Raw genomic sequence first — 69289 nt, 5'->3', positions numbered from 1 at the left:
GTCATCTCTGCACCCAACGTGGGGCTGGAACTCGTGACCCCGAGATCAGGAGTCGCACGCCAGGCAGGCGCCCTGCGAGTTTGCCTGCGGGGTGAAGACAGTGTTTTGGGAACGAGGGAGAAGGGAGGGTTGCACAACAATGGGAATGTACTGATTGTTCGCTCCAAAGGGCAGATTCTGAGTTAGGTGACTTTCTCCTCAATACATGATTTTCTAAAGTGCATTTCACCACCCATCTCTTCCCAGCCGCGAGCCAGGCTCCCCTAAACACGGGGTACCCCGGACGGGTCTGCACCATGAGCCTGGCTCCTGACCACAATCCTTCTTCATGTGTGCCCCCCGCTTTGTAAACTGTCACAGCGTGACTTCAGGAAGTGGCTGCTCGAGCCCTCCTCGGAGGAGTCAAAGCCAAGGTCTCCTCCCCAGCGGCCGCTGCTGAGCGTACCTGCTGGGGGAGGCGGACATGGTCCACTCCATGGACTCTGGGCCCCGGCCCATTCCTGCTCTCACCACAGCATCGAAGGCGCCCCCTCAACCCCACACACAGGGACTGGCACTCCAGGTGCTCAGAGGGGTTACGACCTGAGCACCACTGACTGGAGGAGGCCATCTGGAGGACGTGACCGCCAGCTGACGGATCAGAGGGACCCCGGCCATGGGAGACTCCTGACTCCCTCCCTATTTGGGAATATGTATCCCATATGCCTCCCCTGCTCTCAGAGGTTGTCCCAAGGACACGGCCCTGGGAGAGGGACAGGGTGTTGAGACCATCCATAGGATACACATGACTGAACCCCATCAAGGCTGCTTTAGAAACTTTAAGGTTTGGGGGTGGGGTGGAGATCTCATCTTGGGGAGCCCAGAACAAGCCTCGAGTGTAAGTTGCCCTGCTCCTTACGATGTGAAGTGCTGGGCTCGGGAGCAAAGGGTCAAGAAAGAATTCTGGAGGCATCTTCAATCCAAGAAAGATGTTTTTATTCAAGCACGGGACAGGACCTGTGGGCAGAAAGAGCTCCCTGGGGAACAGGAGGGGTGACCGATTCTATACTTTCAACTTGGGAGGGGTTTGGAATGAGTGTAAGTCTCTAAGGGATTTGGAAGCAAGATTTCCAGGACCTGGAGGGGCTACCTGTGGCTAGGACAAAGTCATTTACTACAGTCCAGTAAACCCTAAGTCATCAGAACCTTCAGATGTATATCGGGGGCCATATGCTTGGTGGGGGAGGATTGTTAACATGTTTCGTAGAGATAAAGGAAGTTTCCAAAGGGATTTTTACAGGATCTTGGAGATTGGGCTGAGGTCAGGCAAAGGCTGCCTTTTGCCTCTAGCAGAGTATTAACATCGAGGCAGCTGAGCTTCTGGAGGAAGGTCACTCTGCCTGTCCTGAAAATTTGTCAATGGGCTCTAAGTTACAAGGAAGTTTAATTTTTTTTTTCTTTTGCCTTTGTTCTCCGTGTTGTGGACACCCGCGCCCGCCCTTCTGCAGTGCTGCCTGGCGCTGAGCTCCGAGCAGGTGTCAGCTCTCACCCCCGAAGCCTGAGGCTGTGAACTAGCACAGCTCTGCCTGTCACCACCTCTGTCCCCTCCTGACCCCTTCCCCTTCCCTAGGACCCCCAGGAGCCCTTTTGAACAATAAAAGAGGGCTGCTTGGGGGATGAAAGGGAGACAGAGTGGGCTGTAGCGGGGTGAGTGAGACAGTCAGGCTTCTGGGGCCCCGTGAGGCAGGGACAGACAGAGCACCGCTGAGAGGTGGGCACCCCGTGGCACTTCCTCAGTGGGGTGCTAGGCGTTTCTCTGTTCCAGTCCAGGTTCCCCAAAGCAGGTGCAACTCCCCACTCTCCAGCCGGAGCCCTAGGGGACAGTGGGACAAAAAGATGGAAGGAGCCTGGATCCTGGGATCCCCACATGTGATGAAGCCCCCTGAGCAAGGACCATTCCATGGATGCTCCATGATCGGGACCCAAATGTCCCTGAGCCGAGCCATGGAGCTGGGACTTCTGCTAGTTAAGTGGTCGGTGTGCGGCATTCTCTCTGGAAGCATGCTCCCCCTCCTCCCCTTCCTGTCTCCCCGTCCCCTGCTGGGGCCACAGGTCCCTTCGATGATCCCTGTCCGCGGCACTCTAGCAGCCTGGATCATGGTGGCTTCCTGCTGCCGCCAGGCCAGAAAGGAAGGAATGGTGACATCCTTACAGAAAGAGAGAAGGGGGAGAAGCCACGCCTGGTGAGGGAGGAGGTATAAGGATGTCACCTGCTTGACCCCAGGAGCTGGCCTTGACCGCCCACCTCTGTCTTACGTCTCCCCCCAAGCTCTTCTTTCCGGCTTTCCTCCTAACTCGGGCCAAGGAAAACCCAAACCTGATGAGACCCCCTCCCTCACCCCCGCCCTGGACCATCCTGACTCGCACTTGGACCCTGAGTCCCCTCTGGAATGACCTACAGTCACCGTCACCTCATTATATAACACACAAAAACTGCTCCAACAGGAATTAGGAAATGGAAACTTTCCCATGAAACCTACATAATGGGGCGCCCGGGTAGCTCAGTCAGTTAAGTGTCTGATTTCAGCTCAGGTCATGATCCCAGGGTCCTGGGATCGAGCCCCGTATCAGGCTCCCTGCTCAGTGGGGAGTCTGCTTCTCCCTCTCCCTCTGCCCATTCCCCCGCTTGTGCTCTCTCCCTCTCTGCCTCCCTCTCTCAAATAAGAAAGAAAGAAAGAAAGAAAGCCAGCCACATCATAAGGAAAGTGGAGGAAGAAAAGAGGGAGTCTTGGACTGAATCGTGCCCCCCAAATTCCCATGTTGAAGCCCTAACCCCCACCCCCTGCCCTGTGACTGAATTGGTTGAAATACGGTCCTCAGAGGGCCCCTAATCCATAGGACTGATGTCCTCAGGAGAGGCAGGGACACCTAGGAGGGTCTCTTTCCATGTGTGCCCGGAGGAAAGTGAGTGTGGACACAGCGAGAAGGCAGCCATGTACAAGCCGGGAAGAACCTGACCTGCCCACACCTTGATCTTGGACTCCCAGCCTCCCCCACTGTGACACAGAAGGAGTGTGTTGCTAAGCTGTCCGGCCCACAGCAGGAAGCTCCCATGGAGGGTTTACAAAGGCAGGTGCAATTGGGGGCTGAGGGCTGAATTCACCTGTGTACCTGCTGGTGAGGCTGGCCGAGCCCTTCACGGCCCATGCTTGCCCATAACCTGGATTGGGGAGATTCTTTGACTCTGTAGGACACACAGGAAGCCACAGAATTGCCAGAAAGCTCTCAGTGTAACAGCATCCTGACAAGGAAACTGCCTGGTCCCCTCTCAGACGCCCTGTGCAGAATGATGTGCGCAGGACACACGGCCACTGCAGACTCCAACGCAGTAGCTACCGGCCCTTTGTTGTGACGTGTCTCCTACTGGCTTCTGGAAATGATGCTTGGCCTTCTGGGTGTTAGACTTGCCCACTGCCTGCTCTTTGCCACCCTTGTCCTACCTTCACCCCACCCCGTGCTCCTGTGCACTGAGGTTTGCTTTCCTGGAGAGGTGGATTGGGAACGCGGCACACATACAGCAGGGAAGGGGACTGAATCCAAAACAGCAGGGCAAGAAGAACAAGGCACTCCGAGGGCTGAAAACCAGCCCCACCTCTTGCCCAGGCCAGCGCTGCTTGAATGAACCCTTTCCAGCGTGGTTTCCTCTAGTGGGGGCCAGTGGTCCACCCACAAAGAGCCAACCACAGCCTCAAATAAACATGCCTGAACTTGAATGTGGGAGATTATCAGACACACACTCTGCTGGTCCCTTTGAAAGGTTATGGTAATGCAGGTTGAGTTAGAATGTAAATTATTCCGGATATTCAGGCAAAATCGCCTCTTTGTCTCCATTAAAAAGTTTTATTAAAATTACAGACGATTGGAGATTAAAAGTTCCATCGTTTAAAGAACTTCAGTCACCCAATTGTCTCTTTAAAAAAGAAAACAAAACAACTTGCCGGTGATTTACTTTTCTCTGGTCCTAAAATGCTATCTTGCTAATTTCAATTATTTCTCATGAATCTGGAGTAGTTTCTCTTCTTGTTGTGATAGAAAACCATCTTTCCAACTTGTCTCTGAAGGATGCTGGTTCAAAAGAAGTTCATAGGAAAACATGGTTTTCACCTTCTAGTGTAATCTGGTGCCCACTGAGCTAAGAAAATTAACCAGAACTCCGAAATCGAGAAGATATTGAGAAGAAATATCCACAGACCTGCTGCGGACTCTCGGGGCAGTGAGTAGAGCTCTTCTCGGTGTCCTCGGGGGGGGGGGGGGTACCCACCTCCATCAGCCCCTGGCACCTGCCCGTTGCCAGCAGCTGCATTTCTCCGGGTGAAACCAGGAAAGCTAAGTTCCGTTTACACCGAGGCCAGAGAGTCTAACTCTAACTCGGGAGCAAAATCCAAACCCCAGGGTAGCGGAGGACTCAGGATCGCCGTCCTCGAGGTGTCCGGGTGAGGGCGGTAACGGGCTGGCGACGGGTGTCATTTCCCAGTGCGCGCGCTGAGGCTCGGCGCTGGCCCGGGAGGGTGGGGCAGCCAGAGGGCAGCTCGCGCGCAGCTCCCCCTCCCCGCCCCCCGGCTCTGTTCGGACTCCCGGGTGCCCCCCGCGCCTCCCGGTCCCGCCGCCCGCGAAGGGGTCGTACCGGGAGCGCGCACACGCGCGCACTGGCCGAGCGAGCGTAGCTGCCGCCACCACGAAGGCCTCAGCCACGGCGCAGGACTTTGTTTGAGGGGGTTCAGACCCTTGCAAAGGTTTCCCACAGCCTCTCAGCTCCGCCCGCCTCGGTGCCAGACCCCCCGCGGTCGGGCCGGGTCCTCACACTCCAACCACAGTCCCCCGCAAGCCCGCGCTCTTCCGGATCTAAGGCCACACGGAGCCAGGCCCTGCCTAGCGGCCCCGCGCTCCTTCTCCTCTCCTCGCGCCGCCCTAGCCGTCCTCCCCAGCCCGTCCCGCTCGTCTCGCCGGTCCTGGACGTCCGGGTGCCCCGCGCCGGCTCCCTGCGCTCCGCCTGTGCGGGTGCACCTGCTCGCTGCGCTCCGCCTGTGCGGGTGCACCTGCTCTCTGGGCGATCCCGGCCCCGCCTCGAGCCTCGGTACCTCCCGGACCCGGGCTCCGCAGCGCTCTCTTCCCCCACCGCATTCCCGATGAGGACTACCCGCAGGCCTCAGCACCCCTGCGACTCTATCACACTCTGCCATGGTGCATGCATCCCCACGGGACTTCTGGTGCCCACCCCACGACCTCTGTTGCCCCTTGGGGGCTGTGTCCTCACGTTCTGGCCCGGGCCCCTCTGTCCCTCGCTGCCACGCTCCTTTCAAGAGTGCAGGGACCCGCCTCTGCTCTCAGCAGGGTGGGCCCCGCTGGGTTACTCCTTGGGTTCGCTGCCCCAGGGCCCGGCTGTGGTCTCTGCTACCCTCACCGGTTCTCTGGAAGCCTTCAGCCTCCAGGCAGGACTTAGGGTTCTGGCTCTAATTAGGATGGATTAAGCACGTTCATCCTCTCTTCCACTGATTGCAACTAAAATCTTGGGACAGACTAAAAACACCAGCTTTTGGAGAACTCTGAAAAGTATATAAGAACAGATGGATGGGTAGAGACCTCACACGCCAACAACAACGTATGGTGGTGAGTTTCTTTTTTGCTGGGGTTCAGGGTGCTTCCTTCCATGTTGCCTGACTAAGAGTTTAGGGAAGCCCAAATCCTGGAAGTGTGGGCAAACACAGACCGGCAGAACTCCAAAAAGGGGGGCCTCTAGCCAGAGAACATGCAAAGAGATGTTCGGCTCCCTCTCCACACCCCACTTTGGGGTTCCCGAAGGTTAGTGGGGGTGGCAACACCCCCAAGGCTTGGTTGTCTGCTGCAAAAAGTGTGTACTTGCTCGGGACACACCACAGCCCAGCTTCCTTCTTCCTGGTGGGGCCGGGGCGGGGGGGGGGGGGCGGGGAGGGCACACCAAGAACCGGTGAGCTGGGAACTGCTCTGTGGGCAACATCCCAGAGCAGATGGGGCCAGAGAAGATCCTTTGGCTCTGTGTGAGAAATCCGGGGTCCCGCTGGGCTGTGCATGCAGGGAATGAACAGAACCCTCATAGCAGAGACTTTAAGAACTAACCCATGAAGCAGACACTACCCAGTACCCCGATTAGTCCCTGGGGGCACGGATATGAGGCGGACCAGAATAGCCCAGCAAAGGCTCTGGAAGTTGAATTAACATTGGATGCAGAGCTCACAGAAGATGGGTCAGGACCTACAGAGTGAAGCTAGCTAGGCTGGCAGTCTGCTGAAACAAAGCAGGGGCACCTGGGGGACTCAGCCGGTGAAGCGTCTGCTGCAGCTCAGGTTAGGATCTCAAGGTCCTGGGATCAAGCCCGGAATGGGGCTCCCTGCTCAGCGGGGTGTTCTCCTTCTCCCTCTGCCTTTCCCCCCTACTCATGCTCTCTCTGTGTCTCAAATGAATAAATAAAATCCTAAAAATGAGAGAAAGAAAGAAAGAGAAAATGGTAAAAAAAAAAAAAAAAAAAAAAAAAAAAAAAAAAAAAAAGTCATGGAAGCATCTATCTTCTAAATTTCATGGCACTGTATGCCAAACAAAAGACACCAGAACAGCCACCAGCTGGCAGGGCCGTGGTCTGATTGCTTGGGTGGCCCCGATCCTGCCCACTGGGACTGGAAGAGAGGAACCTGTCCTCTGCCTTCAAAAGCAAAGGGCTGTCTGTGCAGCCCAGGGGCTGGGACAGGATTGGGAAGGGGTCTCCTGTGACTCCGGGCTCACAGAGGAGATATTTAGGGAGGGCTGTTCTGTGGCATCTGCAGGGAGAGACAAGGGTCTCTTCCTGAGCAGGGAACCAGCTGGATCTTCCTTGGTTAGGGACGTCAGAGACACGTTGTTCTGACCCTTGAGTGAGTGTCCCAGTGGCCATGGGGCTGTTAGATGTAGACTGTGGGTCTCACACGCAGACTTTTTTAATTCAGGAAGTCCAAGGCCTGAGGATTTGCATTTTTTTAAAGATTTTATTTATTTATTTGACAAACAGAGATCACAATTAGGCAGAGAGAGCCAGGAGGAAGCAGGCTTCCCGCTGAGCAGAGATCTGATGTGGGGATCATGACTGGAGCCTAAGGCAGAGGGTTTAGCCCACTAAACCACCCAGGGGCCCCATTGAGGATTTGCATTTTTAACACATTTTTAAGTGTGGCTACTGTTGGTAGTTGAGGACCTCCCGTGGAGAGCCGCTGTTTACTGTTTCCTAATCTGCTCTGAGCTCACCTGTCAGGCTGCTGGTGCTGCTGGAAGGGAACTTACCCAAGTCCTCAGGGGACTGGACTTCCCCCAGGACAACGCCCTCCCTGGGTGCAGAATAATAAACAGGTCTTAGACAGACGGTGGTCACTGAGCACGCCATCCACGGGGGTGATCTAGGGAGTAGCAGTAACTGAATTCACTTTGCGTCCCCCAGGGATTGCGTGCTGCCACTTGGGAAAGCCCACGAGCTCTGTTGAACACTGATTATGAAGGGGTGTTGGGCCCCTTTGAGGGGGGACCTGAACAATGACAGTGCAATGTGGCCATCCCCGATGGAGGAGCAGGGAGCCAGCTAGTACCCCTCCACGAAAGCCGGGGGAAGCCTCCCCTCCAGCCAGCTCCAGACTGCCCAGGTGCCCCTGTCACTTCAGTGTGTCCCGCCGCTCAGAGAGGGGGGCCATGTGCGGCTCAGTACACGAGAGGTCAGGGGAGCCCCAGCTCTGCGCCTGCTCTCCAGAGAGGGGAAGACAGTAACGTGACCTGGACATTGCCCAGCTCACCCCAGTCACTCCGGGTAAGCCCTTGGAACTCAGGACCCCCACACCCCAGGTCACTCCCATGGCCAAGGATGGAAGCAGACATCAAGGGACAGGCAGGGACTGACTCGTAGTCACGGAGGGTTGGTGGAGTCAACCCCACGAGCTATCCTGGGGGAACAGCAGATTAACCCCCAACCTGAGTTTCCAGGGTGGTTTTCTGATTTTCTTTTAGAGGTTTTATTATTTTTTTTTAAGATTTTTGTTTGACTTTTTAGAGAGAGAGCCGGGAGGGGCAGAGAGAGAGGAGAGAGAGATAATCTTCAAGCAGACGGGGCGCTGAGCGTGAAGCCTGATGCGGGACTCGACCCCAGGACCCTGAGATCGTGACCTGAGCCAAAACCAAGAGTTGGAAGCTCAACTGACTGAGCCCCCCGACCCCACCCCAGGTGCCCTGACTTTCCGATCTTAAAACAAGGAAGGCTGGAGCCCATCTCTGAAGGCACAGATTAGGCTCACTGTCTCTTAAAGCAAGATTTTCCTTGATTTCCTCAGTTGTCAAAGGAGAAACTAGGGGCACTTTCCCACCTTCACACTGGGTCCCTAAAGGTGGCTTAGTCAGGGACAGTTGTCTCCACAGCTCAGCAAGCAGACTGCGAAAATATCCCGTTCCGTGCTCTGGCTGTGCAGTACGTCGTAACCTGTCTGCTCGTTAGATGCAACGTGAATTCTTCCAGCTTTGCTTTCTAGTACACAATGAGAGGAGCCCTTCCGGCTTTGCAAACGTGTGCTAGACTGCGTGCTAAAGGATTTTTAGACACTCTTCAGACAGGCGACTCATTCCAGAGGCATTTTACACGCACAGCTTATTCATTCGTAACTTTTAAATGTACTTCACAGAGGTACGTTATGGTCCAGTAGGAAAATGAAGGGAGGCAGGAAGGGAGGAGGGAGGAAAGGAAGGGGAGGGGTGAAAAGGGGGAGGGAAGGAGGGGGGAGGGGAGGGAGGGGGAGGGGAGGGAGGGGAGGGGGGAGGGAAAGAGCGGGGAGAAGAGGGAGGGAAGGAAAGAAAGAGGGACAACACAGCCATTAGGTAGCAAAGCAGCAGAACAGGGAAGGCAGGTGTCTCCGTGCTCTCAGACGCACCCATGAGCTCTCCCACCTGCACCAGGGGGTCATACCCGGCCCCTGACCTGTGCTAGGATGGTGGACCTGCAGCATGAGACTGGAAGCTACAAGTCTGTGGCGGCACCACACACCTTCCCTGCCATCCCTGGGGCCATGGGAGCCACAGCCATCCACTAAGAACAAGAGAGAGGGCAGCAGGTCTGACGACATCATGTGGGGCCCACGCCCTCAGAGCCCTGATCATCCACCCCCGGGGGCATGTGTCTCTGGGGCTCAGGAAGACGATGACACTTTTGTCACTCAGCTGGAGGGGAAAGCACGCCGCCCAGCAGTCCCGGGGTTACACGGTGGCCGGTCCTTTGGTGTAAAAGCTTCCAGACCCAAACCTGGTGGCGTCGTGAGGAGGCATGACAGCTCCTGGGGACAATCCGGAGACATCCAAGTCAAGAGGGTCTGAGTGGGAAATGGGAAGCTGACCATGTCGTTCTCTCAGGGTGACGAAGGCTGGCAAGCCTCGGTGCCCCGCGCACTGGCCTGTCTGGCCGTCTGCCCACGCCGCCCCATGGAGGTCTTCAGAAGGGAGGGATTCCGTGCCAGTGACATCAACCGGTTATGGGAATCGAATTCCCAATAGATTTCTACCCATGTAGAAGTGTGAGTAGATTTGGAAAGAGTCTTCTTTTTTTCTACAGGAAGTCTATGGTGACTGACAGGCAATAAGGCTGTTTTTTCATTCAAAGTACGTGACACGTGCCTGAAACTGACTGGACTGTGTCTTCAGCTCTGAGGCTTCAAAGCAAAGGTACAATAGGGCCTCCTGGTTGGCTCAGTTGGTTGGGCCTCTGGCTCTTGGCTTCAGCTCAGGTACTGATCTCAGGGTTGTGGGATCGAGCCCTGCGTGAGGCTCCCTGCTCCGTTAGGAGTCTGCTTGAGACTCTCTCTCTGCCCCTCTGGCCCTCCCCCTGCTTGCACACTCACTCTCTCTTTCTCTAAAATAAATAAATAAATCTTTTTTTAAAAACTTAAAAATGAAGCAATGTTACAGTAGGGGCTCCTGGCCAGCTCAGTCGGTGGAGGTTGGAACTCTTGATCTTGGAGTCATGAGTTCGAGCCCCACATTGGGTGTAGAAATTACTTAAAAAAAAAAAAAAAAAGGAATGCTACATCAAAAACTAATGATGTATTGTATGGTGACTAAGATAACACAATAAAATTTTTTTAAACAGAAATATAAAAAATAATAGTAAAAAAAAGAAATTAGGCAAAGGTACCAAAAAAAAAAAAAAAAAAGAATCCCTGAAATTTCATCCTTTGCCTCTGTTAAACTTGTGATAAAAGTTGACATAAGTTTAAAATTTCACCAGGGGCATGCAGATTTTCAAAATTATTCTCAGAAATGCATGCCAAAAATTCACAGGCCGCTGTCTTAAGGAGATTCCCGCCATAGCAACATTATGAACCGATGTGGTACTCTAGCCCTCTTATCTGGTCTGTATCTCAGGCCCGCTCTGCACAGAAGCCCTCAAAAGTGCTGAGCGACAACACGGGTTCCTGCTGTTCACCCCCTTTGGGGACTGAACGTTTGTGTCCCTCCCAAATCTGTACATTGAAACCCACCCACCATGGGATGGTTTAGGAGGTGGGGCCCCTGGAAGGCGATCAGGGGTAGATGAGGTCATGAGGGCGGGGCTCGTGACGGGGTTAGTGCCCTTGTACCATGGGCAGACCAGGGCCCCCACCCCCCCGCCAGGACCCGGGGGAAGGCAGGGGGCTCTAAGCTAGGAAGAGGGTCCTCACCGGCACCAGATCCGCAGGCGTCCTGATCATGAACGTCTGCCCTCCAGAACTTCCAGAAGTAAATTCCTGTTGTTTAGGGGAACCAACCACGTGATTAGAGGTCTGGACACTCAGCTCCCCGATACTGACCTCCGGGAAGGGCCGGGGAGCTGCAGACACTCAATCGTAGGGCCAGTAGTCTATTCCGCCACATCTAGCTGATGAAAACTGGATTAAAAAAACTCGGAACAGCCAGATTCGAGGGAGTATATCATCTGTGCGGTGAACATGCCCGGAGGGAGGCTCACACTGGCCCCATGTACAGAAGTTCCTCCACCTGGGACCGTTCGGCTCAGCCCGTGCACCTGCCTTTCCGGCTGTTCTCTTGTAGCCTTTCTAACAAGATGGTATCCAGAGGTGTAGTCTTTCCCCGAGTTGTGTGAGTCATTCTAACAAATCAGCAAACCTGAAAGGGGTTGTAGGAAGCCCCAGATGTGAAGTGTGGACATCCCAGAATCCCCCCCCCCCCGGCTTGCCGCTGGCATCCTAAATAAGGACCACGTTGTCAAGTCAAGACCTTATGCTTGAACTCGTGGGCTCTGACCTGACTCCAGGTAGTTCATGTTGGATTTGAGGCGAATCGTAGGACACCCTCTGGTCCCCCCCACCCCCCACCCCTGCTGGTGGCAGAGTTACGTGAGAGCAGGGACTGCCTCTGCGCCAGGCACTCTTAGAATCCCAGAATAGGTACGGAAGCGCGGTTTCTATGTAAAATTCGGAAAGTCACATCGAGGAAAAACAAGTTGTTGGTGGTTTTTTAAGGGTTTATTTATTTATTTATGGGAGAGAGAGCTCAAACAGGGGGAGCAGCAGGCTCAGGGAGAAGCAGGCTCCCCGCCGAGCAGAGAGCCCGATGCGGGGCTCGATCCCAGGACCACGAGATCACGACCTGAGCCGGAGACAGACGCTTCAATGACTGAGCCACCCAGGCGCCCTGAAAAACAAGTTTCTAACAAAAAACCTATGACAACCTGCCCGCAGCGCTGACCCGAGTTACACGAGGCTGCGTGGTCTTGATTTATCCCTGTCTCGGGAACATCGTAGGGTTTGCTGCCCCAGTCCTCGCCGTGTCTGCTGTGTACCTACCATGTGATCTTTCCAAAACGCAACCATGGCTCCACTCCAAAGCATGTCGTCCCAGAATACTTTCCCATCAAGAAGGTAACGTCCTGACTCTCCTGCATACGTAGAGTGGACACATGTCAAGGACCTGAATCCAATAATTCAGGAGGAAAGGGCAAAGGGTTGCATTGGTTCCAGAGAGCTTTTAGGAGGTCAGGGTTCCCGGCTAGTGTCCTAGCGGGCCCATGTTCCGTGTCAGCTTTCCCCTGGACAGAAACGCTTTGCAGCTCTACCAGAAACTGTCCCCCGGTGAGCCTGGGGCTTCACCACGTCTGGGACACCTACCTCAGAATAACCCTGTACCCTCAGTGACGTGGACAGGTCACAACACCCACCTTGGGACCTCCTTTCCATGATCCGCATGATGTTTCATAGCGGTACCTAACTTGGGGAGGTTCGATAGAAGACTGGGGCCCGTGCAGTGGCCTCCCAGTCTCCTGGCTATTCTCATGGTGCTTCTGGAGAGCTAGGGGTCCTCCTGACTCCTCACCTGTCTGGTACCCACAGAGGGCTCTGTGTTTGGGCAAGCTCTGCCCCGTCTGGTCCTCACCTGCAAATCTCAACAGATCATACCGGTGAGCCAGGTCTCTGCCCTCCCCTGCTCTCCCACTGCCCCCACCCTGGCCTCGCACCTGCCTGAGCCCTTGCTCCCTCCTCCGGGCCACTCTCCTGCTCCAGCTCCCCGCAGGCCCTCCTGTAAGGATGTGCCGGACAGGCTGTGCCGGGTCTAGGGAGCTGATGGTGACATTGTCGAGAATTTTACCAGCCCGCCGTTCACCATGTTCTGAAAAGCTGAACTAATGCACCAATTACAGAAAAACTTGAGAAAATGCCCCTGGGGTCTTCGAGGACGATCAAGTGTTCAGCAGTGAAACGGCTGGCGCAGGGATGAAGCAGGGGAGCACCAACCACAAGCACTGGAGATGACGGAGGTTTCCGCTTAATCCGTGGAAGTCAGGATTCGAAATCGCTCGCCAGCAGGGTGCCCGTTAGAGTCAACAATAGTAAATGCGTTAAGGAGTTCACAGGTGGGACCCCTCTCTGTCTGTCAAGCCAGGGCCACATCCGAAACCCGCAGCGCGCTGGCTAAGACCACCGGACAGCGCTCTGTGAGAACCAGAAAGTTATAGCAGAGATCGTTGTGCATTTTGTTACTATTTCTAAGTTGTATACGACACGTTCTTGTTGATGTAGGGAAGATGTTAGGGTTTGAAGCCGACGGCTGAGAAAGAATGCTTGTGATGTCTTTGGTGCAGAGAGGTGATTTTATTCAAGCACGGGGACAGGACCCCTGGGCAGAAAATACTTTCAAGGTGGGAGAGGGTTAGAGAGAGCTTGAGTCTCTGAGGAATTTTGGAAGCAAGGTTTCCAGGACCTTGAGGAAGCTAATTATTGCTGGAAAAAGGTCATTACTACCATGTAATAAAACCCAAGCCGTGAGACCCTTCAGATGTATATCAGTGGCAACATGCTTGGGGATGATTCCTAACACGTATTGGGGGCATTTAGAAATAATGGAAGTTTCCAAAGGAATTTTGATACATTAAGTTAGACTTACACGGTCCTGGGAGTCAGGCCAGGATCGGTTTTTACCCTTAGCTTAGTATTAACATCAAGGCAGCTGAGTCCCCAGAGGAATGTCGTATTTCCAGGACTTGTCAGTGGGCTGTAGGTAGTCGGGAAATAAAATAATTTCTCTTCCGCCTTTGTTTCCCACATCAAGTATAATGCATGATAAACACAGACTTTTAAAAAATATTTTATTTATTTGTCAGAGACAGAGACAGAGAGAACAGAAGCAAGGGGAGCAGCCCGCAGAAGGAAAGGGAGCATCAGCTTTCCCGCTGAGCAGGGAGCCCTGCGTGGGAAACCCACACGGCCCCTCCCGTCAAAGCTGGGAGGCTTCGCTGGTCCCTGGCCCCACTGTAGCTGGGGGAGGGTCCAGGGCTACAGACAGAGGGTCCCAGGGCTCCCTAGTTTCTTCCTCCCACATGGAACCTAGGATCTGCCTGATGTGAAACCAGGCTGCCAGGCTAGCCCCTCTCCGTCTCCGAAAATGCTCTCCAGCTCCAGATTCTCTTCCCGGGACCGGGAGGGAGACGCCCACACACACGGGGCTTTCCCTCACAAAAGGACAAGTTCTACTCCGTTCGCAGAGCTTCCCTGTCTCCGTCCTTTCTCCATCCTTAGGCCAAAGCGGCACGTTTTGGGGTGGTTCCCCCCCATGCCACCTTCACAGACAGGCCATCGCCCATTCAGGTCTCTCTGGGAACGAGACAGACGGTGTCTCTCCGGACGTCAACATCAGGTCCAACAGGCACCACGTAGGGACAACCTGGTGGCACTTGCTAAACGCTCCACAGGGGGGCAGCTCAAGACCTCTGAGCAATGCTGTTTCATGGCAGAATGTCCACACCACGGCCCCGTAAACATCACCCCTTCCTTGCTCAAGCCCATAACCTCTGGGCGATGATGAGTACAGTCTGTTTGCGGGGTGAGGGACGTTTACAGACCGCCCTGCAAGCACAGGGAGCCCAGCCTTGGACTGTCACAGGCCAAGGTCAGATCTTTTGAACTCCTTCTCTTAGGGACCATGTTAGGGCTTTTTTTTTTTTTTTTTTTTTTAATTTTATTTATTTGACAGGGAAAGACACATCGAGAGAGGGAGCACAAGCAGGGGAAGGGTCAGAGGGAGAAGCAGACTCCCCGATGAGCAGAGAGCCTGATGCGGGGCTCGATCCCAGAACCCGGGGATCATGACCCGAGCTCAAGGCAGTCACTTAATGACTGAGCCCTCCATGGCCCCCCATGTTAGGGCTTTACTAATTCAGAGGATTACTCATCATTACAGAGTAATGGTGGGCTCATCAGTAGAGGACACGACTCTTAAACTCCAGGTCGTGGGTTCAAGCTCCAACTTGGTACAGAACCTACTTCAAATAAAAATTAAAGAAAATATTTTTTAAAAACTGGGTTTCCAGAAGGGACAAGGTATGAGCAGGTGAGCTGCAAAGGAGGGTCAACCTAATGACAATTGTCCCTCAGCTTCCCGCATGGAGATAAAATTAGGCCCAAATTTTTGTTTGTTTGTTTTGTTTTGTTTAGTTCATTTGAAACAGAGAGAGAGATCACAAGCAGGCAGAGAGGCAGGCAGAGGGAGAGGAGGAAGCAGGCTCCCTGCTGAGCAGAGAGCCCGATGCGGGGCTCGATCCCAGGACCCTGAGATCATGACCTGGGCCGAAGGCAGAGGCTTAACCCACTGAGCCACCCAGGCGCCCCCCCAAATGGTTTTTCAAAGAGGTGGACATAGAAGCTCCATCTGACCCAGCACCTGCACTCCTGACACACACCCAAAAGAATTAAAAGCAGGGACTGGGACAGTGCCACGTTCACAGCAGCTCTATCCACAGTAGACAGAAGGCGGGTATAGCCCACGTGTCCATCAACGGATAAATGGATAAACAGATGCTTAGACACACGATGGAACATGATTTCGTCTAGAGAAGGAATGAGATTTTGATCTATGCTGTTCCATGCATGGACCTTGAAAACAGGGAAATAATCCAAACAAGCAAAAAAAAAAAAAAAAAGTCAAACACTGTATGATTCCACCTTCTTCAAGGACCTAGAACAGGCAAATTCATGCAAACAGAGAGTAGGTTCGCAGGCCCAGGGGCTGGGCGCAGGGGGAAGGAAATCCTGTGTGGGGTTCAGAGCTGTGCCAGGGATGACGGAAGATTTCTGGGCACGGATGATGCTCAGCGTTGCGAAACTAAGGCACTGAAATATGCGTACGGACGACTGCAATGGCAGCTACTACCTGAGGTGTATTTCAGCACAATAAAAAAGAAAGGAAAAGAAAAAAAGCCAGTCCAGAGCCCGGACGTGCACCTGCCCTCTGAACCCCCATGTCCCGCCCCTGACAGGGGTCAGAGGGACCCGACAGCCGAGATCCCATCACAAGGAAGAGGCGAGAAGAGCAAAATCCCGAGCCCTTGTCCCAATCCAGAGCCACCTTCTCTCTCTGCCACGTTTCTTACTTGATGAGCAGTAAACAGATTTCCTTCTTCAGGAAAGAAAATAATAAACTGTGTTTCCGTAGAAAACTGTGCGTTGTCTGCAGACACCCTTCCCGACCATCTGCTCTGCGACCCAGCCCCCAGCCGGGATCCACAGCCTGGCCCCTGGGAGAGATCTGAGTGAATTCTCCCCCTGGGGCTCCTGGAGGACAGCCACTCCCCAGCCTGCAGGGCACCTGTTTCAACACTCCCTGGGCTCTCCTGGTATGGAGAGTGCTTTTCCCATTCTCTGAACCCTCTATTTATTTTTTTTAATTAATTTATTTAAGTGATCTCTACACCCAACGTGGGGCTCGAACTCATGACCCCGAGATCCAGAGTCACGAGCTCCACCAACAGAGCCAGCTGGACGCCCCCATTCTCTGAACCCTTGAGAGTATCTGACCTGTTCCCTCACATGAGTGAAATGCCCTCTGTACCACAGGCTTATTTTTATGCTTGTGGGAGAGTCATGATTTTCTGTTTTTCTGAAAATTCTCTTCGTCACCGCCTGGCGTACAAAGAGGGTGCGGCCCTCTGGGCAGGGTGGGGGAGGGGGCGTGGGCAGGGCTTCCTGGACAAAAGCCTGAGATTTCTGGCTTCACTGACCGAGCCCCCCAGGGCCCCTGGGGTTTGCGACTTCTTGTCTTTGTCACATGTCGAAGGGGTTTTGGCAGGAACCTATGAGAGGGAGTTTTCCTGAGGGGCGGGTGCTGTGTCATCCTGGCACGGAGAGATGCCGGTTCAGGGAGCTGAGTTTGGGAAATGTCTTCCGCGCCTCCAAAGCCTGGGTTTCTGGTTGTTCTCAGTTTACCAATGAAATGTCTGCTACTCCTAGGTGGAGTGCTCCGGGCATCCATGGGCTGGAACGGCAGTAGCTTCCGTGAAGGGTCCCGGCGGATTTGTTGAACCGACGTCCCGTGGCACCTGGACAAGTCCACACCAGCTGTGGACTGCAGGGACCTGTGCTGCCCACGGGAGTTCATGCACTCCAAACCTCGAGTATTTACAACAGAACCGAAAACCAGCAATTCGCAACATTGAGGGGCTCCTGGGTGGCTCAGTGGGTTAAGCCTCTGCCTTCAGTCACATCATGATCTTGGGGTCCTGGGATCGAGTCCCGTGTGGTTTTGGGCTCCCTGCTCAGTAGGGAGCCTGATTTTCCCTCTCCCTCTGCCTCTCAAATAAATAAATCTCTCTTTAAAAAAAAAAGAAAAAAAAGAAAGATTAGCCACATTGATTCAAAAGTGTGGAGAAGTCACCTAGGACAAACAGAAGCCAGGGATGTCCCAAGACCCAAGCATCCCTGGGATACCCCAGAAGTGGGTGCTGCCACTCACCTGGGACAGGAGAGGACACCTGGGGTTCTCCCACCCGGTACCCTCAGCCTTCCAGTCAGGACCACTCTGTGACCGACTCCAGAAGGATGCTAAGGAATGCGGAGGCTGTTGCTGACCTTGCAGGAAAGTCTGAGCCCAACACACCGGCGAGGACATGCAGAGCAAGGGGTCTCAGAGCCAGGACGTGTCCTTCCCATCCGCAGGGACTTGGACCCAGACCCCAGCAGTGTGGAGACAGAGAGGGCACCATCACCGTGTGATGACGCAGGTACAGGATATTCCAGAAAGTCATATGCATAAGGGCATCTGACAACCACGAGGTTTCGAAACTCTGAAAACCTTCTCCAGAACTATTTTAAATATTCAGAGGAACGTCCTTAAACAAAACCCACCCGAAGCTGATGTGGTCAAAAACAGCCCAAGGAAGCTTTTAGAAAAATCTGTGCTGCTAATGCAGGATTCTTTGCCTCTGAAATGCAACCCAGTTCCCACATCCTTGTGTCAAGTATGCACGAAGATATGCAAAAGGAGATTTCCTTTTTTTTTTTTTTTAAGATTTATTTATTTGACAGAGATCACAAGTAGGCAGAGAGGCAGACAGAGAGAGGAAGGGAAGCCGGCTCCCCGCTGAGCAGAGAGCCCGATATGGGGCTCGATCCCAGGATCCTGGGATCATGATCTGAGCCGAAGGCAGAACTTTAACCCACTGAGCCACCCAGGCGCCCCACAAAAGGAGATTTCAATGGTGATTTCTTTTTAAGTTTATTTATTTAAGTAACATCTAGGCCCAGTGCAGGGCTCAAACTCGGGACCCCACAGCTCTCCCATGTCCCCGGCTCTCAGGACTGAGCCAGCCCGGTGCTCGACAGTGACTGTTTGCGGCCACGACGACCTGCACCTTCCGAGCCTCAGGGGCTCTGGGCGGCGGCCAGGCGCTTCTTGATGAAGTGGCTCACCAGGCGCTGTGGTCGCTCCTGGTACTCAACCAGCACCTCGTGGGGGCTGCTGACCTGGTCGCCCTCCAGGCGGTCGAGCAGAGTGACACACACCACGGCCACTGCAGAAGCAAACCCCGCATCATGGCCAAGCTCCGGCTTCCTCACCCCATTCCCTAGGGCAGACGCCGTGTCCGCTCGGCCGTCCCGCACGTCTGCCCTGCTGCCCCCCCCCCCGCGCCCCAATCCCTCCCAGCCGCCACCTCCTAAAGCAGCTCCCGAGCAAGGCCCTCGAAAGCCCAGCGTCCTGGAATTCTGGAAGGCCGCGCTGGATGCTGCAGGGGAGCCTGGGAACGTGGGGGCGGACTAACCCCAAGTCAGAACCTTCAGGCGCTCTGAGAGCAGGTTCACGGCCACGTCCCTGACCGGAGCCCAGGTGGGTCTTTCTTTTGCCTCAAGGAAAGCCGGTGCTGCCGGCGGGCGGGGGGCGGTGGGTGAGAGGGTGGGAGGAGGACTTGGACGGGGGCCTGGGGGCTGCGCCGTGCACGAGGGACCCCGGTGACAGCACGCTGGCCTACCTGGGATGTTACACGCGCCACATATGGCGGCCACGACCGAGGACTCCATCTCGATGTTGCAGACGCCCGCCGCCTGGGCCTCCTTCAAGTACTTCTGCTTGTCCTGCTCCGTGTAGGAGCAGAGAGCGCCGTCCAGACGGCCTTGCCCTGAAGACACGTGGAGATGCGCCAACGCTGACCCGGGTGTGCTCACCACTGGCACATAGTATGCACCTACTGCATGCCAAGATGGTGCTACCCACTTCGGACCCCTCCCGGCCCTGCACACTCCTACACAGCACCCTCTAGGCACCGAGGAAACGCGGAAGAGACGGGAGCCCCGGGCAGGACGGAGACCACCCCCCCTCACCTTCATAGAAATCTGAGGTGCACATGGTATTCCCCAGGACCGTGGGGAACGTGAGCAGTTCTAAAGCGCACTGCATGAGCTCCTGCGCCACCTTCTCGTCCAGACGCGTCCTCTGAACCACGGGCTTCCCCAGCACCATCTGCTCGAACACCGGCTTGAAGGAGGCGTCCACCGCCTGCTGGGTGATGACCACGGAGCCAGGCTTCAGACCTGAAGAGAGAAGCAGTGTCGTGGGCACACAGGGCAGACGGGGAGGGCACGGCAGAGCGCGCAGAAAGGAAAATGACCCGTCTATACCCCACAACGCGGGACACCCAGTCAGGTTGTAAAAGGAAACCGCTCGGGATGCACATTCTATATCAAATTCTTGTTTTCTGATGATGGAAGTCACGCGTGAGGGCCGTGGAGAATACAGAAGAGAAAAGGGCGAGAACGAGACTGCCGGGGCCCCCGTCCCCGTTACATGTTCCGAGTCCTCCAGTCCTTGCGGATTGTAACTGGCACGCCACCACTCAGCTGACCGCCATGCCCTCACCTGGTCCCCGCTTAGTGTTTTTTCATTATTTAAGATTTCAAATAACTACAGAGGTAGAATAGTCCAAGGAAACCCCTGTCCAGGGCACCTGCATGGCTCCGTGGTTAAGTGTCTGCCTTGGGTTCAGGTCCTGATCCCAGGGTCCTGGGATTGAATCCCCTGTCAGGCTCCCTGCTCAGTGGGAAATCTGCTTCTCCCCCTCTCTCTGTCCCTCACCCTCCTGCTCCTGTTCTTTCTCTCTGCCAAGTAAATAAATAAAATACATTTTTTTAAAAAAGGAACCCCTGTGCACCCCAAACCCAGCTCCAGCACCTCCTGACTCCAGCCCATCCTCTCTCTCTCTGATCCCGGCCATGCTAGGGTTCCACTTCCCAAGTTTGCTGGGCAAATGCCCCTCCCGGGGCATTTTCGCGTTTGTAGGGACATCGCTCTACTCCTAGTCTTTGATCCTGTGATACCGTTGTTTGGGATTGACCGTGAGGCTTTCTGGATACTTACCTGAATGGGAAGTTGGGTTTCTTCAACACGGAGGAAGGAGGGAGGAGGAAGCCGGGGGATCATTCTGGAGCCCCCCACCTCGGCTGTTTCCATGAAATGTTACAAAGCATGTTGTGCTCCCTGAGTATTTATCTGGACTTTCTTTCCTGTGCTGTTCTGATCCCTGTTCTGGTCAGTGTTCTGCTCCCACCCTGGGGCTGACCCTGCAAAGCGCTCGGCTGCTGGCCCTCCTTCCCTCATAAGCCCGGGGAGTTCTCGCCCCTTCTGCTGTCTGCATCGCCCTCAAGCTGGGGCGTGCGAGCCCCTCCAAGGGGGAACGGGTGACAGGGAGGCTACTGCAGGCTCCTCTCTCGGGCAGCTCCAACCCCAGGGCGGGAATGTCAAAGTCAGAGAGCCTGCAGCTTACTGAAAGCAAATGTGCCCCACATCCGGTCCTCTGTACCTCTCTCTGTGGCTTTCAGTGACAAACAAAGCATGCTCAGAGATCAGCCTGGGGACCCTTTAGGCAACTGAAGGACACTTAACTTTGTGTTCCATCTCTCTCTGTGATTTTCCTGTTGGTTTTCTCCTACGGTGGTTCGAATCCTTGCAGGAATAGGGAAGCGCAGAGGACAGGAGAAAGGCAGAGAAGCGGTTAGAAGGGAGCGAGGCAGGCAGACAAGGAGGCTCCGAGCACATCACCCCAGGAGGACGAGGCCCTGCAAGGCGGGCCCAGCAACATTCTGTGACCTGTTTCTGGGGGAGGGTTGGGACAAGCGGCTGGGCGAAAATAACAGAACAAGCTTCTTTTCCTGCTTCCTGATCATACGTCGAGTCCCTAAGCCCGCCCTGCATGGGGCCTCCCACAGGAGGGTTTCGGGTCCTCGCGTGCGGGATGCTGGCCCCAGGGGGAGGCCCTCGGCACACTTACCGATGCCGCCGGATGTGCCAATGCGGATGATGGTGACGTTGGAGCAGCGGGCGTGGTACAGCAGCTTGATGAGCTCGTGCAGCATGACGGAGGTGGACGGGATGCCGATACCGTGCTGGAACCGGGGAGAGATGCCATGTTACATCAGGGTAGGGGCGCCTCTTGGCCCGTCCAACTGGCAGTCAGAGAAGACAGACTTCCAAATGTGACTTTGGGACATGCCAAAGCCTGCACACAGGTCACACGGCGGTGACTCAAGCCGCCGCCCCGTAAGGCTCAGTGGGGAAGCAACAGCCTGCTCCCGTCACCTGGAACCGAACACCGTCTCTGCACCCCGGAGTGCTCTGGACGGCTGCTTGCTGTGCCCACTCTGACAGAGGACACAGACGTTGAGGGGACCCGGCCCATGGGTGCAGAGGGCAGGTGGGGGGGCTGGCCAAGCCTGAGGCCCAAGCCCCGCACCAGGTCAGGTACTCACGCTGACAGACAGCACAGGGCCCACTTTGAACATGGCATAGCGGTCCGTCCCCCCGCAGATGTTAGGATACTCTGCACCTGGGTGGTCGAGGCCCAGCTCCTTGGCCATGTATTTGGTGAAGGCCTCCATCCGGGTAGGGCTTCCCCCAATACACACGAACTGCAGCCAGAAAACAGAGCCCCATTAGTCCAGGCACAGTGCACGTCTTCAAAGCAGGGCTCCCTCCAACAAGGGCCCCCGACTAACATCAATGTCACCTAGATGTTGCTGGAAAGGAAGGTCCCTGGCCCAAGGCCAGAGCTACCATGTCTGGGGATCCCCATGGTGGGTGCTTCTGTGAGTGACTCAGACGCTGGTGATTTTGATGTTCACCCAGTCTGAGAGGTACTGACCGGCTCATGGGATCACGGCTCCATGCACAACCCCCTGTGGAATCCGTCCCACACTATCCAGGAAAACCAGACCCATGCGTGCCCAGTCCCTGTCCATCCTGTGTACAGCTCGGTCGGCATCCTGGAGGAAGCCTAGGTCTGGAATAAAATGACGCAGGCTCCTCACTGTGCGATCAGGACCCTACAGCCCCTCTGCAAAATGGGCTTCTAACCAACACCTCCCCAGCCATCCAAGAACCAGACAGCTATGGCATAGAAACAGCCAGGAGCCCGGTGGGGGCTGGGGAATTGGGAGCTCTCACATGGGTGGTCGGCTCTCAGGGACAGAAAACCTTTCTTATGCAAAGCACTACGTACAAAAACTTATTTTTCATTGTGTTTTGCCCACAGGGGAAAGGTATATAAGCCAGTTTCAAGGAGTTTGAGGATGAAAGAATGACTCATCTCTAAACATGACAAACAATGTTTCCATAGCCTAGAAAAAATTATAGGTTAAATTCTAATGCATGGAAATCATATAAATTAAGACCACAATCACAGCCAAGGAAACCATCGACATAATGACAAAGCTACTGAGTGGGAGACGATGTCTGCATATGACATGTGCGAGTCACTATCCAAAAATGTACAACAGACCTACACAACTCAACAGCAAAATAAACCAAATAATCTGATTTTTTAAAATGACCTGAAGAGACATTTCTCCAAAGAAGACATTCCAATGGGAACAGGCACATGAAAAGATGCTCCACATGACTTGGAATTGGGGAACTACAAACACATCACAGTTAGATGCCACCTCACACCCGTCAGAATGGCCAAAATCAACAACAGATGAAACAGCAGGTGTTGGTGAGGATGGGGAGAAAGGGGAGCCCGGGTACTGTTGCTGGGAATGCACACTAGTGCAGTCGTTCTGGAAAACACTATGGAGGATCCTGAAAAAATTAAAACTAGAAATACCATATGATCTAGTAATTCTACTACTGGGCATTTACCCAAGGAAAATGAAAACACTAAACAGGAAATTATATGCAGGGCTGCCTGGGTGGCTCAGTCCTTAGGCAGAATCTGCCTTCTACTCGAGTCCTGATCTCAGGGTCCTGGGATTTAGTCCTGCTCTCTCTTTCTCCCTCCCCCCACCAAACCGGTGGTTGCCTGAGGGGAAAGGGTCTGTGGAAAAGTGAAAGAGATAAGGGAATTAAGAGACATAAATTTTCAGTTGCAAAAGAAGATAAAAGTACAGTGTAGGGAAGGTACTCAACAGGACGGTGATAACATTGTTTGGTCACAGATGATCACATTATCCTAGTAAGCACGGAGCACACAACTGCTGAATCGCTATATTATGGGCCTGAATCTAATATCAGACTGTATATTAATACTTCAATTCGCAGAATACTACTAGCATAAGTCATCAGATCAAATCCTTCTTATAAAAGAAGAACACACGGGGAGTTGTCTCATGGTTTGAAATGAACACGGCCGCTGCTGGGACAGACCCCAAAGAGCAGCAAGGAATTTCTGAGCCATCGGTTGTTTTGATTTTGAATCTAAACATGAGTCCATCTGTAGCCACAGGGATCAGACATTCCAAACATCCTGGGCCAGGATAAACCAGCCCCGAGGAACTCAGGACTCTGGGGAAGGGGCAGGGGAAGGACTAGAAGGATAAGTGAGCACAGCAAATCTCAAGAAGACACATGTAATACTCATTATCCCTTGCTCCTCTACAGAATGTTCTGTGTCCCCTTTTCCCTCTTCTCTCAGTGGAGCATTAGGAAATGTGTTGTGTGTGGTTTCCATTATACACTGAACTTGTAAGATATTACTTAGGGACCAATATACAGAACTTCTACCTTTCACTCATGAGTTTATATATTTTAAAAGTAACAATTTGCAAAAATCTGGTGAAGATAAAACTTTTTTTTTTTAAAGATTTTATTTTTACATTATCTCCACACCCAACCTGGGGCTCGAACTCATGACCCTGAGATCAAGAGTCGCAAGCCAGCCAAGGGACCCCTTGGTGAATGTATAACTTGATGATCCAGTCCGCTGTCACCAAGTCCACCCATGTCATCCACGAGGAGGCTGACCTTAAGGCAAACCCCAAGATCAAAGCCTTGCTTTTTACCTTCACATCTCCGAACATTGCAGGGAAGTCATGTGTGCTGGTGCTGAGACTGAAATGGTAGAGGACGTCTTCTTTCATTGCTGCTATATTTGGGTTGGTGGGCTGTACGAGGTGGTCACTATATAAAACAGGAAGGTGAAAGGTTGATGGAGCACAAGCGCCCAGCGGCTGCCATAATAGAAGTGCCCTGTGTCAGCGAGACGCATGTAGCATGTAGTGGGGTGAGCTGGGCTGCCATGAACCACAAATGCTCTCCCTTCCCTGTCTCCATTCTGCCCCCTCCTCCTCCCCCATATCCCTTCCCTCACACCCGGGGCCCCTGCTTAGAGGCTCATCAGAAAGAGCTCAAAAGAGCACAGGAAAGTACAAAGATCAAGACGTTAAATCACCCCAGAGAAAGAGTACAGCCAGTTGCTGCTCAACCCCAGTTCATTCAACACATGACCCTGGCTTTATTTTGAAAATAATACATTCACATAGGAAATACGGATGGAAAAAGAAGTGCCTCTAGTTTTCCCTTCCAGAGATAACGTTTCCTATCTGTACACCTTGTATTTAATTTTTCTTGCCTTATTGCATTAGCCAGTGCTTCTGAGTGATGTCTAGTGAAGCATCTACTTTAGAAAGGAAATGCAAAATGAGATAAGACATCTTTCCACTTTGGTAATCTTTTCAGTGGTTTTCACTTTCCACTTGAAAAGGTGTGCGACTCCTGTTATTATTTCTACCGGACAGCACACTGCTGGCCTAGAACAGGGGTCAGCAAACATTTTTTATAAAATGCCAGATAGTAAATATTTTTAGTTTTGCAGGTCACAAGGGGTCTTGTCATGATTCAACGCAGCTGTTTTCACATGAGGGCAAGTGGGGTTGTGTTCCAATAAAATGTTATTTGCACAAGCAAGTGTACTGGTCTACACTGCATACCCAGCTTGCCAACCTTACACACACCTCCTTTGACATCTACGCCTGCCTGACTCCCATGGGCAGCAGTGCTCCCCAAAACCCTGGCCCGCCAGGCCCCAGGGGTGCAGCGACACACATGGATCCCTGAGTCAGCGTACTCTGGACCTTCTCGTTCTTCTTTCTGAGCCTGACTTTCTGTCCAGAACCCATGGATCTGTTTTCTCCTCGATCTAACTCTGTACAAAAAGAAAGAAAAGATACAAGAGAAGCAGCTCGCAGCTGCCTGTGACTTGGAAGCAAGGACACGGCAGGCCTCCTCGGCATGACGTTCCTGTGACTCAGGCCCCCAGGGCAGCAACCACTTCCTTTGCAGGGGGGAGTTGGGGGAGTGTTCAGCAGGTATGTCTAATATTTCAAAATCTAACTGGAAACACATATTCCCCAACCAAACAGGTGCTCTGGATAGCCATAATACCAATTTCCTTTCCTTCCCTTCCTTCCTTCCTTTCTTCCTTTCTTTCTTTCTTTCTTTTTCTTTCTTTTTAATTTTTGCCACAGGGGCGACAACAGGGGTGATTTCCCTGGAAAGCAAGTCATCTGTAAACTGCTGGCAAGTCAGTCACGAGTCCCCACCCACTCAGAGTACCAGCCCTGCCCCAGACCCTCAAGACCAGGTCTGCTCCGAGGTGCTGGAGATGTGGCAGGGAAAACAGCAGTAAGCTGTAGTCAGAGCAGTATACATGCCACCCAAGTGAGCACCGGTGACTTCTGCAAGCTAGGGGGCCGGGGAAGGACAGGATCTGGCTTGCTCACCAGCAGCCCAGAGTCAGTCTGGGGTTTGGGGTTTGGGGTCTGGGTGGCTCTCAGCCTCTTCATCCACTTCCATACTCCCCGCAGCTGCAAGGAAAGCTCTGACCTCACACCTTATGTTGTAAGATCCTCTAGTGACAGTATTGCTGACATGGGTGGGTCCTACACCCTTTCTGGATGTCGTGAGCACAGCGGGGAATGAGCGCGGGTGGACAGGCAGGAGTCAGAGCTGACAAAACAGGACGTGATTGCGACAACTCTGCCACGTATTTCAACATATTTCAACTTCTTTTCGCTCTCTGATTCCAGTTAGAGAAGGGGAAGGAAACAGGCTCGAACTGATGAACAGCACTGGTTTTCAAACACAGTAACTGGGCACGTAGCCCAAGAAACCAGAACAGCTTTCAGTGGACTTCTGGAAAGGTTCTAAAGTAACACATCAAAGACCTTATTTGAAAACCTGGTTCTCTATTCTAGATACAGTTTCCAGTGACTTTAGCTTGCTTGATGCTGTCACTGTATTCATTTCACAAATACTCCTGGAATACCTACTTTGGAACGGAAATGAGAAATGAGTGACAATTGGTGCAGGATGGGGACAGGAGCTCCAGGACTAGAAGAGAGGAGGGCGGGAGTCTGGGGCAGGGAGGGAGGCAGGGACCCACAGGGGGCCCTGCGCTGGGCACAAGGAGGACAGAGCAGCACCTGGGGGGGGCAGGAGGCGCTGACCTCGCCACAGACACAATGTTACTAATTCCGGGCCAGTGAGTACTTCTGCACTGAAAGGTCACAAGCAGCCAGAAGCTGGGAGCTGGCACTATCCCCACCCTAGAGGCTCACTTTCAAGATTAGTATCTTTCCAAAAAGAAAAAAGGAGGGGTTCCTGGGGGCTCAGTCGGTTGAGTGTCTGACTCTTGGTTTCTGCTCTGATCATGATCTCAGGGTTGGGCGGCAGAGCCTAGGTTAGGCTCCACGTTCAGCAGGGAGTCAGCCCAAGATTCATTCTCTCTCTGCCCCTCCCCCCACACTTTCTCTCTCTAAAATTAAATGAAATCTTGAAAAACTTAGACTTTTTCACAAGAGGCTGCATCCCTGAGCTGGCCTTTGAGCTCCCAACACCACACCTGCCTCTTAGCCAGGGGGGACAGCAAGAAGCCAGGGGTTGGTGATGGCAGCGGTGAGGGAGCGCAGGGCAGGGGGAGTGCAGCTGAGCCCCGTCCAAGCCCCTGATGCTTCACCCTCCCTTCTCAGCCTCATTTCAACCCCACCCCTCTACCAGCATCCGAGGGGCCTGGAAAGGGGACAGGGGAGTTTGGGTTGCAGTGACTTGGAACGGTTAAAACTCTCCATTGCCCGGTCCACGGGGCAGCTCGGGCAGCCCGAAATGTGAGAACGGCCGTCCCAGCCTCCAGGGAGGGATAGGGGTCCGTGCGGGATCTCCACCACGTGGGAGTCCAGGGAGGCCCAAGGAGGACATGGGGAATGCCTGAACATCCTTCCCCAAGAGACGGCCCAGGAGCCCAGGGTTCCGTGAGGGCCACATACAACCCCGGGGTTGTCGAGGAGGAAGCCAACAGGGCCAGCCAATCCCCTGCAGCACAGGTGGGGGACACGAGGGGTGGGGAGCGAGGGAACCAAAATTCCACTGGATTCAAAGCCAATGTTGGAATCAGAATGAAGGCAGGAATTCTCCCGTGGCCCACCTCGCACAAATACCACAGGTACACCTGTGAGCTGGGCCGCAGCATCCAGGGGCGGAGTTCTGGAAAACCGCGAAGAAAGAATTTAAGATTCAGAACCCCGACAGAGCTGGGAGACAGCAGGGCTGTGTTGCACAAGAGAGTCCTGCCCCGTAGAGACCTCGCAGCGTCGGGGCCTCAGGACCTCTCCTGCTGGGCCCCAGTCACCATCTGGAGAATCAAGTATGTTCCTGTATGGTTCCCCCTGGGAAAATGTGTGTCACCAAGTAATTGCAATAACCCCCAAAATGCAACCTGGTCCACTGCCGGCTAGAGCCTCACCTGTGATTGTTGCCTTTCTTTGTCTGGGACCCCGAGGAAGCCATTGTCTCAACGGAGGCAGGAGCCTAGGAGAAAACAACACGGAGTACTATTTCAGAATACACCCAGGCACATACAAAATCTCACAGTTTCTTTGGCAAAACTACTGGAACGGGGCAGCGTCGAACTGAAAGTAGGAATACATCTTCAGGATCTGGAGAGACTTTTCCTTTTATTTGTTCAAGATTTTATTTATATATGTAAGAGAGAGAGAGAGTGCGCAGTGGAGAGAGGCAGGAGGACAAGCAGGCTCCCCGCTGAGCAGGGAGCCTGATGCGGGACTCAATCCCAGGACTCCGGGATGGTGACCTGAGCCCAAGGCAGATGCTTCACCGACTGAGCCCCCCTGGTGCCCCGCAGGTGGTCACTGACCATTTTTAGCAAATTCTGAAACCCAGAGAAAATGAGAAGCCGCAACGCTTCCAACCCCCAGCTTACTCTGATGGGCTTCAGTCCCTAACAGTCTCCCAACGAACCCCTTCTCCTCCTTACAAATCATGCCTCTCCTTGGTTTCAACGGCCGCTGTGTCCTGAATTAGAATTCGCTTTCATTCCCAATAAAGCCATCAGCTGCTGGTAAAGTATGTGGCCGCGACTCTTTCTAGGGTTAATGTGACTTGGTGATCAGAGGTGGGAGCTGGAGGAGACGTGGGGGCTGGTGAGCAGACAGGTCCCTGAGCCACGGGGCTGCTGGGCCCACTGCTTTCTCACCGACGCTGGGGTTGGAGATGAGTGTTCTCCTGCATTTGGAGCCCCATGCTTTGTGCTCAAGCCCTTCAGGCTCTGTTCCGGATTTACCAAGGCCTTGGCATTGTTTTTATTTTATTTTATTATTTTTTTAAGCAGGTCTGAGAACATTCATTTGGCCTTCAGTCTCATTCTGACGGTGTCTGATGGAAGCACATTGACCTTGGGTCTGAGTTCTGTTTGGGATTGGGCCGCCCTTCCTGAAACGGTGCGGCTGTTGCTTCTGGAACCAGGCTGTTCCTGAAAAGCCTCAAAGAAATGGGATCCCAGTCATCAAAATGCTTTGCGGAGGCTCCCCCTTCCCCCCACCACTGGAACTGCGGCCAGCATTAGGTTTAGAAATGATGGTCCCTCAGCACACAGGTTTATTAAAAATCAGACTGACTTAACCAGTAGTAATTCAGACTCCCAATGGCCACCATGGAGAAGTTCCCATCTCCCCAAGTTTAATTTTCTCAAAGCTGAATTGGACAACCACGGTCCTAAAATTGACAAAACGAAATGAGATTCCTTCTACAATTTGTACTTTGAAGCTTCCAAGAGCTATCAGAATCTAGAATTGCCTCTCTCTAAAATACAGTTTGTAAACTAAATGAGGCAAACAAACAATTAAAAAGGGGAAAAGGGGGACGCCTGGGTAGCTGGGTTAGTTGAGGGACTGACTCTTGATTTCGGCTCAGGTCATGATCTCAGGGTCGTGAGATCGAGCCCCGAAGTCGGGCTCTGCACTCAGCCTGGAATCTGCTTGTCCCTCTGTTTCTGCCCCTAGTGTCTCTCTCTCTCTCTCTCTCTCTCAAATAAATCTTAAAATATAAAAAAAAAATAAAAATAAAAAGGAGAAAGGGGGGTCTTCTGAGACCTTTCCCTCCCCCATTTCTCTGTCCACAGAGGCAAGGCCGCCATCTTGCCCTCAGGCCCTGGAGCCTTCTGCCCTACCTTCACCCCTAGCCTTGTCATCCTTCTGTCAAACCCTCTTTTCCTCTGACACTCCCTCTGCTCCCTCCTCTCCCGAACCTATCAAAACCCCCGTTCCTTCGAAGCTAGGTCTTCTGGGGATGTACACATACCCCCCACTTTTCTAAGTTCCCTGGACTAAGGCTGAACCTCTTTGAGGTAAAGAGGTTCCCTGAAGTGCCCGAGGCCCCCCATGGGTTGGCTGAAAATTTTAACAGCAACTCAGCCTGACCCACAGGGTTTCTGGGCTTGGTAGCACATGGTCCACTGGCTTCTGGCTGAGGGCCAGCCCAAGCCTTGGATGAAACCATCCCAGTGGGAACATCCTGAGTGGGATTTTAGACAAACAGACCCCGAATCTTGGCGAGATGCTGGAACGCTCGCTGGACATCGTCCCCGAGCCCTCACAATGGCTTGGCGCAGACCTCAGGCTTGCACACAGATGCCCGAAGGATCCGTTCCCGAAGTTACGACCAACTCCAAACTGACTTTAACGAAAATTCCAGTCTTCCTTTTAACTCTGTGTTCATGAGTGGGCTGATGTGGGATCTTTTACTTTTTGTTAAAAGGCCCAGGATAGATGGGAAACAGATTCGATGACCCTGGCAAGCCAGCTTGCTCACACCCTAGCTGAGTCACCTGCAGGAAAGGCCACGAAATGCCCAATGTTCACATCCATCTGGAGAAGGCCCCTGGCAAAAAGCCTGGTTTCTGCTGTCACTTGCCCGGGACGGGGACAACGGAGGAAGGACCCTTCAAGATTTAAGCTCTTCAACCTCCGATTCATCCCCAGGGCTGGGGCTCTTTAAGGAACTCAGGAAAACCACTCTCCAGATTCAGAATGCATCTCCCTCCTTAGTGACTCAGGACCTACATGCTCAATGCCCAGCCCCACCGCAGCAGAGCAGCCCCTGGGAGGGACAAATGCTTCAAACGGTGGGGATCTCCCACCGACCTCAGCAGGTTCCCGCCTCTGAACCCATTCCCTCGGAGGGGTACACGCTCTTTTCTACTCAGTCCCTCCGCCCCTACTCCCTCGGCTGGGATTCCTTACAAAAGTGTCATGTCAGATTTCCTTTCTCGCTGAAGGGGAAGATAATTCTAGAATCTGACAGCAGCGATCAAAGTAGCCAACCAGGGGGTTAGATGATGCTCTGATGTCTTATCTGCTCTGTCTCTGGCGGGACCATCGCAGAGTCTGGGAACACCCATCATTTATTTCTACTGGATCAACTAACACCCTCTTTTTGGGCAAAATCCTCAGCTGATATTGGTAAAATCCACAGCGCAGCTCCCAAGATTCAGCTAGATAGCTCAAAACCTCTCCCTAGAATTATCAATGCCCTAAAAATACAGAAGTCCTTCAGGGCCTCAAGCCCGTAACAGAGAATTTCGAGGCTCAGGGCCTCACGATCCCCTGTACCAGTCCCTGTCACAACCCCACTTTACCTGGGAGGAAACCCAATGGCCAGGGATGGACCTTTGTCCAGGTCCCTGAGCGGGACCCCTCAGGCCCCTGCTGTTCCTAACCCCTACGTGCTGCTGGCACCCACTCCCACTGCAAACAAAGTTTCCATGGTAACTGGCCTGGGGGGTGCTTGGTTAGAACTCCGGTCGGTAAGGATAGCCCGTGTCTTTCTGCCTTCACTTGGGAAGAACAGCAGGACACCCCGGTAGTCATGACCCAGGGTGACCCCGAGGTTCCTTCAAAGGCTGGCTTGGATGACACAAAGTTTTCGACAGGCTGGACTTGGTTACAATGTGTAGAGAATTTGCTCTTCCGCTCCCTTACCAGACATGTTCACAGGGAGGCAGTGTCCCCTGTCAAACTTCTGACCTGAAAGGGACCTACGGTCTCCAAAGAAAAGTTGCAGTTTCCACCAAGCCAGGCTCAGTATTTATGGTACCTGGTCTCCGAAAGATGACTTGATGGGGACCCAGGCAGACTCGAAGGCTTCCTGAATTTCCCAAAACCGCCAATCAGGGCTGGCTGGCTATTTTCCACACTGGATTCCACACTTGTCCCTCATGGCTCAGTCTGCATAATCTTTACTAAAAAAAGGACAGACTTGACCCTATTATTTGGAAAGAGGCAGACGACATGGTCTTGGAGACTTTAAAGAAGGTCTAACCAAATGCTCTGCCCTCAGACATCCTATTTATCAACAGCCTTTTTCCCTCCAGGAAGGGGGTACCCTTGGAGTGCTCACCTCCAAAAACACAGGGACCACCATGGCACCAAGGCCAAAAATTAGGCCCTGTGGGTGGGGGCCATACCCCTGGCCTCAGGGCCATTCCTGTTACTGCCCTCTTAGTTAAGGCCACTGCAGAAATCATCACCCTACCTGTACCCCACACAGAAGCCCTGATAAATTCTCCTGACATTCAAGCCTTTTTAGCCAGGGGACTCCTGGGGGGCTCAGGTCATGATCCAAGGCCCTGGGATGGAGCTCCGCGTCAGGCTCCCTGCTCAGTGGGGAGTCTGTTTCTCCCTCTCCCTCTCCTCCTCACTCATGCTGTCACTATCTCATCTCTCTTTCTCTCTCTCAAATAAATAAAATCTTTTATCTATTTTTTTTTTAAAGACTTTTCAGCCAGTCACCTCACCCCCTACGACACCCTCCTGGTAACTGTTCTTCTTACAATAATAACTCTTTCTGGTCCCAGGAGTCTCGTCTTTCTCCCCTCCTTCCAGAATTACCCCCCACCCCCCGCCAGGACACTTCATGTGGTCAGATCACCTGGTGACTCCTGATAACCATTTCCAGGGACCTGCTCTAACCAGTGCAGACTTTTCACGGTTTCCTGATGGTTTCTTATTTAAGGGATGAGATATCGTGCTGGGTTTGCTGTTGCAAATCCCTGGGAGTCGCTCAGGCAGGACCTTTAACTCTGGCTTCTCCCACCCAAACGGTGACTTATACGCCCTTACCTGAGCTGTGTTTTAGTCATGGGCAAAACCACAAACATTCATGCTGACAGTCACTATGCCTTTTGGGAAGGAAGCTCTGGACTTGGTAATGGGGCAACAGGTTTTCTTACCTTCATTGGGGATAAGATTAAAAATGACTCCTAGGCCCAACATTTATTAGGCGCCATGTTTTTGCTGAGGCTCGAGCTACTGCTAAGGTTTTGGGGCATTCTAGAGTCAACTCCCTGGAGGCCCAAGGACACCACCCCATTGATATTTCCACCCCAATGTTGCCCAGAAGGAGTCCAACAGCCAGACCTCTGTCATATTCCAAAGAGATGCTTTTCCAAATGACAATTAGGAAAAATGGACCAGAGATCCCCAACAATTGGCCCCAGAAACGTTAAATCAGTATTGGAAATCTAATAACTATTGGTTTGATAAAACAGAGAATTGGAGTTTAGACCAAGTAACAAGCAGGACTTACCAGAAATTTTAAATTCCCAGTACTTACAACCATACATGTTAAACCACTGGTTTACTGTGAAAAGGACAGCGTTAATGAACCAATATTGACGGGGACCCTGTTTATCCCACTTCTCCAAAATATAATCCCGAGAAACATACCCGTCCTGCCTAATGGACCACATGAGGTTTGGCCAACGGACTGCACCCAGATCCCTCCATGTCACGGATACAAACCTGTTTCAGTCATGGTTTGTACGTTTCCCTACTGGATCGAAGCCTTGCACTGTGGACAGGCCAACACCTCTTCTGTGGCTACGACGCTGTAAGGACAGACGAGCCTACACTGTGCCCGGGGAAGACCATCTTACCAGTCAGGTGCTTCAGCAAGTCTGGCTGGTTTTACAACACTTCTGTTGTGCACACCACCCTCAAACCTCAGAGGCGCTCCAACACACTAAGGGTGTTATGGAGACAAGTGGCAACTTGTGCGGAGACCCTGCAAACACATCTGTCAAAGGCACAGTCCTTACTCGTTCTGCATCTCAGATCTGCCTGCTTGGGAACCCCCGGACTCTCTCTCTGAGATGGTCCCGGGAAGCGCAACGCTCGAGATCCACCGAAGACCCAGCAGGACAAGGCAGATGGGAGCTGACATGGACATGACCTTGCCTGTGACGCTGCTCTACTGCCCCAGCCTGAGAAAGAGAAGCTTTCCTCATCCCCTGACCCTGTTCTCCCTGAAAGGCATGCTTGTCCTCTGTCCTCGGGGACTGGCCCAGGGTACTAATTTTCTTTTGCTCCCTAATACACCTCCACCTGTTACTGGTAAAGTAACTGTCAGGTTTACCTTCTTTTTTTTTTTTTTTTTTTTAGATGTATTGATTAATTTATCTGAGGGGGAGGAGGGGCAGAAGGAGGAGTCAAACAGACTCCCCGCTGAGCGTGGAGTCCCACACGGGGCTGGATCTCAGGACCCTAAGATCATGACCAAGCTGAAGCCAAGAGTCGGAGGGTTGGGAGAGCGGACACCCCCCTCCAGTGGGAATCCGCCTGGTGCTTCTGACGTTTGACTCCTCAAAAACGTGACTACTACTAACAGCGTGTCGCTGACGGAAAGCCTTCCGGGAAACAGAAGCGCGTGGTGAGTGCATTATTTTGTATGTTATATGTATTTTATTTTATTTTTTTTAAAGATTTTATTTATTTATTTGACAGAGAGAGATCACAAGGAGGCAGAGGCAGGCAGAGAGAGAGAGAGAGGGGGAAGCAGGCTCCCCGCTGAGCAGAGAGCCCGATGCGGGACTCAATCCCAGGACCCTGAGATCATGACCTGAGCCGAAGGCAGAGGCTTAACCCACTGAGCCACCCAGGCGCCCTGTTATATATATTTTATACCATACTCTTACGACGCAGCTGGAGAAAAGAAAATGTTAAAGTATCATAAGCAAGAGAAAATACATCGATAGCACTTTGTGTATTTATCAAAAGAAATCCGCATATGAGCGGAACTGCCCAGCTCAGATCCTGGCTGTTCCAGGGTCAACAGCTCTGGGTCCTCATCCTCTCTCCTGCCTGGAGCTCCTAACACCTTTGACATTTCCTAGGAGTTGAGAGCAGGAAGATGTCTCTTGTTAATGATGTGATAGTGGGAAACTGCCTAAGGATAGGGGCTGGTTGCCAGGGAAACCAAAGATCACGTGGTTGGAGGTTGGCAGTTTCAGCCCCACACCCCCCCTCTAGGGTGGGTTGCAGATTGAATCAATCACTAATGACCAATGACTCATCAAACACGCCCATGTAACAAAACCCCCATGAAAACCCAAAAGGACCCCTGAAATCCCTTATCTGGAGATCTCCCGGGTTGGTAAGCAGCTGGTGATGAGGGGACCGTGGGCCCTGGGGGGACATGGGAGCCCCACGCCCTCTTCCCAGACCCTGTCAGGGCAGCTCTTCTGTTCCTTTGATAACAAACCAATGATGCAGGGAGTAAACTGTGTCCCTGAGTTCTGTGAGCCACTCCAACAACTTCATCAAGACAGGGAGGAGCTGTGGGAACGTCTGGTCTGTGGCTGGTCACTCAGAACCCAGGTGACAGCCTGGACGTGGAGCTGGCATCAGGGAGGGCTGTGCTGGGGGACCGACCCGGGACCTGTGGGTCTGACTGGGCCTCCAGGCAGATGGTGTCCAACATGAGCTGCACTGGGATGTTGCAGAATTAGCAGTAGGAAACCCAGATGTGTGTCCAAATTGTCATGGGTGATTAGAATCTTTGGCCCTGATTCCAGGTAAGTAAGCACAGCACTGATCACACAAATTCACACAGACAGCCAGGCTTCTGTCCAAGTCTGGCTTCCAGGAAGTGCAACCATCAGCAGGGCCCTGCAGGGACTGGCCCTGGGCTGCCCACTGGGGCCCACCCCTCCTGCCATCCCTCTCTGTGGGCTCTCACGTCTCCAAAGAGATCTGAGGGGGCCTTGGGGTGTCACAGCAGCATCAGCAGGGCCACAGCTGGCCGGCAATCAGCACGCCCCAGTGAGAGCAGTACTGCTCACAGAAGCCCCTTCCTCCTAAACAATGAGCACCCTCCAGGAGGCTAATTTTTCTTCTGCAGGGCACCAGGAGCGAAAGAGGAAGAGTTAGACCAAGTTAGACCGTGCCTTCCCAGGGGGCAGCAGACAGAATCCAAAAAAGGAAACGAAGCTTCAGAGAAAGCATCCTGTCTGACATAGAGAGAAAGTGCCGCAGCCCACACGTGCTTGCTCTTCTTGTCTCTAAAGCAGAGGAAACATCTCCCTGCCCAGTCCCTGCCCTGCACAGCCCCCGGGCTCAGTGCTTCCTGAGTCTGCCTGGCCCGCTTCCCTTGGCATCCCTTCTAGGCTGTGAGCCTCCCCAAAACTGACCCTGTCCTGCACTCAGTAAAAGATTGAACCAGCTTGGGACTGAGAAAACCCCAGACTTCAGCAATGTTATAAACAGAAAGATCCCTGCTAATGCACAGACAATGCCGGCATGGCCAGTCCGGGCTTAAGGACCAAAGATGCATTTCCCTCTCCAAGGGGCACATTCTACCAGTGCCCCCCACGACCCCCACCTGCACAAAGGTTGAAGCCAGGAGATAAAGGAGGTGCTTCACTTTTCGGGACGAGCAGGGGTGGAAACTCGGAGCCCATCGGCCCTTGTGGGTAGCTGCCCACTCACCTAGCGTCTTCCAGTGGCCACGGGTGAACCGGCAATGGTGAAGCAGGTGTTGGTTCTTGGAAAAGCAGCCCCTGGTGGTGAGAAGCAAAGAGGTAAAAATGTATTTCCAAACAGGTTTCCCGCTTGGCAAAAAATGAGCAAAGTTACATTGTGTTCTTCCAACCTTCAGAGGATTCAGGAACTCGGCTTGTCAGCCCTGTAGTCCTGTTTGCCCCGCTGGGGTTTAGTGTAGAAAAAGAGGAGGAGCCCCGTTTGCAGGGTCCACTGCCCCCAGCATCCGCCAAGGCCCACTTAGCTCCCCCTTACAACTTAGATCACAGACAAAAGGTGTTGGGCCAGAGGAGGGAGCTTCTGTGGGAGGGCCGGGTGCTCAGAGGAAATGGGTGATGGGGGCTTCCAAACACCCCTCCAGGGCAATCTAACCAAGAGAGGTCATGGGTAGGATTTAGGGCAGATTTGTTTCAATGGTTCAGCTGATTTAAAATTATCACACACCCCAGACATTTCCCCTTGCACAGATGATACAAATAACGCCTTCCCCAACAATATGTGCTTGGTAGAAAACATTGGTAGAAAACGTTGGCAGAAACGTTGGTAGAAAACATTGGTAGAAAACAGGACTTCCAGTCTGGGCATCTCAGAATGAACCCTGGTGCCCATTCCACTTCCTGTTTCCCGTGCAGCCCAGAGATGCCAACTTGGCAAAACGCGGTCCCTGAGTTAGTCCGCTGCCACACTGTCCATCCGTGAAAGGCTCGGGTGACCTGCTCCCTCCTTATCCCCCACCAACAAGGCTGCTGGTGCAAAGCAAGGTGCATAGACAGACGTGCTTACACTACACGGTGCTTTTAGCTCACTGGGGATAAGCTTCATGCATTTACCAACATCCCTAGAAAAGGCATTAACTCTCCCTAAGATGCCAGAAAGGGCTAAGCTTGGCCTGACACTGACCTGAGTCAGTGAGTGACTCAGTCACTGACCTTGGGGAAAGGTCAAAGGCGAAGTGCTCAGACAGTATGTCCCAAGGTGGGGGCAGGGGGGTGGCTCTGAAAGGTAAGAGCTGGGGAAGGACAGAGATTTGAGCTCCTGAAATCCCTTATCTGCCTACAGGTAGAGCCTCCTAAAAGAACACAATTGTTAAGAATTAGCTCCCAGAGAGCAACCATAATCTCTTCTCTGAGAAAAACCTGAACAGACACTGTCACTATCCTATTTTCCTGAGGGAAAAAAAAAAAATCTTTCCAAAGTACTTTGTTTCCCTAAGTTGCTTTTCTGCACTCCCCTAGAAGCCATTTGTTCTCCCAGAAGTGTCCCTCTGCACCCCCCACACCCTATTCAGATGGTAAAGAAGCCCCCACATTCTAACCACCTCACCAAGCCACAATTTTTTTAACTCCCTTTGTAGACACAAATAAAAATCCATCTTTTCTCTTGCTACTCTGTCTTTTGTCATTTTAATTTGCAGCCCCCAAGAACTTCATCTAAGAGGATAGAAGTTTTTCTCCTCAACACATGATTCCAGGACAGCTGGAGGGACACAGAGCCTGAGCAGAGATGTGCTAAGAACAGAAAAGTGGGGTACATTCTGGATCCCAAAGATGAAATCTGAAGGATTGACTGGAAGGTGGTACTGGGATGAGGTTGGCGGGGATACCTGGGTCTAGCCAAGATGACACTGTCCCCGACTAGGCATGGGGCTAAGGCAGGCTGTTTCACTCGAGACACCATGGTTTAGCACAAGGCAGTTGTGGGAGTCACCCCATGGGGGAAATAAAGCTTGACATGTCTTCAAGAAGCGGGTTTGAAAAGTGAGAAATAAAGTTCGCTGGGGAGAAACATGGTGGGTGGGAATTCAGGGTCAAAGGCAAATTGCCAGAACCAACAATTGAGGGGAGCCAAGGACATGAGAGGGCCAGCAAGCAAGGGAGCAAGAGGGTGACCAGGGAAATATCCCGTCAGTGCAGAAGGACACACTGACCCAAAGCTGTGTTTCAAAAGTCTAATCTTTGAGCATCATCGGCCCTAGATGAGGGTTGTCCCTGGTGTCCCTCTGTCCTGAGGGAGGGAGCTTCCATGGAGAGCAGACAGTTCTTCCACAGCCCAGCGTGAGTGACATGGGACCTGCACCCCAGGAGGGTACCAGCCCAGAGGCCAGTAGAGGCAGCACTGCTTCCAACACTGCCCCGGGGTCCTCCACCTTCTCCCCCAGGGCAGAACGCATCCACTTCCCCAAGAACAGTCTCCTCCTTCCTCCCCAGGACCCCATGTGCTTCTCTACACAATGGGAAGGTGTCCCTACAACCTGCCATGGGGGTGCAGCCGCTCAGAGAAATTCAGACTTGGGTCTGGCTCTCAGGGTCCCTGGGGAAGAGCCTCCGCTGTGAGCCTCCGGGGTTCCCCATCCAACTGCTGCCCCATACAACTTGTAAAAATACAAACCCTGTAGCTGATGTTGGTTTCCTTGGGGTTGTTTTAAGTTGTAACCCATAAAACTAAAAATCAGATAATTTACACTCGGTGTAAAAAACACTCAGTGTATATAAATGTTTATAAAACATTGTTTTAAAGATTTTATTTATTTGAGAGAGAAAGAGAGCAAGGAGCAGGGGGAGGAGCACACTCCCCCTTGACCAGGGAGCTGGGGACCTCGACATGGGTTCGATCGCAGCATGCTGGGACCCTGACCTGAGCCCAAGGCAGATGCTTAACCGACTAAGCCACCCAGGCGCCCCTATAAAACGTTTTTGAATGAACACAGTTCAAAAGCAAATGAGTATGTCCGTCTGTACATATGGGAGTGAGAGAGGGGGGAAAACGGTCAGTGTTTATCTTTACAGAGTAGGAAAAGCTGAAAGTTTCACTTCCTGTTTTATATTTGTGCTTATATATATAAATATGTATTTCTTATATATATTCTTATATATCTTATATATAAGATTTATATATATCATATATATAAAATATACATATCTTATATATAAATCTGTTATATCTTTTTATTAAGTTTTTATTTAAGTAATCTCTACACCCAGCTCGGGGCTCACACACAGGGCCGATCAAGAGTCACACTCTCGGGGCATCTGGGCGACTCATTCATTAAGTGTCTGCCTTCAGCTCAGGTCATGACGCCAGTGGAATAGAGACCCACATCTGGCTGCCTGCTTGGCGAGGAGCCTGCTTCTCCCTCTCCCTCTGCCCCTGCTTGTGTTCCCTCTCTCGCTGTGTTTCTCTCTGGCAAATAAATAAATAAAATCTTAAAAAAAAAAAAAAAAGTCACACTGTCCATGGACAGAACCAGCCAGACACCCCTAGTTTCATTTTCTTAATAATGAGTTTGTATTAATTTTATGATCACCAAAGAAAACAAAGTCCTCTTGGACAAAAGCCCAGGTAAAAAGCTAATTTATTATTATTTATAACTAAAACATTATGCAGTGCCCAGAGGTGTGGAAAGCCCTGGAGCTAAGAATGTGATTTGTGGGATCATGAAGTTTATGTGGAAAGAGCTAGAAACCTGGCCTCCAAAAACGGGAGGAAAAGGGCAGATTGGCTGAGCCTAGCTGAGCAGGGCTGGGCAGGGTAGAGGAGGAGCGGGAGTGCTAGGAAGGGGAGGATCTGGCAACCTGAAGACTGCTTCCCTCAGTGGCCTTCCAAGTAGCCCAGCTCTCCAGATTTTTGCATTTCTAGGTCACTCCCCATTGAAGAGGGCAGCTGGGTGAGGGGTTCAGGGTGCAGGGTGCGGGTGCCAGGCTGAGCTCTGGCCTGGATGCCCGTTCCAAGCCAGCCAGGGAGACTGCTGCCAGAGACCTGAGTCATCAGGCAGGTCACCCAGCCAAGCCCTGCCCTGGAAGGGAGACAGATCTATGGACAGCCTGTGAGGCTGCGCAATGTCTCTCCAATGGGCGCTCCCAGGCCACTGGACGGTTTATCAGAGATACAAACTGTGAAAGGACACACTCCCCGTGCCAGTTCCATCTCTACCCTGTCATTTTTGACTGTGGTTTCTCTTCGCACCTGCCGGACAGACGGATCACAGTGTCATACTCTAAAACTGGTTCAGCGCTGGCCCAATGCGTGCTGCCATCCACTGGTGCTCCCCAGGTTTGGGAAAGAAAGAAAAGAAAGAGGAAAGGAAGGGAGGAAGAGGGGGAGGGGAGAGGAAGGGGAGACCAAGAGGGAAAGGGAGGGAGGAGGGGAGCGGAGGGGAGAGGAGAAGAGAGGAGAGGAGAGGGAAGAAAAGGAGTCCAAAATGAACTCACTTGCCCCAGGGCAGCAAACCAAGACCTAATATCCGTTAAATTGAAACCAAATGGGAGACCAGCCTCAAAAAAAAAAAAAAAAAAAAAAAAAAAAATCCAAGCAGAAGAAAGGGTTAGTCATACCAAGTTTTCTTTTGCAAGACTAGCTTGACCCTCGACCCCAACCACTTCTTCCTTAAGCCTCTGGAAATCGAGAGGGAAAGTGAGCTTCCCCAGAGATGACTGATGATGACTGGTCCTCGGTGATGTAACCGGGACCAATTCCCTACGGGTTAAGATGCTAACTTTGCAGCGACGCCCCGTGAAGAAAAGCGGCTGACTCCCAGCTGCGCTAGAACCCAACCTACCTTTAAGCCCCCCGGGGTCCCTGCTCCTTTGAGCACCTCCATTTGCAGACTGTCTCCTCCTGGTGCGCAGGATAAACTTACTAATTGCTACTCTGGTGAATCAGAGGCTTTACGCTGTTCTTCCCGAACTTTTGACAGTTTTAACCCATCCGCCTCTCAGAAATGTGACCTTTAACCAGTCCACCTGCGATCACCTGGTCACAACAGTGACAGACTCCTGCCCCTCCCCCAGAGAAGGATGACCTTGCCCAGAAACCCTTTCTTTTCACAGGAACTTTCATCTGGTCTGGTCAGGTCCCTCTGCCCCCACCCTCAGGCCCCCAACTCCTCCCCTTGCTGCCTGTAAAAGTCTTCCCTTCCCAGCTCCCCGCACCTCATTTCTGCTTGCTGGACGGGACACGGCTGCACTGGTGAGTGACCAAATAAAGCCAATGGGCTCCTCAAACCTACCCCAAAATTTAAAAACAAATTTTAAAGAGCAAAAACCATCCTCCAAATAGTAACTTTACTTACCACCCCCAAAGAAAAGGGGGTAGTTCTAGGTGTTCTCTGGTTTGGTCTTCGGAGAAGCCAGTCCCCACTCTGTCCACCACCACCAGAGGCTACATCGGCTGCGCTCTGCGCAGGCTGGCGGTCCGGGAGCGGGACAGCTGTGGTGGGGTCAGGAAGCGCATCTTTCTCGGCCCCGCGCAGCACACCGTAAGCGCTCTCCCTGCGCTAATCCCAAACGCACCCCCATCCCTCTCCCAGAACATTCTCCCCACGCACCCTCTGGGCGCCCAGCTCCCGGCGCATCCTCCCCCCAGCCCTCTCCAAGTACGCCGCTCCTTGAATCTGCTCTTCACCAACCCCGCACCCAGCTCCACAAGCGCCCAGCTCATACGTCCTGCGCACCCTCTCCCTGTACTCCTCTCCCCGCGCGCGCTGCTCCCGGCGCACTTTCCCCGAACCGCCTCGCCTTATACTCCCCTCCCTGCACTTTCCCCCCACACTCCCCGCACGCTGCTCGTCCTCCCTGCGCTCCGCTCGTCCTCCTTGCGCGCCCTGCTCATCCTCCCCGCGCGCGGTGCTTCGGCGACACCCTCCGCGCACGCCTTCGCGGTATATTCCCCTCGTCCCATCTTCTCCCTACCTCTCCCCGCACCCTGTTCATCCTCCCCGCACCCTGCTGGAACTCCCCGCGCACCCTGCTACCCACACGTCCTTCCCAGCCAAAGGCTGAGTCACCTCCCCAGCAGGTGACACGAAAGCATGGTTCCCGAAAGCGGAACCCCAAGCCCGGCGTGGACCACTCACCTGCGCTAGGTACCGGCGAGGTCAATTTCGGATCTGGGTCTGCGCTCTGAGTCCGGCCCGCTGCTGTCCCCTCCCTGCCCCGTTCCGGGAAGGCTGACCCCAACTCCGCCCAAAGTTCCTTCCTCTTGTGGCGGGTGGGGTGGTGCGTCAGCGGAGACATCCCTGTTACTCATTAAGCCGCTCCACCACGCAGAAAACCTCTTGTCAGCCTTAATACAGTAAACAGCCGAGGTTATCCAGCCGCGGATGGGCCTCTCCTGGAAAGCGCAGGCAAACTGCCATCGTGGCAAGCCAAGTCTGCGCACCATAGGCAAACTGCGGCGCGAACAGAGTAGAGAGTACCCTCTCCCGGAGGAAGGGGGGGGGGTGTCGGGAGGAGCTTTGAACGAACGTTCTTTGGAGGAAAAATGAGCCGGAGGTGGTCTCTCATTGGCCGCAGGTGATGGTGGAGGTGGCCTCTCATTGGCTGCAGGTGAGGGAGACGGAGACGGAGGTGGCCTCCCATTGGATGCAGGCTGGTGCCAAGTAGCCCCCCCCCCCACCGCTGGACTAGAGGGGGATGCAGCAGGTGGTTTTGAGGGCCTGCGGGGGCCGCACCCCCAGCTCCAGAGCCACTGGAAAGAAAAAACAGGTGGAACCAGCCCTGGGCCCGGTGGGGAGCGGGGGTGTCAGGGAAAGGGGGCTGGGCCATGTCTGCTGCGGTCCCTTGATCTCTCCAGCCCCTTCTCTGGGGCTTTTTTCTGGGACCCTCTGGATACCGGGAGCTCGCTAGTAACGAGAAAGCCAGGAGATGCTGGCGCAGAGAGGGAAATGACTCAGTCAGTCGCCGGCTGAGACTGCAGGACCTGGCAGCAGGCCAATACTGCAGGCGAACCCGCGCCACTGGGCAGGTGCCTGGGACAGGCACCCAGCACCCCACCCGGGAGCTTGGCACCTGAGCACCTCCTGAGATGTGCCCACCCGGGACCCCATGACCTCCTGCACTCAGGACTTTGTCTTCCATTTCTAAGAGGCAGCCCATGAACTGGCAAATCGAATACCAAAGACATGTTTGTCAAACTGACCCCTCAGGAATGGGACAGACTGAAAAGGCCACTGTGGCCATTTCTAAACCATACCTGAAAGCCCCGCCCACCAGCGGGCCACCTCCAGGAACCGCTCCAGGCGGAGATGCCAAGGACACACAGGCCCTCACCCCCGCAGGGCCAGCCCCAAGGGCCTGGGACATCTGCGGACAAGTGCTCCGAGTGGCCTCACACACAAGCAAGTGACACCACGAGAGCCACTGGAGAATAATGACCACTCCTGTCTGGCTGACCAGCACGGAGGACTAAGTTCGCTTGATTCAAGCGCTCCCAGAAGGAGCTGAGAGTAGTGTGGAGCTGTTAACTGAGGCTCTTCCTGGCTTGGTGCCACACCCCACGGCTAGGGACCAGCCACTTCTCCCTTTCCATCTCAGCTGCTCTCCTGCATTCAGACAGCAGGCAGAAATGTCAAAGATCGGAGAATGGTGGTTTCCAGACTGCCAGCAGGCCGTGAAACTGTGTCGTGGGTCACAGCCGTTGTTTAGGTTGTCGATGAGGAGGAATGGAGAAGGAAAAGCATCTGCAGTCTCTCACGCTGGGAAGGGACCTTCCTGGCAGGAAAGCCAGGACGTCTGGGAATTGTCCCGCCTGGGGCCCCAGAGGCAGATATAACCACATGCCCACACTGTCGCCTGCCCCTCTGCTGTCACACAGCTCTGCAGGGTCTCAGTGTTCCACACACCCTCCCACCTGACTGTTTGGCTCTGAGCGGTTACCTCACCTAGGAATTCTCCCCCAGTCCATCCAGGAATCCCAAAATTTCCTTTATTAACTGGTGCCCAGCCCATAGTGACCTTTGCCTCCTGGAAAATCACTCCACTGTTGGGGCCATGACGCCTGCCAGCCCCTGGCTTTCTGTAAGTCACTGGAGCCCACCTGAGCTCGATCTAGGTCTATCAGTTGGGAATGATACCCCCAACAAGTTTCTGTTGAGTATTAGTCTCTTAGGCTGTGATGCTTTTGCTACAGCAGCTCGAATGACTAAGATAGAGCTGTAAGGAGTAAAACAGAAGGATGTCTTGTGCCCTTTACCCCGTTTCCCCCAATGCGAACATTTTGCAGAACTAGAGTAGCAGAAGTTGACGGGGGCCTGGGAGAGGAGCCCTCCTTTACCAAAAGAACCCCCATGGTGCCCTATCCTCGCACCTACCTCTCATCCCCTAAACCCTAGCATCCACTCATTGGTCCTCAATTTCTAAAATGTGTCATTAAAATACACACACACACACACACACACAGACACTCTTAGCTTTCCAAACTGGCTTTTACTATTCAACAGAATTCCCTGGACATTCGTCCACATAGATATAGTTTTTATTGTAGATATAAATATATATATATAGAGAGAGAGAGAGAGAGAGAATCCGGAGTCGGTTCTGTGAAGACCGGTGAAAGGAAACATCATTCTGCATGGAGCGAGACGCCCAGCAGGGGGAGCTCTCACACCCCACCGCTGGTTATCATCACCCACCCAGTGGGAGGAGAGGCACTGGCACTGGCACTAGATGCTACTTTAGCTACTGGTTTGCTGCCCCAGTAGGAAGCAGGATTCCCCCTCCTTCAAGTTTTGGTAAGTGCATCCCAAGTTTATTCTGGGAGAGATGTTAAAATACCTGAGAACTTGGGGTGCCTGGGTGGCTCAGTCTGTTCAGTATTGACTCCTGGTTTCCACTTCAGTCAGGATCTCAGGGTCATGGGATCAAGCCCCGTGTTTGGGCTCTGCACTCAGTGAGGAGTCTGCTGGAGACTCTCTCTCTGTCCCTCCCCCTGTTCCTGCTCACTCTGTCTCTTTCTCTCCCTCTCTCTCAAAAAAAAAAAAAAAAAAAAAAAAAAATGCTTGAGACATTATTTGGCTTTCTGAAAATCTTCCAGAAAAATTATTTTATTCATGAATTAAATGTACAAAATATAAAACTACACTGTCGTGCTAATTGCCTGCATATAAACAGTAGCAAAATTTACAAAATAAGAAAATTCAGTCTGATTGTTTAAAAATTTTTGTTAAGACTACTAAATTAAATGTTAAAATTAAACATAGTTTTACCTAAATGATACAAAATAGTAAATGTGGAATGTTACAAATTTCAGTTTATGCAAAAAATATTAGCAAACATTTTAAACCAGCAAATGCTACCATGCTTCTACATTAAATGCTTACACCCTTAAGGCATAATAAATCAATCTTTTTCTTAGTATAAACTATGTCATAATATTCTGGAGTTAAATTTTTCTGAAATGGAAAAAAATTATTTCTACAAATATTGCAGGACCAAAGAAAGGAAAAGACTTTGGGTTTCTTCTAGGTAGAGTCTAAATGGTTGATTTGAATAGAAATGTCGCCAGCGGAAACTCGCACGGGAGCGGGTGAGGTCAGATGATGGTGGGCCGGGGAGGAAGTGGCTGATTCCAAGACACTGGAACATCCCAGGCCAGCGAGGTGCGCTGCTTCACATCCTGGAGAGATGCAGGAAGCAGCACCCAACACTTGCACCGTCTCGACAGTGGTGTCAAGTTGGCTCTAAGAGCCGATCTCCTAAGAACCTATGTTCACCAAATAGAGCAGGAGCCTCAGAAACAGAGCCGGCATGCAGTTAGACCCATCCGCCATCAGAAGGAGATCCTGGGAGCGGAGCAGGTGGGGGTTTACTTGAGCTCTCCGGACGTGGACGCCGATGGAGGTGGGGCTCCTCCTGTAACGCAAAGGGAAAAGATGGTTGATGGGGAAAGAGACGTGAAGATGACATTTTTTTACGAATTAAGAATTTTAACCTATTAATTTTAAGGAACGGAAAAGTGCCGGTGTCAGTCCTGATTTTTCAGGACTACTCCAGAAGTCTACATGAAAATGAAATGCACGGTCCTACCTGCCTGCCCAGTGCTTACCTGGGAAACCTCCATCTCCACCCTGAGCGTGGCTAGACAAGGCGGGGGCCCTGACCACATTCTGCACTCTGCCTACACCTGCTGGCAAGCTTCCCTACCCCTTAAGGATGCGCTGAGCGGGAGGGGGAGGGGGCGCTTCCCCAGCCCCAGAGGACAAGGCATGGCTACTGGCTCTGCACCAGGTCCTGGGCACCATCCTCCATATTGGCTCTTGCAAACTAGAAATCTGGGCCAGTAGCCACAGGCCAGCTTCCCAGATCACCAGAAACGTGGAGACAGGCAGCAAAACTTGCAGTGAGGGGAAGAAAGAAAAGCACAGTCCTGTATCTCAAGGAGGGAAACAGCAACCCACAGCCTGGCTGAGAAAGGGGCAGCCGGAAGGGGAAGGCAAGCTCTGGGTGGCTGTCGTCGTGCATCAAGTTAAAAGCCAAGACAGGGAGGAGAAGGAACAGGAAACAGAAGTGAAGAACATGTGGCCTCTGAGAAATCCCGGGGAGGGCGGGAGCCAGGAGCTTCCATGGGGACCCTCAGGTACCCAGAGCGTGGAAGCAGGTGCACCCAGCCCCGTGCAGATCCCACTGGGTTATGGGGTGCTGCTGCTTCCCCAGCCTTCCTGGCGCTCTCAGGTCATGCCGGTTTCGCTCATTTATTTATTTTCAAAGATTTCTTTATTTTAGAGAGAGAGAGAGCAAGGGAAGGGACAGAGGGAGAAGGAGAGAGAGAATGTCAGGCAGACTCTGCACTGAGCGTGGAGCTCAATTCAGGACTTGATCCCACAACCCTGAGATCACGACCAGAGTCGAAACCAAGACTCAGATGCTCAAGCGACTGAGCACAGCCACAGCGGGCTCGGCTGCGGCTGGAGCACATGCAGCTGGGGAAGGACATCTAGGGCCTCCCAGCGCCTTCAGCTTCATATTTCACCATGTTCATCAACAATGGTGCGTGTGAGACACTTTTCATACTTGGATGCAGCCAGTTTCTCCGCAAACACTCACTCGGAGAAGGAGCTTCTATAATATGGAACAAGCATGCGAGTTGTTCAGTTTAATAAAACAGAGTTGGTCCTAGAAGAATCATACTTTTAACAATTACTTACAATGACTAAAAGGCTGCATCACTTAAAACAAGAAGCCACAGAACACAGCTAGTGTGGAAATGTTCACAAGTTCACTTCCTAGCAACACTGATCATGACCTTGTCACACATCCAGCAGGACAGTGGAGACAGGACACGTCACTGACAGGGCAGCCGGGCCGCTGAGCGTGGGGTGGGCACTGAGCAGGTGCACAGGCACCGTTGCCCTCATGGGGGTCATTCGGGGGCTAGGCGGGACGGCGGGCAGAGACTGTGCTGACAGACGTCAACGTGCAGCACTCTGGACAGCTCCTTCCTCCTTAACCAAGGACATGAAGCCTGGAGAGAAAAAACTAGTTGCCTACAGACAAAAGGTCAATGATCACTGAGCCACGGAAAGTCAACACCAGGGTTGACGGGCTTTACAATGGATGTGGCCAAAAATAAGATTAAGTCTGCCTGTTACCAGGACCAGGAAAAATCAGAATGAATACAGGATTTGGACCACGTAATGACAGGGACACTTACTCCAAACTATTCAGAGTTTAATAACAAAACGTAAGGGACATGGGAGATGGAGGAATTTCAAGGGTGAACCGTGAGTTGTTTCCAGAAGTGCACGTGTGGGGCGAGGATCCTGTAGGTTTTGACAACTGAAAGAAAATGGAAGGGCACAGATATCGTGACTTTTGCTGTTCCTGGGAATAAAGAGAAGCGTGAGACATAAACGACCCTCCTGTGTGTCTGTGAGCACCACCCTTCTGTAGGATCGTCCATGGTCTTTAAATCACTCTGTGTGAAAGACCCAATGAGAAGAAATCTCAAGGAACAGAGGCCTCCGCAAACATGGGCTGCAGGGCGTGCTCACCTTGGACGTCCTCGGCGTCCCCGGGCACCTCCGGGTCTGGCTCCGACCCTGCGTCCTGGCTCCCTTCAGGCGCTTGCGTGGACGGAGACGGGGGCGCCGCCCTCGGAGTCTGCGGGCTCCTCTTCTCTGAGTCAGCTCGCTGTAGCCACTCATCCTTATAGCCATTGCTGATAAGTTTGGAAAAGTTTGTGGGTGAACTGGCTTTTTGACCAGGCCTCAAAAAGAGAGAAATGAATGTCAAACCTCCGCACAAAGGGTCATAATGGTCAAGGTCAGGTCTCAGTGGGCGTGTGGATAATGAGATGCGTTATTGCCCCTTAAACCATAACACAGATACTCCTCTCTCTATCTTGATTTCCCTCTCTCCATTTTTACAAATTTATTCATTTTATTCATTTATGTTTTGAAATCATCCCTGCACCCAAGGTGGGACTTGAACTCACAACCCCAAGATCAAGAGTCGCAGACAGAGCCATCTGGCACAGAAACATACTTCCAGTCGACCCTCGCTTAGTCATTTCTAAAACCTGTACCCATGACAGCCAATTAGAGGATGATGCCACGTTTCTCAGGGACATCACCCTCACAAACACCAGCCTCCCCCAGGGGCTAATCGATGCTTGGACTCTACCATTTCTTTACCAAACTGTCACTTTCTGCATCAGCTCTTCCTTGACATTAAAGATGATGCACTGTGGGGGCGTCCAGTGGGCTCAGTCAGTGGAGCACATGACTCTTGATCTCAGGGTCAAGTTCAAGCCCAACACTGGGTGTAGAGATAACTTCAATAAGTAAATTTTTGAAAGAAGGTTATCTGGGGCACCTGGGTGGCTCAGTCATTAAGCATTTGCCTTTGGCACAGGTCATGATCCTGGGTCTGGGGATGAGTCCCACATTGGGCTCCCTGCTCAGTGTGGAGCCTGCTTCACCCTCTCCTTCTGCCCCTCCCCCTGCTTGTGCTCCCTCTCCAACCCCCTCTCAAAAAATAAATGGATAAAATCTTTTTTAAAAAATTTAAAAATAAAACTAAATAAATAAATGGCAAGCCTCAGTGAGGACAGGGTCCCTGGGAGGTGCCTTGGGTAGGACACGGGCTCACGGAGGCAAAGCAGCTGGTTGGAAAAGTTGGGCACCCACACGGTCCAGACATGGAGGAGGGCAGCTGCACTCCACAAGGGCCTGACAGATGCCAGGGGATGAGGCCAGTCCATGGGGATGTGACATCAAAGCCGTATCACTGAAAGGTGTTCCCAGGAAGTGGGCATCGTCAGGCCACCGACTGCCCAGTGCCTTGTTGTCATTACTGTCCCTTTGTCCTCTAGATGGAGGACCAAAAAGCCCAAACCCAAGCCTGCTCCAGACGCGTCGGCACTGCCCGTGCACTTACATGGGAGGAAAGGAGAGTTTGCCTCCTGCAGGGTCTCTGGGGCCGAGCGGGGTCCCCATTTTGCTCGGGTACTTTGAGTTAATGGCTGGGAGCCTCACCTGTGTGAAGAAACACACAGAACCATGGTTGCAGGACAGATGCTCAGACACTGAAGGAGGACAGTTCCAGAAAGGCAAGAGGACACACAGGATAGTACAATCCTGGGGTGAGGTCATGACTCCTCAGGCCAAAACCCCAGGAAAACACAGCTCAGCAAGCGTCCCATGTGACAGTCACACCTCAGCCAGGACCCACGATTCCACGGCAGCAGCTCAGCCTGGCTGCGAAGGGGCTGGGACCTTTGGGGGTGACGGAAGAGCTCAGTGCCTTCCTAGCTGTGGTGGCTACATGCTTATTGAACCCACAGAACAGTACCCGGGAAGAGTGTGGATTTCCTGCATCTAAATTACAGCATCACAAAATAGGGGGAAATGCTATAGGAAAACAAAAGAAAAACAACAAAAAGAAAAAAACAGAGCCTACAAAGGTACCGCCAGCATTTACAGGGAAGAAGGGGGCCTTTCAGAAAGGGAGACCTGCTCTAGCCCAATTACCCCAGAGGTGAGTGAGACCCCACAATGCTGGTCGCCCATGGGGAGCATTTTACCCTAAATATGCTCCTGGGTCTGCCATGTAGCAAGTTAGGGGCCACAGCCGGGAAAGCTCCATGTCCCAGCTCACTCCCTGAGGCCCAGTCATGGGGGGTCTGGGGGACAAGGGGCAGGACAGCCAGGCCCTCAAGAGAGGCTGGGGATGGACACCCATCAAATCCTAGCTTAATATGGCGCACACTTCCATCTACATTCAAGGTCACACTCTAGCTGTGCCAAAGGTCCAGTGGGACACAGGGAGAAAAAAAGCACAAGAAGTCCCCTGGTTCCGTGCAGTCTGCTATGCACAGAAATGGGTGATGAAGATACATCTGGGCTCTCTAAGCCCCCTGACAGGGCGCCCATACCCCCAGCTGGCACCCCACACCTCCTTTCTGGAACCCAACTGTCCACCATGTTGGTCTGCCATGTTGGTGTCTTCAACCACAGCCCACGGGCACCCCGCCTCCTTAAGTATGGCGGCCCACACGGGCTTGCTTCCTGCCCTGGGTTCAGCCCCACATGGCTTTGGTCCATGGCTTGGAAACCCTACGGGATTTGGGGCCAGTACAGCATTTAGCATTTCAAGGTCCTCTAGATGCACATGGTGGCTGTGGTTAACTCCCAAAGATGTCCTTTATCAATCAACGGTGTAGCTGCTTGTGTATCACCAAGACATGGACCTGGTCCTAAAAACTGTCCACTTCATTGATTGTGCAGCAGAGCAGAAGCCGGAACCATGGCCGGAGGGTGGGGGTGTTCTGAGGAGGACCAGACAGCCCATGGCAGACACCTGACATTCTATGCGGGGTTCAACTGCTTGAGTCCCCAAAGTCAGCAGTTCTCCCCAAACCAGGACATGGAGAAGCCAAGCCTGGGAGTCAGGCACAGATGGTCCAGGCCAGGAACCCCACTCTCCCTACCCCATGTACCGAGAATCAAGACCTTGGTGCTGGAGCATCGGTGGCCAGTGCTTGGTCCTGACAGTGGGGCTCCAGCCTGGGGGTCAGAAGGCCTCTGAATTGAGACACCCCAACCACAAGGCCACAAACCAGAGATGGCCCTTGACTTTGTAGCTGCTCTTTTAATGTATAAATAAATAAACTCTTTAAAAAATAAAAATAAAAAAGAACTGTTAATTAAAAAAAAAAAAGAGCATTCCAGGAAAATCTTCACTTAATGACTTGAACACAACAGACACCTTTAGAGACTGGATACGAATAAATACAAAATGTCATTTTTATACACGCTAAATGGGAAGAGGCATGTTGAGGCCACCCAGACAAGCATTCGCTAATTAAAACTCACCTGGTACAAGGTAATCTTACCCCATAGAGTCAATATTCATAAAAAGAAAAAAAAATTACCATGGCCTCTTGTCTTTTAGTCAATTCAAATTTAAAACACAAAACGGAGGGCGAGCGGGGGTGGCTCAGTGGTTTGAGCGCCGAGTCCTGCTTTCGGCTCAGGTCCTGATCTCAGCATCCTGGGATCCAGCCCATGTCAGGGTCCCGCTCAGCAGAGAGTCTGCCTGAGACTCTGTCTCTGCCCCTCCCCTCCCACACACGTTCCCTCTCTAAAATAAGTAAGTCTTTTAAACAAGGAAACACAGAGCCATCAGTGTTGTGGCGACAAGAGACCCAGTGTCAGCTTCTTCAGGGAGCAGCAAGCGCAATGACACAGCCCCGCGGGCGCCTGGCCCTCACCTTTTTCTTCTCCTTCTCACGGTCCTCGGCTTCCCTCTGCCAAACCGTTTTCACATCGAAGTCGAAAGGGCCCCTCCTGGACTCATAGCTTCCGTTGCTCTGCTGGGGGTTAAACTCTTCGTAAACCATGTAATCGGGCATAGAGATGGCGGGGACCCTGCAGCGACAAGAGCTCTGACCTGAGGCCCCCTCCTCTCCCCCTCCTCTCCACCCCGCCACCCTTCCTTCACCCTTCTTCCCCTCCCTCCTCCCTCCTCCCCCTCCACCACTTCCCCCTCCTCCATCCTTCCTACTTTCCTCCCTCCTCCCCTCCCCCTCCCTCTCTGGGGTCACACAGCAAACACCACCCCTTTCCCTCCTCCCACACCAGCTCGAGCAGACCATCCCTCCCCGTTCCACTGAAGGAATGACTAAGGCTTCCAGGGCTGCTTCCCAGAATCGGAGGCCAAGTCAGAGGTCACAAGGTGACATAATAAGCAAAATGAGAGCATCTTACATTAAGAATTCTTGAAGTAGATGAATTAGAAACTAATTATTTCTGTTACGGTATCATCTACTACTTTGTCCACTCAAACTCTCTAGACCCCCTTCAATATCTGCCATTTCACAACAATAATATCCTTTTTCTGTTTGATGGTCATTTTTAAAAAGACCTTATTTATTTATATTGAGAGAGAGAGAGATGAGGTGGGGGGAGCACGCCAGCAGGGGAAGGGGCAGATGGAGAGAGAGAATCCCAAGCAGACTCTGCAATGATTGCAGAGCCCGACACGGGACTCGATCCGAGGACCCTGACCTGAGCTGAATCCAAGAGTCGGAAGCTCAACCGACTGAGCCCCCAGGCGCCCCCATGGTCGTTTGTAATGTAGTACTTAAACTCCCAGCCTGGTGTGCTGTCTCCACTGGCGAGCATTCAGGCCAGCTGGAGGCTGGGGGGTGGGACGTGCACCTGCCAGCACTGTCCTCTGTCATCACCCCCCACACACTGCTGGGGGCTAAGGGCTAAGGGCTGGGACTTTATCCTGGCAGCAGTGAGGGGCATAGAGGGGGCAGGGACGGCAGCTGGGGGAGGAGGGGAGGGGAGAAAAGGGAGAATGGAGGGGAGGGCCGGTCCTCCAGGATGCATCACCTGGCTGAGCCCGGGCTACTCCGAGCAGGGGAATGGAGGGGCACAGACAAAGTCAGCAGAGCACTAAGAAGTACAGAGAAAAAGGGGTTCCCGCTGCCCCTGACACAAAGGGAGGAAGGAGGCAGGCTGGAGGCCCCCAGGAAAGCTGGTGCAGAGGGCAGGGAGCAAAGGGCAGAGGCTGGGAATGCAGGCTACAGACAGGACCCCAATTCCCAGGAAGAGAAGCCCACAGGTGTGGCACCCCCTGCTTCACTGCAGGGATGGCAAAGAGAGCCCTCCCATGTTTAGGGCTCTCTGCAGACAGGGAGAAGCCCCAGGGCCCAGAAGGGAGCGCTGGAATGTCCGAGAAAGGGACAATTTCCACTGCAGTTCCTGGGCTTCCAACCTTTCTCCTCTCTACCTCTCACCCCTACAGGCTGGGAATGCCATTAGGAAGCTTGGAAGATTGGCAAGGGCACACAGGATGGGAGGGACAGCCATGCTTCCTGCTTCCCCACCTGGGACGAGGACAGCAGGAATACAGTGGGAGGGGCAGTGCACGTGGCCCAGGAGAAGGGAGGAGGACCTGCCTGCTTACCCTCCCAGAACACCCCGTCCGTGGGCTCGGGCCCCAGCTAGAGCAGCTGCCCCCTGGGCTGCAGAAGGCCTCAAGGATGCTCAGTGTCCTCACAGCCACGGGACAGCTAGGTGCCCCCTTGGTCACGTGTAGCATGGAGGCTACAGTGTGCACACCCACACACAGGAATTCTGTAGACACTGCAGACACTCTGGGGGACAGGGCTCCCCATAGCTCTGTGACCACCATGGGTTGGGACTGTCTGCATTTCTGGCCTCGCAGGGCACCGGCGTCCTTCAGTGTGAAGAATGCTTCACCAGCCACTGTCACCGGCCCTGGGAACAAGGCAAGGCCTGAAGCCGTGTCCCCTAAGCAGCCCCGGAGGTCCAGCCCTGGGACCCCTGCGCAGTCATCCATTTTGCGGCACCCTGACCCATTCCGTCCTGGCTGCTGTACCACCTGGGGCTGTCATTTCACACTCTCAGTGCCCCTACTCAAGACCTGTTGGCTTAATGGGGCGCCTGGGGGGCTCAGTTCAGCATCTGCCTTCAGCTCGGGTCATGATCCCAGGGTCCTGGGATCGAGTCCTGTTTCTGGCTCCTTGCTCGGCAGGGAATCTGCTTCTCCCACTGCCTGCTGCCCCCACTGCTTATGCGCTCGCACTCTCTCTGACAAATAAATAAACAGAATCTCTAAAATGCAGAGCAGGCTAGTTTCCCTGTAACGACGAGGGAGGCAGCCCGTGATACTCACTGTCTCTGCTCGGCCGTGGGTGGCTTGCTGTGGTGGATGTACCAGTCTGGCAAGGAGTAGGCCACCGGGGAGCCTTTCCTGGTCCCGGGGACGAAGTGCTTCAACAGATCTCAAAGCCAAAAAGCCGCGGGGGTGAGCATGTCACACGAGTAGCAGGCAGCTTCCCATAAAGTTGCCAGAACAGCCGGAACCCCCAACCCTTTCCCCAGTCTCCCCAGAGGCTCACATCTGCTGCATTTCTCCCCCTCCCCTCCTTCATTAGTGTCATCACCATCACTGCTGTTTGGGGAGCAATTTGGAAGCCCCTCGCAGACCTGTGGCCTCCTCTGCCCCCATAAACTTGGGTGGAAGGTTTTGGAAGACTGGTGTTACATAATGACAGCACCCAGATCTGCACTGGGAAGTCAGTGCTGATGCCGTCCTGTCATCTAACTCGGAGGTCCCATCTAGATTTTGCCGGCTATCCCAGGAACTTTCTCTTACCCCGAGGCTGGGGAGTGGGAAAGAGGGTAGAGGAGCACTGCAGGTCCTGTCCTGGCCTGGGCTGACTTGGACAAATGTGGGATGGTGAGTTTTGGGTTCCTGAACATCCAAGCCTGGGTGTTGCAGGGCTGTTTCCCACCACCTGTGACAACCTCCTGGGGAAGTATGGTGGCCAGGAAACAGGACAGGAAAGGCGGTGGCTCTTAGCATCCCTTACCACAGGGCCTGAGCCCTGCCCCTCACTAGCGATCTGTATGAGCTCAACAGGCAGCAGGTTCTCAGCTAAACCGTGGACCGAGGTGGAGGCTCACCAGCACCGCCGCTGAAACGCATCTGTGACCTTGGTGTTGAGATGCACCAACACACCGGGTAAGGGCTGTGATCATAAACCACAGGAGCCCACGCTCCAGCAGCTCGAGAACTGGTTTCCCCAGCAAGGCTACAGAACTGCAGGCAGAGGCTCTCTGGGGAGGTGGACTGCTTCTGGGGTCCCTCTACACCTGGACCACCAGGATGGGGGCGGAGACTCTAACACAGGGTCGCTCGCAAGCCAATTCCGCAATTTCGGTCTTTTTAGTCTTTACCTTTAAAGAGGAGACATCCTATGGGCCACACCCACCCCAGGCTGTGGCCTGACCCTCAATGTCCACTGGCCTGGGGCAGAACTCAGAGATATTATAGGTATTTTCACATGGAACCATGAGGACCAAAACCAGCCAATAACCTTGGCCCACGCAGCGGAGACCCTGGGGCGCTCGTGGGCTGCTTACCAGGCCGGCCGCCTTGCTTCGCAAGCTTTACGTACTCGGAGTCTGTTTCTTTTACCCAGTACCTCCGGGGCCCAGGCAGGTGTCCATTGGGAGGCTCCTTCAGATCACTGAGGCCCGGGATCTGGGAGGCCGGTGGGACATCCACGGGCTTGTCAGACCGCTTCACGGGAAGGTGGTAATACCAGTCTAGAAAAGAGGTGGCCGAGGGCCAATTAATTACACCAAGTTCAGGTTGGCTTGCTGCACTGCCTACAACACAGCCATGCCATGGAGAGCATCTCAGCCTCCACAGGACATAAGCATAAGAGACATCACCACAGGACATTAGCACAGGAGAAACTCCCACGGCATGGCACATCAGCATGTGAGACATCACCACCCCCTTGGGAACACCTGCAGTGAGCTTGTAGGCACCAGTCTCCGGAGCCCACTGGCATGCCAGCTTCTGGTCCCGCCAGAAGGAAGAGTTCCTTATATGAGACCCTGTGTTCCTCTGCCCCAGGCTGCACCTCTGCTCCAAAGCAGTGGTACGAGGGCCTCCTCCAATGTGTCCCAATCCCCCTGTGTCTGTGTGTCCTGGGTCTCTCTCCTCCAGGGAACTGGGAGTAACCGGCATTTCTGGATATATTGGAGAGTGCACATTCTCGAAGAATCCTAAGACACTCACAACACCACAGGTTAGCGTTGGGGGCATGGGACCAAGGCTGGGCCAGATCTGCTGAGCTCAGCAGATGAACGACGCTGAGACACATAGCCCAGGCCAGAAGTGGCACTGCCCAGATCTGACCGGGGCAGGAAGAGGCAGGCCGGCCCTCGGGGAAGCCTCCTCTGGGGACCTCCCTACGTGATGCCCCCACACCTCCATTGGCCCACCGCGCTGCTCCCAAGGCCTATGCCAGAGGCCACAGTGGGACCGAGTGAGAGGTCCCAAGAGCAAGGAGACCGAAGGAGGCCAGGACCTCAGCCTGGCAGCCAGGTGTGACAGAAAGCCACCGCAGGTCCCAGGCAGGGGACAAGGCTGAGTCTGGCTCCCCGGGAACATCAAGTGAGTCCCACAGAGCAGCAGCATGATGAGCATAGACGGAGGGGGTGCCACTCCCATGGGTGGGGGCCATGAGCAGGAGGAGGGGCAACGTGGGAAGGAAGAAGGAAGGGAGAGGAAGGCAGCCTGCTGTCTGTCCTTCTTCCCCCTCCTGCTCTGTGCCCCATGGACAGGGGGGCCACGGGCAATGCAGTGAACATGGCATCAGCAGAGCCATGGAGCCCCGAAGTGGGCACAGGAGGTAGGGACATCCAGGAAACAGCCCTACAGGCCGCTTTGGGAACACCTGCCCCTGCTGGGAGGGAGAGGTGAAAACAGAACCCCAGACCTGCAGTTATCGGTGCCCACTGTGATCCCACAGAAGAAAGAGATCGGGGACACGCAGACTTCTCTGAAGGCATTTTTAGGTGAAATTAACATTTACAGCAGTGGACTCTGATTAAAGCAGATCACCCTCCATCATGTGGTGGGCCTCATCAAATCAGTTGAAGGTCTTGCGAGAAAAAGACTGAGGTCCCCGGGGTAGGGGTGCAGTTCTGCCTCTAAGCAGCTTTTAGACTCCAAATGCAACATAAGCTCTTCTCTGGGCTCGGCCTCCAGCCACACGACTGTGTGAGCCGGGTCCTTAAAATAAACCTTTAGATAGATAGATGGTCCATAGACAGATGATAGATAGCTGATTAATGACAGAGAGATGCACTGTTGGATCCACTGGAGAACTCTGATACGGTAGGATCACAGGAAAACTGTGCTGAATAAATTAAATTATGTAGAGGGCCCCTGGCTGGCTCAGTTGGTTAAGTGTCTGACTCTTGGTTTCTGCTCAGGTCCTGATCTTGGGGTCCTGGGATCGAGCCCTGCATCTGGCTCTGCACTCAGCTCAGAGTTTGCTTGAAATTCTCTCTCTCTTTGCCCCTCCCTTTGCTCACTCTCTCTCTCAAATAAATAAACAAAATATTTTTAAAAAATTAATTTATGTAACACACAGGTATCTCATGAACATCTGTTCTCTAAAGGTAAAGCTTAAACAACCAGTTTCTACCAGTTTCTACCTCTAACTAAAAACTGTGTTCACTGCCTGAAAAAAAACGAATATAATTAACATAACAAAATATTTGAATATCAAAGGACAGCAATTAGCTGAATCAACATCTTACTATTGAGAATGAAAAAAAGCATTAAGAAAGGTTTAAGAATGGAGCAGAAGCTCACAGGTAATTTAAGACTTAGGAGAAAGAACTAAGCAGCTTCCTACTCTCATCACTTTCAACTCAAATATTTTCCCTTTTAGAGGGAAGGCATGCACTTCTTGCTTTATTTGTCCTCTGTGTTTTCATTACTAATTAATCCACAGAGAATGGTGTATCTTACACTTCTCATTACTGGAAGCTTTGGGCAGGCACTGAGCTCTACTCCAGGCATTCATAACTGCATGCAAAGGAGCTCACACACAGGCATGCTTGCGCGCGTGCACACACACACACACACACACACACACATACACGGTGAAAGGAATGAGAACTGTCTGGTAGCTTCTATCACTTAGAAATTACTGGTACTTGTACAGCAATTACTACCAGTACTACTGTAATCAATTACCACCCATGTAGATTTCTTTTTGTTTGTTTTATTTTTACCAGCAGTGCTGGGTATCATGTAGATTTCCTTTTTAAAGATCTGTGTATTTATTTGACAGAGAAAGAGAGAGCAGGGTGTTGGGTGGAGGAGAGGGGCAGGGAGAGTGAGAGAGAATGTCAAGCAGACCCCCGGCTGAGCACAGGAGCAGGTGTAGGACTTGATCCCAGGACTTTGAGATCATGCCCCAAGCAGAAACCAGCAGCTGGAGGCTTAACCAACTGAGCCACCCGGAACTCTAGTCCAAGGCAGTGTTTAATGCCCACTTACGCTGGAGCTCTGGTGGCTGATGGCCATTCTCCTGCCTTTGGACAGCTGCAGCCTTGCAAGGCCTAGACAGAGGAGCCCCCATGAGATGTGTGACCTTGGACAGCTTCCTAAAACTCTCTGTGCTTTAGTGCCCACGTCTAAAAACCAGGGTTAATGATACAATGTCGAGTTGTTTTGAGGTTAAATGTTAGTGTACAGAAGTGCCTGGCCCTTGTCAGTGTCCTCTGATGTCCTGTATACAGGGGAGTCCACTAAGGCTGGGGGAAGTCACAAAGAGGCTGAGAGCCCACAGTGGAGAAGGAGACCCGGTCAGCTGCCCCACCCCCACCCACTACACACCCAGCCCCCAGCACACCCACGGTGTCACCAATGGCAATGACAGAGCTCTGGACTAGGTCACCAGCTCCTTTAGGAATGAGAAGGCCACTTCTGAGCAGATGCGGGCACTGCAGGTGCCCACCAGCTCCCACCCCTAGGCTCCCCGGAGGGCACCTGAGCCCCCCTTCTCCAGCCTTTCTTTCCACCTTTCCAAGAAGGGGAGGAATCAAGACAAGAGGCACAGACAGACCACAGCACCCAGCTCTCCTTCCCTCCCTTCTGCCCAGCTGGCCCCCAGAACCCTCCACCCAATCCTTCTCTGCACCCAGCCACGAAAATCCCAAGACGTGGTTAACTGGGCGGGGGCATAAATCACCAGCAGAAGAGAGTTCACGAGATGCTCTGGGATGCAGAGCATCCAGGAAATGGGATGGAAATGGAAGTGCTTACATTCCCGGAGACAGTTGAGGCTCACCCGGGGTCAGACCATCACAGGATAGAGACCCTCCACCCTCCACCAGCTGAGGCAACAGTAGGAGGCCGGCGTTCTTGCGGGGAACATGAAGACTAGCTGGGTTCTTGGTGCCCCTCCCACTTTACTCTCCCTGTTTCCCTTTAAGCTGCTTTGACCCTGAGACCCAGGAGCAGCACTACCTGCGGGCCCCTGCCCCGGAGCAGAGCGGGGCTCAGCGGGGCGGCGGCTGCGGGTCACTCACCGCAGGGGGCGTGGCGGCCGGCCGCGCCCTGCAACTCCTTGCTCGTGTTCCTCATGCCGGGGGCGCCACGCGGACCGGGTGCTTTCGGGTGGGCCGGGGACGCCGCGGGGCCGCGCAGCCGAGGATACGTGCCGGGACCTCCTGTCCAGGCCTCCTCCACCTGCAGGCGCGCAGACGTCCCGTCGTTCAGCAAGGGCGTCCCCGACCGCGCGGGATCACAGCCGGGCGCGTGGGAGCTGGTGTGCGGCGGGGCACGGGGGGCGCACGCTCGCCAGTGCACAGACGGGGCACGACACGCGCGCACGCTGCGGGGCAGCGGAGTCCGCGGGGACACAGCGGGGACGCCTGCACCCGGTATACCGCGGGCGCCCGTCCACACCAGGTCCACCGCAGGGGCACGTCCACGCGGGATCACCGCGGGGCGCGTGGGCCCCTCCCGGTCCGCGGTGACAGATGGCCCCGCCCTCCCAACTCTGCCCCGCCCCCTGCCGCCCGCTGGCGCCCCCTGCCCAGCTCACCCGCCCGCCGAGGGTCTCCGTTGAGTGCGACCCGCACGGCCCGAGAAGACTTCACTCGCCGCGGCTAGGGCCTAAGCCCACCCCGCACTCCCAGCGGATGCGGAAGCGCCGCAGCCTGCGTCGCCCGGGCAACGGCCGTCCGGTGGGCGGGGCGGGAGCGCCCCCAGCCAGTCGGGAAAGCTTGCGGGGAAGCGGAAGACCAATCAGAGACAGGGGCGGAGCGATAGCACCCGTCAACGGGCAGGGGGCGGGGCGGGGCGGGGCGGGGCAGGGGCCTGGCCCGCGCGATCGGCGGGGCGGGGCTGGCCTCGGGCTCCCTCGGGTGCTCCACCCCGGGGAGTTTCCACAAAGGACAACAAATTAGACGGCTTGGCCTGTCCGTCTCCCGTTTAATTCATGCATTTTTTAAAGAGGACGAATGGGGGCTCCCGACTCTCGGGGAGGAGCCTGAGGCTCGGTGTGGGTGGCGAGCTTGAGCCCCACACCGGGTGTCCGAGGTTACTATAAAAAAAGAAAAAAAGGAAACATCTTGAGAATAAATCAACTTTGAAAATAGACAGAGGAGGTAGCACGGCCAAAGCGGGTCTGCCAACGATGTCCGGCCGTGGACCGGGCCCGCAAAGGGCCTCCTCAGACCCTGCGCTCTCGGGGTGTTCCCGGGATCGCGAACGGACAGACGCGGCTGCGAGGGTTTCCGGGGAGCGCCTGACTCCGGGCGGACCCGGCCTGCACGGGAGCGGCGCCCAGACGTCCCCCCACACCGGGCGCGACCCTCCTTACGCCCGCGGTCCTCGCTCCGAAACTGGGTGCCTCTGGCTCCGATCCCAGCCCCGAGGACCGCTCGGTCCCCCGGGAGACAGGGGCCGCTTCTGGAGCTGGAAAGCAGAGTTGGCAGTGTCGGGTCGAGTAAGAATCTGGGTAGGGCCCGAGAAGGACGAGCAGATCTCGTTTCTCACCCTTCCGCACGGAGGACTCGGTGCCCTAACAGTCCCCAGCGCTTAGAGGGATCCAGATGTCCAAACACCCAATCCCACTGCACGTTATGTGATTTTATTTGCAGATGTTTGGATGAAATGTAGATCGCACCTACATTTTTTTCAAAATATATATTTTTTAATTTATTCATTTGAGAGAGACAGAGCAAGCGAGTGCATGAGCAGGGGGAGAGGCAGAGAGAGGGAGAAGCAGCCTCCCCAGTGAGCAGGGAGCCGCACATGGGGCTCCATCCCAGGACCCTGAGAGCAGTGACCTGAGTCGAAGGCAGACGCTTCACTGACTGAGCCACCCAGGTGCCCTTCCTACACATATCTTATCTGCCTATCTATATATCGATATCCTTATTTATGACATATTTCGCATTATATATGATTTTATATACTCTATATCCTGTATACAGACATCTTATTCTACATACATCTTATGTAGAGAGCTCCTGCTCAGCAGCATTTTGAGAAAAGGAAAAAAATGCATTTGAGTACAAACTCTGATTTCTCAAAGCCCTTGAACCTGTCCTATTTTTCCTCTCTCCTAGTTTACCCCTGTGATTGACTGAAGCTGTTTATTTCGACTCCCAGGACACAGGTTCATTTCTGCTTTTGCCCATCCTTGTTATGTATCCAACCCAGAGCAGCTAAAAGGTCTGGACGATTCCCTTCCCTAGACATCCTGCCCCGGGACTCCATCTGTCCCCTCTCCCTCAGGGGTCATGCTCAGGTCATGAACTCAGGGTCCTGGGATCCAGCCCTAGGTCAGGCTCCATGCCCAGCTTGGAGTCTCCTTGGAAATCTCTCCCTCTCCTTCTGCATCCTCCCTCCCAAAAAGGTAAATAAATATTTTTTTAAAATAATATAAAATGATTTAAAGACAAGCTCTTCCTTTGTGACAAAGATTTCAGTATCTCAATATTACATAGCAGTTTGGGCTTTCGGTCTAGTTGGGAAAACAAGACCATCCTCTCTGCCGCCACAGAGGGACACAGGATTACCTTGTGTCCCCATCAACACCTCCTACTGTGCCCTGTAGTATGTGTTAAAGTGACAATGGCCCGCTCTTTCTTTCTTTCTTTTATTGATAGACAAATTTCACATTTTAAAATGGATTTAAGCAAGACCCCTTGCTCAAGATTGAGATGAAACAGGAAAAATTTTAGAAAAGTAACAGAGTGAACACAAAATATACTTAAGGGACAGAAGGGTTTAGATCAGTTCGATTTAATCCCTGTAATGCAATAATTTCTATACAAGGCCAAGCGAATTGTATTGTTTGGGAGAAATACAAAGTCAAAACTTATATTTGAGAAATAATAATCCATGATTTATTATCGTAAGTTTATTGTTATACACTCTATCAGAAACCACTGCTTAGAACAGAGTTGTAGGATTTTTGTTTTATATACCAAAATGTGATGAGTTGTTTTTAAAGATTTTATTTATTTATCTGACAGAGAGAGAGAGAGAGAGCAGGGGGAAAAGCAGAGGCAGAGGGAAAAGCAGACTCCCCACTGAGCAGGGAGCCCAATGCGGGACTCCATCTCAGGACTCCGAGATCATGACCCGAGCTGAAAGTAGACGCCTAACCAACTGAGCCACCTAGGCGCCCTGAGATGATTATATATATATATATATATATATATATATATATATATAGTATTCTGCTGCCTTTCTTCATTCCTAGGGGTAGAATGGGTCCTGGTCATTTTTTTAAAAATACATCAGTCTGCCTTCTTTGCATGCAAGCTTTTCGAGGGACCTGCCTGGTAGGTAGTTCCCAGTTGGGAAGGGTCATAACTGAGGATGAGAAGGATAATGTCATCCATGAAGATGACAGTGACGACGGCTATAGATGGGAGAGGCGTGTCCCCCCCACACCCCCATCCCCAGTGCACAGGTTGAAGTCTAACCCCCAGTGTGATGGTATTTGGAGGTGGGGCCCATGGGAGGAGACTGGGTCACGATGGGATTAGTGCCTTATGAAAAAGCCCCACAGAGGCACTTGTCCCTTTCCCTCTGGGAGGACACAGCCGGAAGGCCATCTGTGAACCAGGAGTGAGCCCTCGCCAGACACCGATTCTGCCAGCACCCAGATCTCAGACTCCCAGCCCCAGACTGCGAGAAATGAATTTCTCTTGCTTACAAGCCCACCCTGTCTGTAGTTCTTGGTAAAGCATCCCGTGAACAGATTACAACAGGACTGGGTACCGGAAGTGGGGTGTTGCTATAACAAATATGTGAAAATGTGGAAGCGGCGTTGGATGTGGGTAGCAGGTAGAGGCTGGAGCAGTTCTAAGGAACTAGAAACAGACCACATTGCCGTGCACAGACAACCCAGGACGATTCTGGCAACAGCTCAGGAAGCAAAGAGGGGTTCCAGAGAAAGCCTTGTTCCAGAGAAAGGGGTTCCAGAGAAAGCCTGGGGAAGGCCAGCGTGCTCACAGACAGACTATCAGTACACTGGCAAAGGCCATGGTGACAAGGTCCTGGATGGAAATGGGGAGCACCTTACAGGACACGGGCAAAGGCCACCCCAGCTAAAAAGTGTCAAAGATCCTGGCTGCATTGTGTTTGTGACCTGGTGTTTTAGGAAAGGTGGGCTTGAGAGTCATGACATTGAATACTCAGCTGCAACTATTTCCAAGCAAAGTGTTGAAGACACAGCCTGACTTCTCCTGACTGCCTGCAGGAAAATGCGAGAAAAGAGGCAGGTTGCACTGGAGTCTTGCAGTGACCCAGCCCAGGACATACTTCTCTTGTTCCTGGCTCTGCCGGCAAGAGGTGATCACGGGGCTGGGAAGGCACTGCAGAGGAAGGGTCTCAAAGTACTGGGCGGGGGTGGGGGGGTGGGGGGGTGTTGCACAGCGGGGAAGGGAATCATTAGTAAAGATGGTGTCGATCAGAATTAGAATTAGAAGACAGGAATTAGAAGACACGAAACACAATTGCAGGTAGGAGGCCGAGTGGTCCTTGTCACAACATTGCTGTTAAAAAATGGTTTGATAAGGATGTCATTTTGGAGGGATGCCTGGGTGGCTCAGTTGGTTAAGTGTGACTCTTGATCTCAGCTCAGGTCAGTCGTGACATCGAGCCCAGCGTGGCGCTCTATGCTCAGCATGGAGTCGGCTCCAATTCTCTCTCCCTCTGCCCCTCCCCCAATCACTCTAAATAAATAAATTTAAAAACAAATAAATTAAAAAAAAATTTTTTTAATGTTCACTGAGATGCCTGGGTGGCTCAGTCCATTAAGAGTCTGACTTTGGCTCAGGTCATGATCTCAGGGTCCTGGGATCCAGTCCCACATCTGACTTCTTGCTCAGCGGGGAGCCTGTTTCTCCCTCTTCCTCTGCTGCTCCCCCTATTTGCATGCTCTCTCTCTCTCTCTCTCTCTCTCTGACAAATAAATAAATAACATCTTTTAAAAAATAAAAAACAATAACAAATGTAAAATCCTCCCGTCAGTATGGGACAGGTTGGATGGACTTTGGCGCTCAGAAAACTGCCTGCAGCCGTGAAACACTGGGGAAGGTCACCTCCAAGTGAGTTGGGAAGACTTAAATATAGACATTTTAAAGGAAGAAATGCAAAATGCAGAACATGGGTTACGGTCAGCTCCCAATTCCACAGTGTGAAGCAATGCGTGTATCTATAGATACACACATACACAGGTATTTGTTCCTAATCACATTTTACATAAATATGTCATTGTATGCACATTCATATCCTTGAACAAAAACAAGAAAGTTTGAGGAAGGACAGCCCGCAGCGGGGGTCAGAGCATGGCAGAGAGACAGCCTGTCTCTCTGCTGCATTCTGTCCCTCTGCTGCATTCTGTCCCTGTTGAGCTTGGGACAGCAAGGCAGAGAAGGAGACATGCTGGGATTTCTTGGGAGGAAATCCCAAGACCTCACAGGGTCAAAGAGTAGATCAGCGAACTGTAAAGTAGCACTTATGAACCACCCTGAAACCAGCGTAGATAAAAAAGAGGGAAATAAAACATGAAAATCCTAACTATGACGGGGCTGTGAGCTGTGGGGAGAGTGGAGCCACAGTGTCGCTAAGTGAGCATCACCAGAAACCAGAGGGACTGCAGAGAAGCAGCATTTGAAGAGTGGATGGGGGAGAAATATTCCAGAAATGAGGCGATGCACGAGCACCCACATGGACCTTTAAAGTAGCCGTGTCTATCGGAACAATGGGAACTAATGTCCCACTTCGGTGTATCAAAGAGAAACTGAAGAACAGCAAAGAGAGAGAGAAAATGTTAAAGACCCTAAGAGGAAAATGATCAAACCACAGACGCACGTGTGCGGACACACAGACACACATGCACACAGACATGCACACAGAGGGACACACACGAAGACACACATATGCATACACACAGACACACACAGAGGGACGTGTGCGCACACAGACGGACGTGTGCGCACACAGACACTCGCAGACATGTGCATGCCTACGTGCAGGAATGAAGAGGAACCAACAAGGAGGAAACCGCATCACCCCACCGGCAGGCGCCTGCTCCAAGCACCCTGAGGTCGTGCTCCGAAGCTGTCACCCGGGACGTATACAGAATAAAGTCGCTCCTAGGTGTGGGCTGGCGAAGGGTGGACCCCAGACACGCACAAGGATGGGCGCCGGCTATCATCTGTTGCTGGAGACCTGAAAGCAGCCTGAGCACGCATCCGTGCGGGAGCAGGTGGACGACCGCGACGTGTACGTGACAGAATCGAGCATCGGAGACTGCGTGGGCATGAAAGCGATCGCGCCCAAGTGAAGATGTCCCAAGACGACGCGAGAAAACAAGGAAGGCATCTCGATGGAAAACAAACACACACTGTTGTGTTCTCTAAGGACACATGTATCGTGATCGAACATTCAAAAATTCGTGGGAATTCCGTCTGTCGGTTTCCGGATCATAGTTCCCTGTGGGAAGGAAGCGACAGGAGTGACATTGGGGAGCGATGGTTTGGGGTCTCCCGTGGTCTCCGTGGTGTTTTAGCAACCCCCCGGCTGGTGACGGCGGGGAGCTAGGTACAGGGGACCTCAGACGGGTTAGGGTAAAGCATGAACACGTGCTCAGAATGAGTTTGTGTGGGCGGAGAGGTGGCCACAGGTGCGCTGCCTGACCCCGGGCGGGCGGGGGGGGGGGGGGGGGTCCCATTATGATGTGTCACAGCGGGTGATGCAACAGAAGTGTCCTCAGCAGGTCCAGATCTGCTCGCCCACAGATAGTTCCCCCCTCTAAGGAGGAGCACCGGAGAAGACAAGAAGCCAACGCAGGCCCTCTGCGGAGGGCGCCATGCTTTTCCTAAAATAGCGAAGAGTGCAGGGACGCCCTTCTTCCTCCTTCCAGCTCTGTGCTACCTTGTGTGGGAACATGAGCGGGAGGCCGAAGCCGAGGAGGGGCGCCAGGACTTTGACAGGTCATTCGGAGGAAGCCGGCGGCAGCGCCAGTCTTCACATCCCGCTGGCGGAGGACGGGAGCCCCGAGGCCAGCTGGTACGCCGCTCCGGGGAGGGACGGCCGTGCACCTCGCAGTGCCGTGAGCCGGGCGTGCGATGCTCACTTGGGAACGGACCCAGTGAACGCTTTTTCCTTTTGAAGAGAAGGTCATTTCCTAACAGTCTCCTGGCAGGTGTCTCTTGACCACAGGGCACGGGGTCTCCCTTCCACGCGGGGATGGGGGGTGGGGGGGCACTTTGATTCCTTGCAGCCCAGGGTCCACAGGAGGAAGACCCCAGGCCCCCTCTTACCCCACCCCCACCGCCTGCTGGGAAAGCAGAAATGAAGTGTCACGGAAGAGCCATGGGAGTGACAGCACAACCCTTGCACAGAAACAAAACTGCCCAAAGGAGCGAGGGCTACAATGTTTTGTGTCATTTGTCACGATACAGGAAGACGGTTTTGGACTGACAGAGCAGAAGTAGCGAAGGGTGGTCCCCGCTGAAGACAGGAGCCCACAGGCAGGGCAAAGGCATCCAAGGGGCTTGGAAAAGCAGAGGCTGACATCCAGGGTTTTCCGGAAAAACAGATGTAACCTTTGCCTGACACGGGCATGTGGTCATTTTCAGTTCCTGCAGCCCGTGGTGAGGGCTCACCTGCGCTGTAGATCCGCCTCCAACAATTCTCTTTAGGCAGTGGACCCCCCACATGACCCTAAATAGTATTTGCAGAGGATGTGGCTTCAAGATACACCTCCCTCTGAGGGCAAAGAATCAAGAAAAACTTTTGGGTCAGGACAGAGGTGACCTTTGGGGTGGAAAGGAAAACAGTCTGATGGGGGCACAAGAGTGGCTGCGCGGGGCTTTTGCTCATTCCTGCAGAGCTGATGCGGGTCTGTTCATCCTGTGAAGCTCATCCTGCGACGAAGGTCACGGAATCTGGCGGTAGAATTTGTGTCCTTTTCTGTGTTGTTGGTAGACAGCAAGGAAAAGGTGAAGGGAAGCGTTAGGATTTTTTAAAGAACTTCATCAGATAGTTGTTAATCATCCTTAGTTCCTTGGCTGAATATCTTTCTTTCTTTGTTTCTTTCTAAGAGGGACTTAACCATCGCAGGACTTAATCTCACGACCCTGAGATGAAGACCTAAGCCATGGGGCTCCCGGATGGCTCATTCCATTGTCTGCCTCCAGCTCAGGTCATGATCTCAGGGTCTGGGATGGAGCCCCCAATCCGGCTCCCGGCTCAGCGAGGAGCCTGCTTCTCTGTCTCCCTCTGCCCCTCCCCCTGCTTGTGCTGTGTGTGTGTGTGTGTGTGTGTGTGTGTGTGTGTGTGTGTGTAATAAATAAAATCTTAAAAAAAAATAATAAGACCTGAGCCAAAACCAAGAGTTGGACACTTAACCAACTGAGCCCCCCACGTGCCCTTTAATACCTAATTTCCACAAAAATCAGACTCTAACCTCTTCTCTTTCTACCTCCAAAGATAACCCTTTCCTTTATAGCCTTCGTAAGCATCTATGCACACATGAAAACACCAGTGCATACACAAGACATAAACACCAGCATAACCATGTAACATGTGTGACAGTGAGGGACAGGACACTTGAGTGTGTAAAAACACCACCCCCAAAAGTGTTTTCTCTCAATTCCAAAGCTCCCTTGGGAAGTGAATTTATTCTCACACTCAGCCCAGAAGGAGCATGTTTGTGGACTTGGTTGAGGCGGTCAGTTTCATGTCCAAAGTACAGGTTCTTGGCGCTGGACCCTTACGTTGTTTTTGCTTTTCTTCTCTGTAGGTTAACCCAGTCGTGGAAGATTGTCGTAAGTGCAGTGTCTATACTGACTCTTCTTCTTATAGGTAAGGTCCTCAAAGCCATGTTGCAGGACGTTTCTGTGTGGGGAGGGGGATCTCCGTGGGATGAAATTCCTGAGCAAACTCTAGAAGTCAAAAATGTCACAGGGAGATGGCAAGAAAGACTCACTTGTCCCCAGGGGCCTGGAGAAATGGCTCAATGTGCCGTTTGCAGGCCTCTGACTGCCAACATCCCACATCGCACCCCCTAGCACATGGTAAATTGCTCTAATATATTAATGACTTGAAGCACAGAGTGCCCAGCAAAATCAAGGCTCCAACTTGGGGCGCTCAGTCCGTTAAGCATCCGACTCTTGGCTTTGGCTCAGGTCATGATCTCAGGGTCATGGGATGGTGCTCCACATTGGGCTCTGTGCTCATGGAGAGCCTGCTTCTCCCCTCCCTCTCCCCTCTCCCTGCATGCATACACACATGCTCTCTCTCAATAAATAAATAAAACTTAAAAAAAAAAAAAGAAGATTCTGTCTGTTATGTCCATTGTTTGGACTTCCCCAGGGATGGTTTTGATCCATTTGTTTTACTTTAAATGGGTCATATTTGCTTGTTTCTTTGTGTGTCTTATAATTTTGTGTTGGAAATGGGGCATTTCAATATTTTAATATGGTAACTCAGGAAATCAGGTTTTTTTCCCCTTTCTCAGGAATCGCTTTCCTCCTTGTTGAGGGCTGTAGTCATTTTTTACTGATGATCACTGTTTGCTCTCTAAGTGGTCTGCTATGGACCAGACAGATTTCCTGGAGTCATCGAGAGAGAGAGAATGAGGACTCTCCGAGTCTTGATTCTGCCTTAACCTTCACCCCTGGCTCACACAGACCCCGAAGAGCCACCTGAGACCAAGCCCGGGATCTTCTCTGTGATCTCTTCTGAGCATGCACCCAGCTCCTGCCATGCATGATACACCCCCCTTTCCCTGTTCCCACAAAGGACTTCTTCTGACTTCTCCTTCCCATGCTGTGGGGCAGTCTGCCACTTGCCCTGTTTACTATTCCTTGCCCAGGTCAGGAAGGCCAATATATGTCCTTAAATCTTTTTTTTAAGGGCTTTATTTACTTATTTGACACAGAGAGAGAGAGAGAGAGAGAGAGCAGAGCAAGGAGCAGAGGG

The 69289-nt window shown here is 52.9% G+C and overlaps 3 protein-coding genes across 22 annotated transcripts in view; 1 reads left to right on the top strand and 2 right to left on the bottom strand.

Annotated features, from left to right (window-relative positions):
- Positions 1-18032: 18032 nt before the first annotated feature.
- UPP1 (uridine phosphorylase 1) lies at positions 18033-42396 on the bottom strand. 16 transcript variants are annotated; one of them, XM_082692771.1, is made up of 10 exons: positions 42052-42156; positions 36150-36220; positions 35401-35556; positions 27833-27897; positions 24096-24213; positions 21567-21725; positions 21089-21203; positions 19146-19355; positions 18797-18943; positions 18033-18340 (listed from the first exon to the last, which is right to left on the bottom strand). In XM_082692771.1, the coding sequence occupies exons 4-10, from the start codon at positions 27874-27876 to the stop codon at positions 18192-18194; spliced, it is 942 nt and encodes a 313-aa protein (XP_082548897.1). In that variant the 5' UTR covers positions 27877-27897; positions 35401-35556; positions 36150-36220; positions 42052-42156; the 3' UTR covers positions 18033-18191. The 16 variants fall into 16 exon arrangements, with proteins under 16 accessions (XP_082548897.1, XP_082548903.1, XP_082548902.1 ...); XM_082692777.1 differs by lacking the exons at positions 35401-35556; positions 42052-42156 and adding exons at positions 37130-37269; positions 41942-41972 and having other exon boundaries at positions 36150-36271; XM_082692776.1 differs by lacking the exons at positions 35401-35556; positions 42052-42156 and adding exons at positions 37130-37269; positions 41888-41935 and having other exon boundaries at positions 36150-36271.
- A 2588-nt stretch (positions 42397-44984) lies between these two features.
- On the bottom strand, positions 44985-60013 carry LOC309845170 (uncharacterized protein C7orf57 homolog). 2 transcript variants are annotated; one of them, XM_082692760.1, is made up of 8 exons: positions 59877-60013; positions 59359-59518; positions 55378-55563; positions 54125-54233; positions 51687-51843; positions 49352-49449; positions 47965-48179; positions 44985-45826 (listed from the first exon to the last, which is right to left on the bottom strand). In XM_082692760.1, exons 2-8 carry the CDS (start codon positions 59411-59413, stop codon positions 45780-45782), a joined length of 867 nt encoding a protein of 288 aa, XP_082548886.1. In that variant the 5' UTR covers positions 59414-59518; positions 59877-60013; the 3' UTR covers positions 44985-45779. The 2 variants fall into 2 exon arrangements, with proteins under 2 accessions (XP_082548886.1, XP_082548887.1); XM_082692761.1 differs by having other exon boundaries at positions 47965-48131; positions 59877-60002.
- A 6079-nt stretch (positions 60014-66092) lies between these two features.
- SUN3 (Sad1 and UNC84 domain containing 3) overlaps positions 66093-69289 on the top strand; it is an 18940-nt gene continuing 15743 nt past the window's right edge. For all 4 annotated transcript variants that reach the window (XR_014301082.1, XR_014301083.1, XR_014301084.1 and 1 more), the window contains exons 1-2: positions 66093-66424; positions 68109-68170. Coding sequence is in view for 1 of the 4 variants with exons in the window: in XM_082692758.1 (XP_082548884.1) it covers positions 66249-66424; positions 68109-68170 (238 nt within the window). In the remaining 3 variants the exon portion in view is untranslated. The remainder of the gene's footprint in view (positions 66425-68108; positions 68171-69289) is intronic.

This window comes from Mustela nivalis, assembly GCF_964662115.1.
Source record: "Mustela nivalis genome assembly, chromosome: 12".
NCBI lineage: Eukaryota > Metazoa > Chordata > Mammalia > Carnivora > Mustelidae > Mustela > Mustela nivalis.
The sequence above is the reverse complement of the archived record's forward strand: the minus strand, read 5'-3'. Positions and strand labels throughout refer to the sequence as shown.

Excerpts from the sequence above, each read along its gene's own strand:
- UPP1 (XM_082692762.1), bottom strand. The coding sequence starts at position 27,876 with ATGGCTTCCTCGGGGTCCCAGACAAAGAAAGGCAACAATCACAG. Across the intron at positions 24,214-27,832 it reads AAGAAAGGCAACAATCACAG|TGACCACCTCGTACAGCCCA; the intron begins GTGAGGCTCTAG and ends TGTTTTATATAG. Across the intron at positions 18,944-19,145 it reads CACCTCAGATTTCTATGAAG|GGCAAGGCCGTCTGGACGGC; the intron begins GTGAGGGGGGGT and ends ACGTGTCTTCAG.
- LOC309845170 (XM_082692760.1), bottom strand. The coding sequence starts at position 59,413 with ATGAGGAACACGAGCAAGGAGTTGCAGGGCGCGGCCGGCCGCCACGCC. Across the intron at positions 55,564-59,358 it reads CGGCCGCCACGCCCCCTGCG|ACTGGTATTACCACCTTCCC; the intron begins GTGAGTGACCCG and ends CCTCTTTTCTAG. Across the intron at positions 54,234-55,377 it reads GAAGCAAGGCGGCCGGCCTG|ATCTGTTGAAGCACTTCGTC; the intron begins GTAAGCAGCCCA and ends TTTGGCTTTGAG.